Genomic DNA, 70,643 nt, shown 5'->3' on the forward strand with positions numbered 1-70,643 from the left:
CATCGTATCCGGATGTTTGCTACTCCAAGATATTGTTAATCGATAAGTACAATTGTTTGCTACTCCATTTGAGATCGGTCTGAGACACTGGTATCAGCAAGATGAAGGGTTTTTTTTTAGAGCAAGTGTGTATGTATGAAGATGAAGCTGTGATGATTGTCGCGCGGTTTCTACATGTACTGCCCAAATGGGCTACGAGATCTTGGCTTGGGCCAACGCGGATGCGGCATAAGGGATTGTTTGGTTTTTTGACCTTAGGAAGCCTTACCAAATATTGTCTATGAGCAAGACCAAAATTAGAAAAAAAAAATATTTGGTTGGTGAATAAGTCAAAAATAAGTGCAATGCTAAAAGAAAGTATTTGGATTGCGGCCATACGAAAATTTGCTAAAAGTATACGTATGACACATGGGTCCCACGTGTCATTGATTTTTCGTACAAAAACATAGTCAACATGAATCTTTTTTTGTAGATTTAATTGCTACGGGTACAATGGTATAAATGGATCATCGATTGGACATCAGGTTTAGAAGATATGACCTTTTAAACTTATTGCTAAACCCAAAAGGTGTTTTTAATGCTTCCAATCACCTACTACTGATACCTCAGCGAGAGCTTGTATGTAGCCAGGCTAAAATTGGGACGAGCATTTTGCTTGCCCAGGAATCAGTTAGCGTTTTGCTTGCTTTGCACTGCTCCCTGCCAAATTTTAATTGGTTAATCAAATATTAGTTACCATAGTGGTAGCCAAATCTGATCAAATTTTAGTCTAGTTTGCAAAGGCTGACAACCAAACAGGGGCCGAACAGCCCCTAAGTCTTCACCTCCGCGGCCCATTCTAATCGAGAAGGAAGGAAATATCGAGATCGAACCTAAATTGGGCTTACGATTTGTAGGCCAAGCCCAATTGCAAAGTTCCCCAAACGGCCACACAGCACCTGCACTGCATAGATCGCCATGCCCATGCAGAGAGAGAGAGAGAGAGAGCTGCTTGGACTTTCAGTGTCACTGAATGATAGACTGGTAACTGATTAACTTGTTCTGCACTGTGTCCTTTTCACATCAGGCTTTTGCCGATTCCTTCTCATCCAACAGTTTGTCAGGAAAAAATAGCAAAATTTCTGCCCCCCCTTCTTTTCTGGCGGCAAAAGCAACTGACCAAAGCTAGCCAAGAAAAGTAACTGGTTGCCTACCTCATGACCTCGACTTTTCCCCCCCTAAAAAGAATTGTTGATACTACCAAACTGCGTCAACATCCAACACCTGATCATGCATGCACTAGGAGTCTGCAGACAAGTCTCAAGAAAGGAAAGTAATGATAAACTAGCAACAACTGAAGCTGCACATGTAAAGGTTGCAACAGAAATCCGAGGCTTGCAAGCAACTTTCGGTACCTGTAGTGTAGTGTGTGTACCATATATTTGATTCGATTCGATCTGGTAGTGCAGATGTGTAGTGTATTAAACTGCATGCGCGCGGGGAATTCCTTGCAGAAAAGAGGAGCGTGTGGGTTGTGAATGTGAACATTGAACTTGCTCGATGTAGCCATATACAGCTAGTGCTCTCTGTTGATTTCTTGGTTTGGTTGCTAGCTAGCTAGATGCAAACAGAAAGAGAAAGGAAATGACTGAAAATAAATAAATTTGCCAAAAGGAGCAGGAGTCCAATTATTTTCGCCTTTCTCTGTCTCAGTGGAGAGGGATGGTGAGGCCATTCGCGCGCATTGCTGCTCAACGACGACGACGCTTGGCTTGGGGTGGGCATGGCAGGCCCAGCATTGGTGTCATTCAGATCAGGCAAACACCAAATTAAAGTAGTGCTTCTCCATTGTGGCATGCAGTAAATTAAAGTAGTAGACAAAAGTATGCATGTCAAGAGATTGAATTGAAGCAACTTAAGCATAGTGGTAGTATGCATGCCATCGATCCTAGCTACAGATCCAAATGAACGTCGAATGCGTGCACGACACCTCAGGCCGTTGCTTGTGCTCCTCTGTCCTTTTCCAAGCAAACCGTATCAGTTGCAATGGATGATGATGTGTCGCCCGAGGCGATCGAGCACCATAAGTATGTGTAACCACACTCTGCAGACACGGCAGGCGAGTTTGCCATGACGACGCTGCCACCACAGCAGCGGCGCGCGCTCCCCGCGTGGGCAGAACCGGCTGCCCGCGCGGTGAACGCCGAGGTGCGCGCACAGCGCGGCATCGCGCTCCCGCTCATCGGCATGAACCTCACGTGGTTCGCCAAGATGGCCGTCACGACTGCCTTCCTCGGCCGCCTCGGCGACCTGGAGCTGGCCGCCGGCACCCTCGGCTTCAGCTTCGCCAATGTCACCGGCTTCGCCGTTCTCACCGGACTTTGTGGCGCCATGGAGCCCATCTGCGGCCAGGCGCACGGCGCCAAGAACGTCAGCCTCCTGCGCAGGACGCTTGTCATGGCCACCATCCTGCTCCTCGCCGCCTCCATCCCCATCGCGCTCCTCTGGCTACGCGTCGACGCCGTCCTCCTGCGCTTCGGCCAGCAGCCGGACATCGCCAGCACCGCCAGGAAGTACGTCGTCTGCCTCCTCCCGGACCTCGCCGTCACCTCCTTCCTCAACCCGCTCAAGGCCTACCTGAGCTCGCAGGAGGTGACGCTCCCCACGCTGTTCACCACCGCCCTGGCCCTCGCCCTCCACATCCCCCTCACCATGTCGCTCTCCGCAAGGAAGGGCATAGAGGGCGTCGCCGCGGCCATCTGGATGAGTGATCTGGCCGTGGCGATCATGCTCGCCGCCTACGTGCTCGCGTACGAGCGCCGGCGGAAGGCGGATAGCAGCGCAAACGACCCCGCGAAGACGTGTGGCTGGCTGCAGCAGACGTTGGGAGGCTGGCTGGGGCTCCTCCGGTTGGCGTTCCCCTGCTGCCTGAACACGTGCCTGGAGTGGTGGTGCTACGAGATCCTGGTCCTCCTCACGGGCCGCCTCCCCGACGCGCGGCGCATGGTGGCCGTGATTGCCGTGACGCTCAACTTCGACTACCTCCTCTTCGCGGGCATGCTCTCGCTGTCCGTGAGCGCGTCTGTGCGCGTGTCGAACGAGCTTGGCGCCGGGGACGCGTCCTTGGCGCGCCGGGCCGCCAGGGTGTCGATCGTGGGCGGCGCGCTGGCCGGCGTCGTGGGCGGCCTGCTGATGCTGGCTGCACGGCGGCCGTGGGCCCGCATGTACACCCGCAGCGCGGAGGTGCGGGACGGCGTGGGCAGGGCGATGAAGGTGATGGCGCTACTGGAGGTGGTGAACTTCCCGCTGAACGTGTGCGGCGGCATCGTGCGGGGCACGGCGCGGCCTTTGGTGGGCATGTATGCGGTGGTGGGCGGGTTCTACGTGGTGGCGCTGCCGGTAGGCGTGGCGCTGGGGTTCAAGGCCCGGCTGGGACTGGAGGGCCTCCTGGCGGGGTTCCTGGTGGGCGCGGCGGCGAGCCTGGCGGTGCTCGTTACGGTGATCGTGTGCATGGACTGGACATCCGAGGCAGAGAAGGCGAGGAGGCGAGCCGGCGCCACCGATGATGAGCCCACCACCAAGGAGGCATCTCGAAACTGCAATACCGGCGAGGCTTGCTGATCGCGGCTCGTCGTCGTGGTGGGAGCTCAGCTGCACCTGCATGGCATTGCGTCGTTGGGATTTTGGCGCGCGCTCGAATGAAGTGCCCGCTTTGACTTGACTTGATTAGTTTACTGCAGTTTATAGACGGAAGATGCATGCAGAGGTTTCTCTTCTCAGAATCTGCTTGGGCAGTGAAAAATTCTCCTTCCATGCTAAAAAATCAAATCATTTTATGAATCAGCAATCCTAGAAGAAAAGAGAAGAAAAAGCAGAGACTGCTCTGCTGGGCTTCATTGTTGGGACAGAACAGAGCCCAACTCCACATATTTATCCGGGCCAAGACAAGATTGATTACTCTACTCTCTCCTCTCCTCTCCTCTTCCTTCCTCGTCGAGATGGCCACATATGCGGTGACCTCCTGCTGCTGCCTCCCCCGAGCCAAGACCACCGATAGCTCCTCCTCCTCTTCTTCGCCGCCTCCACCAAGGTTAAGAAGAACAAGGACCTCCCGCGAGTATCCCACGGCGAACCCCAATCTCCATTTCTTCCTATTCGGCTCTTTGCATTCATAGCCTGTGACGATTTATTCTGACTAATTGTTCCCTCTTGGTTGCTTCCCCGGAGGGAAGACACTTTGTGCTGAGGAGCACTGAGCTCGCCACGCTCGCGGCTATCTTCCACTTCAGGTATGTAAAACTAAGAACCGCTGCGCCTGCCTTCTTTCTTTTGATTCATGACCCGTGTTGTCAATTGTACCTGTCGTGACGACCTTACAAATTCATAAATTAGTAATTTTGATTTCATTCGATTGCTCAACCTTACTCGCATCTGGAATCCGAATGCAGTTAACTGTCCCATTTTCTTACAAAAGAGAATAACCACCCCATTTCATGTTCGACGATGCCAGTGATTTTGTACATGGCACATGGGACTTAGAATTATTCTGCTTTTCCGTGTGTCTCTTGATTGATCAAAGCAATACTGACCAGAATCACACACAAAAAAGTACTAACAGGATGATTGCAAATGACGAAATGTTTGTTTTGCTCTGACAATTGCACTTCTTTCTCGTCGTCCCATGGCTCCAGTGGCACCAAACCAAACTATCTTGGTGTGCAGAAGAATCATCCACCCCTTGCATTGTGCCCTGCAACCAATAATTGTGTATCGACATCAGAGGAGATAAGTGATTCAAATCACTATGCTCCTCCATGGTATGCATCCCCCCCCCCCCCCCCCGCAATCTTCTCCCAGCGTCACTGCTGCTTGTTGCATTAAACAGAGACATCTATGATATAAGAATTAAAAAAAATCATTATGGCTTACTACAAGTGCAAGTATTGGAGTTTGAATCCGTATTTTTATTCTAACTCTTGAAGTTGAGTTCTTATGTTTTACTTATTTAATATTTTATCATTTATTTGACCTCAAACTTTCTAAAAAGAATATATTCGCAATGTCATTAACTGTGCAATTGAGAATGTAGTTATGCTAGTATTTGGCAAAATAATGCTATGTTTTCATTCATTCCACTTTCTGAATAGAATCACAACCATAAGTTCATTGTGAACTTTTGGTTCAGTAGTAGTACTTCGAAAGCTGCCTCTTTGCACAGCACCTGCTCGATGGAAGGTGACTCAAATCTTATGAAATTGAACCAGAATGCTTAGCTTGACAATGAGTTGGCATATGTGCTGTTGTTAGAGTATATGGTATAGCATACATAAGTATTCAGTTGTTATGGTAGGATGGGATTAGTTTTCATCTTATCTTTAGGGTTACTTGATATCTAAGTCATATATACTCTATATATTCAGCAGGCTCAATCCAACATCAACCACATTAACCAATCCTCATACTTTTTTATGGTATCACAAGTTTAGGTTATGATCCTAGGCCACAAATCCTAGCCGCCGTCAGCTTCCGCATCGCACGCCCCCGAGGAGATCCATCTCCATGATCTCCGTCGGGGGTAGTGCCGCCCGTAACTAGGGTTCGCACCGCCGATCGTGTTGATCAGATGTCCTAGAGAGTCTTTTTCTGATAGTTTTCTTTGTCGTCAGTTGTTAATCGATGTTTCTCTTTGGTTTTTCCAATCCAATATTGATTTGTGTCGCTCGTCGCCTGTCGTCCTCGCTTCTGTATTCAAATCAGCATCGACTCCACCGATACTATTCACAGTTGCTACAGTACCACAGTCGCTACAAGGGAGTGCCCTGTTCACGTCTACTATAGCGTCGCGAACCTGTTCCCGCCTGCCTCGTCCACCGACACGCCTCCACCAATCAGGACGCCTCCGTCACAACCGCCTCGCGCGTCCTCGGTCTGATTAGCTGATCGCGTGCGGTTCCTCCTGGCCGATCAGACATGGCTTCTGTCCTCCACGAGTACGCTTGTCTCCACCCGAGTATCAGGGTTGTTGTTGCATCGCCTTCGAGACGCAGTGCTGCCGCCCTTGATCCGTGACTTCGTAGCTCCGTCACGCCCTCCCGTGCGCGGTCCAGCCGACCGAAGGCTCTCACCATCGCCCTACATCATCATCCCCATGCGCCTCGACACTCTAGCTGACCAACGCAGCCTCCCACGTCATCGCCTCAGTCGTCGGCGCACTTGGTCTACGTCATGCTGTTCGGGTTCCTCGTCAGCTTCTTCGAGCACCGCCGTCACACTCTCTCGAACACTGGCGTTGCCACTCCAGGCCGCTGGTTCTGCCTCCCTCTATCATCTTCGTCCAGCACAACCTCGTCGCCAATGTCATAGTCTCCTCCTCAACCTCTTCGTCTAATCCGACAACTGCAGGCTACATCGGCACCTTCTCCTAGCCACTCTGCGCACCGCGACCGTTGAAGCCTTCTCTGCTAGTCCCTCAGACACAGGCACGTGGTTGGGCTCCCTTCCTTCACGCATCTAGTACTGGCAACACCGGTACGTGCCTTCGTTCCCGGCACATTCTCAGGCTTGGAAAACCCGATGCACGCCTTGTCCTCGATGGCCTCGACTGCGTCGACTTCGGCATCGGCCTCTTCTCAATAATCGCCTTGTCCATGTCACCGTATTCTTCCCTCGGGCCTCCCTACGTCCATCACCATGGCACCTTCTTGCGCCCGTGGCTTCATGTACGTCTCCTTCGACCATGACAACCCTGACTACAGCTACGTCGACCACGGCTATCTCACGCACGACATCCTTGACCATGGTTACTCGCCTTACTCTCGGCTGCCTCGACATCAGGCACAAAGGGCTACCATCTACATGAGCAACTTGTCGGTCGTCAGTCGCAACATTTGCATCCCATTGTTTCGACTGCGGGGGATGTCATTTATCTTCCTCCCCAGTTTCATCGTCTGCGACACTCTCGCTGCGATTGCAGGGGAATGTTAGAGTATATAGTATAGGATACACAAGGATCCGGTTGTTGTGGTAGGATATTGTCGGTGACACAAGAACCGGGGGTCCCCGAGTTCCGAGGCCAGAACAGTAGAGTGCCACGTAGCGCCCTCTCTCAGGGGTTATCTCCCCGAGGTCCGAGAAGATCAAGTTCCGGGAGAGGGTGCTCGGGGCCATAAACAGTGGTCTCCGAGTACCCGAGTTCCCCGATGACCCGAGAAGATCAAGTGCCGGGAAGAGGGTGCTCGGGGCCATGCACAGTGGTCCCCGAGCACTCAAGTCCCCCGACGACAAGAAAAATCAAGTTCCGGGAGAGAGTGCTCGGGGCTGCGAACAGTGGCCCCCGAGCACCCGAGTTCCCTGAGGACCCAAGAAAAGCCAAGTTCCGGGAGAGAGTGCTCGGGGCCGTGAACAGTAGCCCCTGAGCACTCGGTTCCCCGAGGACCCGAACAGTCAGTTCTGGGAGAGAGTGCTGGGGGCCGTGAACAGTGGCCCCCGAGCACTCGGTTCCCCGAGTACCAAGAGAGGGTATTTCCGGGAGAGAGTGCTCGGGGCTACAAATAGTAGCCCCCGATCACTCACAGTTCCCCGAGGGCCTAAAAAGTCCTTCACCGGTGGTCCCCACAGAGGCCCAGCGGTGAGGTGTCAACTGGTGACAGGCTCGATGCTGCATTTAAGATGGCGTGTGACCTGTCACTTTCAACCACTCCCCCACGCTTGTTGTCAGTCCCTGCCACAGCCTGGCAGGGAGGAGTGGAGACATTTAATGCACAGGTCCCATCGTGCGTCATCCGTCGCGCCTCGGGATAACGTCGCAGAGCTTGAGGTGCCCCGCCTGCCGCCCTGCTATGTCAGGCTTGCTCTGACCGGGCGGGCAAGCCGGGCTGCTCAGTGGCTGCCCGGTGGGCCCTCCCTGCGGAGCCCGTTGAAAAGCGACATGATGACGAACAAGACCGGACGGGGGCGCGTTTTCAACCCTCCCCGTCACCTCGCGCAGCAACCCATGATGGTTGCTTTCCATTTATGATGCATTGGAACTCGCGCCATCCTTTCTGAGCACGCTACCGCCCCGGCGGGTATATAAGCGGGGCGGGCTCCCCGGAGAAAGACAGTTGAGTTGAGATCGAGATCAAGACAACAGAGGACGAACCAGAAGATAAGTCTCGAAGAACAAGGAGCACGAAGCTCTAGACTTAGACAAATATTCTTGTAACCCAGCAGATACTCAAAGAGACATTCTCAGAGCATTTATAGCATATACACAGTAGTATGGTGTTACGCTCAGTGTGGCCCGAACCTGTCTAAAAATCCCCTAAGCATTTACTCCTTCCTGCATCCGATTATTCCACCTCCATCTGCATCTCATTTACTCCCATTTATTTCACATACGAAACGGATTCAGAATCATCCCCCGACCGAATCTCAAAGGGGTCCCTCCGGATCCCCGCTTGAGGAGTTCACCCTCCGACAGATATGATTAGTTTCCATCTTATCTCTAAGGTTGCTTGATATCCAAACCATATACACTATATATTCGGTCCTCGAGGCTCAATCCAACATCGGCTGCATTAACCAATCCTCATACTCTTTCAGCTGTGCCAATTTATTTGAATTGGCTCCACTTTTATAGAATTGTTGATATAATTGAAATGCCTTAACTTTCAGAAAGCACACTAAACCGGAAAACACCAAGAAATGATTGTCAAACCTCCAACAACGTCACCTCATAGTGTAACATGCAAACAACTTTCTTTAACACTTTTAGCTGTTTTCTTGAAAAATAGACTTACTCTGTTATCTTCTTATGATTCTTTCTGTGCCTAATATATTTATGTTGGCCAGAAAGTACTTCTTCAAATAGTTTTGTGTAGGCCTGGTAACAATGGTCAGAGATGCATTCATAATTTTGGTTCAGGAACTGCAATCCTAAGGATGGCCGAAGGGGTAAACCCATCAGCAAGGATGAGGCGATGGAAGGGCTCATTGAAGTGGTAAGTAAATATGATGGCACACACAAAAGGAAGATGATGATCTTATTTCTACTGTTGGCATTTGACAAATTTTGCAGCATCTTTTATTTGGTTGGAATTTTAGAAGTTAGATGATGATTGGCAGGTGACAAAAACAAAACCAGACAACTTCACTCCTCTCATAGTAGAGAAAACAGGCGATTATGTCCGAGTTGAGTTGAATATGAGAGTCCTATATTCGGGGTAGCACCTTCTTACTCATGTAAGCTAATATAATCTAATTGCTTACAAATCGCATGGTCACTTATTGATCATTGATCATTGCTGCAAACTGATTGACTGGTAACTCTTCCTCTTATCCCCAGACAGACGTGTAACTGTTCAGGAAGTAAAAACATCACAACACACAGTCATCTTTTGAAGTTTGGGTCATGTCGGCATGTTGTTTTTTGTCGTCAATCAAAAAGGAGGATCGCGAGGAACCAACCGGCACATTGAGAATGAGATAAACTGGAATATATACCAGTTTGTGGCCTAATGGTCTCGCGAGACGCAAAGGTGTCGTGCTCCTTGTCTTGTCTTGTTTTAACGTGCCACGTGAGATGATGAGATGAAACAGCAGGGGTGTGTTATTATTATGTGTTACGTACTGTAAGAATGGGAAAAGGTTTGCATGACACGGCACAAAATACATAGCCAATGTGGGGACTTGAAAAGATGTGTGTACGAGGTTTGCATGACACGGGTAATCAGTATATGGAGTGCACGCAATCAGTAGTATAGTACCGTGGTGGTGTACCAAAACCACAAACTTGTAAGCCTCCAATAGGCCACTGATCTGAGGTATGTATGAAAAGAATCGTTGGTGCCTGTTATGGAGCTGAAGCTGTCTGTCTGTCTGTCTATGGCCCATTGTTCTTACAATGACCACGTAAAGTGGGATCTTTCTCTCTCTCTCCCTCTTACCTCTTCTCTCCTCCCTCTGCTGCTACTGCCCGTGCTAAGTGAAGTCTACTTTATTTTGCTTTTCTTTTTTATAATGGAAACTTTATTTTGCTTGCTTGCTTGGAAAATAGAAATAGAAATGGACGAAGCATCTTCTGAAGATTCTGTTGTGGTCAGGTCAGCGCTTGTGTGTGGTGTGGGTACCTATCCCTTCCCTTTGCGAGCATTACAGTAGTGGAGATCTAAGATCTGTCAGGGGCAACACAATGGATCGGCAGCACGTAACTAGGTTGGGTTCTTGCACCATCAGAAACAGGGCAGAGCATGAAAGGAGAGCTTCATTTGCTCTTTATAGATGGCAGTCTAGTTTCACTCATTAATTTTCTGCTTTCTGCAGGACGGTTGACTTGGATCTTTGTAGAAACGAACCGATGCGCATGTTTTGTAAGTGATCCCAGACCGGCTGAGGTCAAATCCAAATCCAAAAATGTAGATCGCTGGACAAGGGAATCGATATGATCGAGATGGATGCACCGCCACCACCTTGACTTGTTTATCACCCACCCCTCTCTTTTTCATGGCCACACCTTGCAAATTAAACCATCCTTATCCTCTCGTCTTCCTTTTTTCACTCGCACATACAAGTATAACTTCATCCGATTTGGCGATCTATACATTCGTATACATAGGGCGCCTCCTAAAATTCTGCTTACAAAAGTAGAGTTTTTGGACAGCTGAAACTGAAGCTCCACATGACATGATCAGCCGATGCTCGCTTTTAAAAAGATTACCTTTTTCTCTAGCTGCATCACTGTCGCCACCTTCTAATTCAAGTCTAGATCTTGATCTCACTAATACTAGTAGTACCCAACAGCATATATAGAGTACCAAATTTTTCTAAGCAAGTTTCAGTTCAACCATTTGTTTACTTCCAAGGCCACTCTGATGCCTGATCGATAGTCTTCTACATTGATTTCCTCCAAACATTTTCTCCTTTTTCTTTTTATGGGAGCTCGAGCCTGGGACTTTAACAAATGCCCAAATGTGTCGAGCATTTTACCTTCATTCTGACTGCAGCGTGTCCTGCTAGCTAGTGCTAATGTGCTATAGCTCGGAGCTGAGCAGTTGCAACTTGCAAGTATAAATCATTGCAACTAGTTGCCTCTTGCCTTCTTCCTCTTCTTTTTTCCTCGTCGTGGTGGTGCTGCTGCCTCTTGCTTCCATTGATACCTTCCTTGTATTAACAGCAGCATATATATAAAGAGAGAGAGAGAGAGAGATCATGCCCATGGCTCTCGAGTCATGGCTCACCAAGGTCCGCTCGGCAATGTCCTCGAGGGCGCCGCCGAGCCCCAAGAAGACCAGCGTCGCCATCCTCGCCTTCGAGGTCGCCAGCCTCATGTCCAAGATCCTCCACATGTGGCGCGCCATCGGGGACGCCGCCGTCGCTCGCCTCCGCCACGAGACCATCAACCTCGACGGCGTCCGCAAGATCGTCTCCGACGACGACGACTTCCTCCTCGGCCTCGCCTGCGCCGAGCTCGTCGACGCGCTCCGCGCCGCCTCCGACTCTGTCGCCGCTCTCGCCGCGCGCTGCGCCGACCCCTGCCTCAGTGACTTCAGGGACGCATTTTTGGAGTTCGCCGACACCGGCCGCGACCGGCACCTGTGGGCGGCGGCCAGCTGGAAGGAGATGGACACGAGGGCGCACAAGATGTACAAGCAGGTGGCCAGCACCGCCGCGCTCCGCAAAGCCATGGAGCAGCTGGCAGAGGCCGAGCACGGCCTCCGGAAGCTCCTCCAGTGCGGCAACGGAGGCGGATGCCATCGCCGCAGCCTCTCAGCGAGCAAGATCTCGGTTGCGGCCGAGCAGCAGCAGCTAATATTCTCCAAGAAGCAGGAGGTGAAGCACCTCAAGCAGACGTCCCTCTGGGGCTGCACCTTCGACGCCGTCGTCGCATCGTTGGCGCCGGCGGCATTCACCACCCTCGCGCGCATCAAGCTCGTCTTCGGCGCCGGCCAGGAACAGCGGCACCCACCGCTGTACCGCAGCCTGACACTCTCCTCGGCAGTCCACCCGTCCGTCGACGCGCAGTCCCCACCGCCGCTGGCACGGAAGTCCATGTCAATGGAGGAGCTGCTGTTCGACCAAAGCTTTGCTTCGAAACGGGGCGGTTTCTTCGAGGACAGCTCGTCAGCGCTGACACCCCCGCCGGGGACGCTGGGCGCGGCCGCACTGGCGCCGCGGTACGCCGGGCTGGTGATCTCGATCGAGCGGATGGCGCGGTCGCCGCGCCTGGTGGGGCCGGACGAGCGGGACGAGCTGTACGGCATGCTCACCGCGAGCGTGCGCGGGCAGCTCCGCGCGCGCCTGCGCGGCGCGGTGCCCACCGCCGACCCGGGGCTGGCCGGCCAGTGGCGCGCCGCGCTGGCTGGGATCCTGGAGTGGCTGGCGCCGATGGCGCACGCGACGATGCGGTGGCAGGCGGAGCGCAGCTTCGAGGAGAGGAATGCGGCCGCGGACGCAACAGCGAGGTTCGGCGGGGGGAACGTGCTGCTGCTGCTGCAGACGCTGCACTTTGCGGACCGCGAGAAGGTGGAGGCCGCGGTGGCCGAGCTCCTCGTCGGGCTGAATTACGTGTGGCGGTTTGAGAAGGAGATGAGCTGCCGTGCGCTCTTCGCCGTCCACCGCCAGCTCGAGGAGACCGCCGGCACCTGCCGAGGCAACGCCAATGGAACAGTAAGCTCGTGCCGTAGACCGGCCGATCAGAAATCAACGGTGCCAAGGGCTAGATGTTGATCTATCGAGCAACAGATTTGGGCTGCACTGTTTCCAGTTCTTTGTTTGTTTTTGCTAGTTAATATCTTCATGGATTTTTGTGGCAATTGGAGCCGGATGGAATCTTTGATGTACAAATTAAAGAAAGAAAATTATCTCTCTCTTGCGAATATAGTGCAGTGCCTTTATTCTCCATGATGATGTCTAGGTAGCACCGATATAGATATGTGTATCGATATTGAACTGATACAGATATGAGGATACGCTATTTTTCAAAAAAATCCAATATGTAAATACATTTTATTAAAAAATAGTAATAAGTTATTCCCATGCAATACTTAGGTTCCATTACATACCACACTAAAAGTCTTAAATTTAGGATATATTAAATGATATAAGTCGGCCACAGATCACACATCAGTCGGTCACTACTCACCTGAACAATATCTCAAATAGTCAAATCATATAAGAGAGGGAAGAGGAAGAAAGAATGAGAAAAGGAGAGAGCCGGAGAGGAACTTAACGCTGCCGCCGCCGAATACGGCTAGGACTGAGAGGGCATTGTGGACCGCGTGCGGGCGGCTCTACAAGAAGGAGGCGGGCGTGCGAATAACTTGCTAGGTCATGCTGCTATGAATGAGCTATGACTTATCCCCAAAGTATTGAAGAAGTATCTAGTTACATATCCAGAATTTACATAATTATATTTTTCGATACTTGCCCGTGTATATCCATATCAGATACGGTAATCAATACAGATACGGTGCCTTAAGTATTGTGTTTCAGAGATGGATGTGGCTTCAGCTTGAATCCAGCTGGTCATGGGCTCATGGCATCTGAAAGCAACCGTACACCCATCAGATTCAGCTTGAATGGAGTGAGCAAGATGATAGAGCGTATACTACTATAGCATTTGCATCTCCTGACTCAACCTTCCTTGCTGCTCTCCAAACCGTCCGTAAACCATGGTACAGTGGAAAGTAGAAAACGTCTCAGAGGCAGTAGAGGGAAGGGAGGGAAGCGTCGAGTGATCTGGTCAGCCACATGGGAGGGTGGTTGTGGTTGACTCAATCATCAGATCAGGATTCCATCCGTCCGTCCGTCACATGCTGCTGCTCGATGCTGCATGACTTTATGCAACGTCACTTGGATCAATTGAACAGCCGACCCCCAGTATTATATGTGTATTACATACACACATATACTCCCCGTGCTCATACAATACAAAGGTTTTATTCTTCGGTACAACTGCTTCTTTCAACAACTAAAGTATTCTATTTGCTATTCATCACCGGAAAACTTCTTCTGAATCTGCAACTAATCCCATCTCTCTCTTTCTTGGAGTGTGTCAGCTCAAAATATTATGATATATGATTATTGTTGACGCGAAAAGATATTATATCAAATTCTGAACTTCTTGTGTGTAATATTTAGCGAGCAACACCCAGGATACCCTAGTCGTGGCACTATGTCATCAGATCTTCGTCATCATCCACGTTCAAGAGGGACCCTATCGGAGCATAGAGTGCTGATGGCTTGTGCTTGGTCATCGACATCAAGAACAGGTAGTAATGTAGATTAGAAAAGAGAACATGACTATATGAGCTAAGCAAAAGAGATAAAAATGAAATGTAATGTAAATTGTGTTTGATCGATTGGATTTTATTCTCAATCGGTCATGACCCTCTCATATTTAAAAGACGGTAGGTCTTAGCCGTAAAAGATCAGGACTCCTAATTCAAACCGAACAAGACATACAAATATGATTCGACTATGCTATTTGATCTCCAAACTTTCTATAACTAACATATCTTTCCTGTTCGACCATATAAATTTTTATACATGTATCCGAGTATCCTTTATTACAGTTTGATTTTATTGGATTCGACTACCTACTTGATCCAAACATCTGCTCGCGTACCGCCTGCTCGATCTGACCACCTGCTTAGAGATCGATTGCTCTATATTTCACCTGCTTAGAGACCAACTGCTCAGTCCAACCATGTATTCGAATTTGACCAGTCAATGTTGACTCGACCAATTTCACAGTTTGAACATTCCTCATAGGCCATGTGCTCGAATTCACTGCTCGATCTATTACCTGCTCAGAGACTATATGCTCGAATTTGATCAGTCACTGCTCGAAGATCACCTGGCCAAATATCACCTTAGCCAGAGACCACCTGCTTAAAAATCATCTGATCAGGGATAACTATAGTCGAAGATCACCTACTCGAAGATCATCTAGTCAGAGACTACTTGCTCAGTTCGATCACTCCTACGCATTCAATAAGATCCAACAATACTTATTAAACTAATTATTACTATAATGACCATTATAGATACTCATCAATATTTATGGACGCAACAAGAGCTTGTCGTGGCTTGTATGTGCATCTCTCGGTCTGATCGACTCGCCAAAAGCTTCTGAAGCAGTTTGTGACTTCATTGTTTGTGTGATTGAAAAAACAATTTTAATTATCTTACTGAAAAGTGAATCCAGGGTCAGGCACACACAAGAGAGAAAGCTCACCTCTTTAAAAGAAAAGGAAAAACTTTTTATGGAGATAAAGAAAACGAAGCTACTTTAATCATATCATGATAAGGGAGAAACAAGCATAGTGGCACCGGTGGTTACCCCAACTTCAATAATACAACTAATAGTAATCTCTCCTCCTCTATTTCTTCATTTTTCTGAGGATTATAACCTCCTCTATTAGTACAACAGAAACAAGAGGCTTACCAGTCCATGTACCCGTCTTCCTGCATGAAACACTTGTAGGGCAGATAACACATATGGCTGTGTAGTATTTAAAAGAAAGTAGCCATTTTTAGACAAATCATTGTGGAGATTACATAAGATCACCTAAAACTATTTAATTTCTAGTCTGGGTTGCTTCATTATACTGGCATCGTTGCTTTAAACTTCACGCGTGTTCTTATGCGGAATATATGGAGCTCATTGGTTATCCGTATGAGAGAATTCTACTAGTGGATACGTATAATTTTAGTAAAAAACTTGTTTGGTTATCCGTATACACTGTTTCACTTTGGTCTTACGGATGCAAATATATGTCTACAATCTGGTTCGAGAGGGATGCTCGAATCGAGTTCCCTCTGTGGCCTAGTCCGACAGATGCAGTCTCCTACATCCATTCATACAGACGGACTCACTTATCAGTGTCACAAAATCATATTTATACGAGTAATCATTCACAATTTTAACTCTTGTATCCGCTCGTATAACCTCAGATTCAGCAAAACAAACAGAAACTCAGCTTAGCCTATCCAGACAGATACAACTAACCAAATACTTTTTTTTAACAAATATGATTCTACTTAATCTGTATATACAGTATATACAAATAAGACCCTCTGAGACAACCAATCACATCCTATAGTGTAAAGGACTGCAGAAGCAGGTGCCAACAATATATAGGAGATGAAAATTTGTGGGCTAGCTGCTAGCTAATATTTCTTCTGCTTTTTCAATACCTCGATCAGCACCAAACTAATCTTTCTCAATAGCCACATACAGGCCCGCATACAAGTGTTGTTCTAGCTAAAATAGAGAGAGGGCACAAGTAGCTATAGATTACAAACAAAATTTAATCATTCATGCTTGGTCCGAGGAACCTTTGACTTGAAAACACTTAACGACCCAGATGAGCTCGAGTGCATCGGAGGGACCTCCGAATTCCAAAAGGAAGCTAGTAGATTTTCTTTCTGGAAAGAGAAGCATAGAATAGATTTGGATCCTGGAGTGTTTTCTTTTCTGTGAATAGAAGAAACCAAGGGAGATAAAGTCTAGGACAGTACTCTACATCCTACTTAAGAGCTAGGCCATCCTGAAAGTAAAGATGCCTACAAAGTTAAGCTAGATGCACGGATGCGTATGCATCTATCTATAACTCCATGGCTGTGCTGATGGCAAGCAATATTATTTGCAAGCAGGGCATCTACTATATCTAATATAAATTAGAAGGATGTGGAGGAGACTGATAACTGGCGCATGACAATAACATGACCATAGATTAGTCCACAAGAATATAATGTGGGTTCCAAATGTTCCTATCCAGATGGTAAACTGAGCGCAAAGTTAGATCGGATAGGTTTTGCTGAAAGAGAAGCTCACTAGCTACTTCAGAAAAAGATAGCTCGTCGGTACTACTACATTGCCTTCCTTACCCGGAAGTTTATGTGACTGATAAAATGATTTTAGCCATCCTCCTCTCCACTCAAATGATTTCTCAAAACTATTCCTATGAGGGATTCTTTTTCTTTTTGTCAAGAAAAGTTATGCATATCAGCTGATAGTTTAGTTGATTTCATAGAGGTTGTTTGGTTGTCGGCCCCAAAAGACCTAACCAAATATTGGCTATGGCCAAATTCAGGGCATAGCCAAATTTATCGCAAAAAAGTAGTGCTTGGTTTGTAACCAAGCTAAAGTTAGGCCCCTACTAAAATTGAAGGTAAAATTGATGTTTGAATTGCTACCAGGCCAAAATATTTCAAAATTGTGAGTATTCCATGTAGAGTCTACATGTCATTAATTTTTTTAATGTCAAAATATATCCAAATTATGTCTTGTTTTGTAGATTAAATTGTAAGGAATACAATAGTACAAACGGATGACGAATCCGATGCGTGGTTTACAAACTATAGTCAGTTGAAGATTGTTAATTGAAAAGGCAAAGCATTTACTGGACCGCTCTCCTGCTGACATCTCACCATGCAGTCGAGCCAAAATTTGGCCACCAAAGCGCTCGCCTCTAACTGGCCATTGATTTGGCTTTAGACAACTGGGCAAGGCCAAAATTTATCTGGCAGGCCAAATCTGGGCTTTAAGGCAAACGGCTGCTAAATTGTGCCGGCATGGCCGAAATTTGGCTAGGCACCTTGGGGTAGTGATCCAAATAGTCACATAGATACGCTACATAAAAAATAAGGACACGGCTAAATTTAGGCCATACATGCTATAGTAGTTTAGCATGCATACTCATATTTAGTATAATTTGGTCTGAACACTATTTTCTCTTTTTATTTTTAGGATATTTAACATCTATTTTTCAACATATGTCCGCCTTTTTGATTTTTGGCTACTTAGCATCCGAGCTCCAAGCACATTATATCCAACTTTAATATGCGGTAAAACCAAACAAAAATAGGGAAAATCCATACGTTCTTTCTTTAATCACCCAGGTAGATAAGCATTTTTGTTAAAAGTTGTAAGCAAACCAGAATAGACTCATAAGCAAGTTGGAATAAATGTGCAAGTAAATTTGCATGAATTCAGATATCATAATAGCAAAAATCAAATCAATCTACTATATATTTACAAACAAAAATAAAAAGAAATTTGTATGCTTCCCTAGGTTTGAGAGAGCAAATCGCCTCAATTTACAAAAGCAAATCGGTATGACACAAAAGAGAAATTTATTTAATTTTACAATTAAATATGTACCAACTTAAAAAGCAAGTTTGTTTTATTTACAATAAAATTAATCCATACAGATTTAGAGGACAAATTTGTTTCAATTTACAAATGTAAATACATATACAATCAGAAAGCAAATTTATATCTTTTTATGAGTAAATCCGTACCTAATCCAAGAGTAAATTTGTTTAAACCGAAGAGCAAATCTAGCGAGCTCATGGCCAACATGATGGATGGGAGAGGAGGGTGTATGCATCATGGATGAGGTGGAGGGTCATCTCAGAGTCGGGGTGCTGGTTGCTAGTGCCGAGGAGCACCAGGCGGCGGAAGGCGTGAGAGATGGCGACCTGGTTAGGGTTGGCCCCCGAGGACAACTGAAGAACGGCGAGCAGGTCAAGGTGGCTGGAGGTGAGGGTGTTCTAGGAGGCAAGGAGGGCGTCGGCGATGGCGACGAGCTTGTCGGTGCTAGGGAGGAGCGGGTTGAACTCAGCGCGCTAGTGCCTCCGCTTGGCGAACCCTCATGAGCACATCTAGGCAATCTGGTAAGCAAGTTGTACACACACCCTTGATCATGTGTGGCTTCAAGCTCCGCTCATCTCTGCTCCACCAGATCTAGCAAAATCCTAACACGATTACCATGGCAATCGATTTGGGATGGGAGGTTGAATCGATATATGAGACATAGAGATATGCATATTAGGAGAGAGGGAAGAGAAGATCGAATGGATGCACCAAAAATGAAAAAATGGAGCAAATTTGGGAGCAAACAATGCACCTGTCCTCCTTCAGCCATCTATCTATGATGACCTCCGCAGTTGCTTCTCCCATCCTCATTCCCTGCCATGTTTAGAGGTAGTGCGAGATTTGTGCAGAACAAACACGATTCAAGGTTGTAATCAGCGTGGGACGAAGGGCAGGAGTCGTGTTTGCCCAACTCATGGGCCGGATTCATCAGCTCCATGCCGAGGGACCTTGTTGCACAGAGAGAGGGGGGAGGAAGGGAGCTGTTGCTTAGTGACATAGGAAAGAACTCAAGGCTGCAGCCTGCGTGAGCTTCAAGCGAGCATGGCGCCAGAGAAGAGCTTGGTGACATGGATGGGTGAGCTTCAGAGCAACAACGATGGTGAGGAACGGGACGAGGAAGCTTCTGGATTTCTTAGAGATTGAGAGGATTTTAGTGAGAGGGTCCGGATGAGAGATTTTTGTGTGAAGGTGGAGCAACCACATTGAAAGACAAGGTGCTTAGCGCAGCAGAGCGTGGGGATGAGGCTCAGCGCAGCGAGTGTGCGGGCATGAGCGTTAACGGCCGCACGCTCAAAATCTAAACATTACCATACTCCAGTTGCTTAGTTTATCATATAATATCTGATAATAAATATCGTACAGGTGATGTGGGTGTACCTGCACAGTAGCAGACTTGCTCTTGTTTGCTTGTTCACCATCCCATTCCGTTGCATTCAGAGACGCATGCAGACGCAGTTTTGGCTGCCAGCTTCTTCCTCCCAACGCCGAACACATGCATGGGATTGTTGGACCGACGCACGCAACTCTCAGTAATTTTGCCTGCACGGGCAATTCACCAGCCTTGTCCAGTAAAATGTTTAAACCGACCGGATAACACGGTAACAAACATTACGAGACCATTATGGCATCCACAAAAACATGAAGTGGCTCGAGCATTCGAAGAAGCAGCCACGCAAATCAGTGCGATTACACAACAAATCCCAGTTAAAAGTAAACACATACAGCACTCAGCTTATTTCAAAAAGTTGGCACGATCTATATAGAAGAGAAACTAGAGTGCCATGATGGATGGATGGATGGATGGATGCCCGTCTGCACAGACACTCCCCATGTTTCACGACTGTCATCAGTCAGACCTCAAAAACCATCCCTCAAGCTCAAAGGAACAAAACTATGCTTCAGTGCATATCAACTATCAAGCAAGACATTCCCCTGTTTTAAGCTAGCTAGCTTCAATTCTTCATCACTCTTTTTCCCCCTTCTTTATGTGCCCTTGGGAAAGCTGTCTTATAGAGGATGGTCAGGATTGAATCCTCTATCACTCATGTTGAACGAACCTCTGGAGCTAACCAAAGTTTTACCTTTTTGTCCACACTAGCAGTCGCTAAAATAAACGCAAGCATGCCACCTGAAGAAATAACAGTAATGTGACTTAGAAATCATAAAATTCATGTTTCCACTTAGATAAATGACATTTTCAAGATGGAATTCTTCCAACTAAGGGTACATCACATAAAAATTCAAGTTATAGAAGCTGACAAGGATGGGACAACATAAGTCGTGAAATCATGTCCATCAGCTCCAAACAGAAACTGTATTTGCTATATGGATACAGAGAACAGCCAATGATGAAGAGAAGTGGTTAGCAAAATGTTTGCTTATCAGACCACAACTGCAATGTGTGTTGTCATGACTAGGATTGGCATACTTTGCATATCCAGACATCCAATGTACAACATACAACATTTTATATAAAGTGCTAACCTAAATGAGTTTACAAAAGATCAAATTAAAACTAAATAAAAGCAACAAAGACTCAGACCATTGTAATTCCTGAACAAGGATTATAAAGACATATGGATTTCTAAGGGTTTACAGAGATCTCATTACCATTGGGAATTGTCCGTGGAGCCCAAGCAATACCAGTTATATCACCTGCGTAAATGTCAAAAAACATGTCATTCCGAGCTACAAATTAGCATTTGGCAGGTGCAAGCTATTGCACAATATATCAACATTAAACAGCTGTCAATCGAAAACAGGCTAAAATTCTAGATATCTAATCTGCAAGTTTTGGTTATAGACTCCATGTTTCATAGCCATGCTCAACAGGAATACAAGTAGGCAGTAGGACCAGACCATCGGAATAGAATATGTACACTTTGCCCCATACAGTAGGATATGTTGGCACCATTCACAAGTTAGTACCCAACAATAAGTACATTTGCCGGAAGAATAAGCCGCTACTCAAACACAAAAGATCCTACAATTCCATGGATTCTGTGAACTAATTCATGTCTTTCAAGTACCTAAGACTTAACACTCACCATCTGTCTCAAGTGCCTCCTGACTGCCACCTCACCAATAATTTACTTAGCGCAACAAACATAGTGCCCAAAATCAACCAACAAGCGCCTATAAATATTTAGTAGACCAAGCAATACATCACAGGTTGGGAAAAGGACTACCGAGTAGTGTCAATTAATAAAACTAATCCGATCCACACTCACTGCCCACAAGTTTGGAGGCACTATTGCTTCTAAAAAAAATGAAGAGCGTTCACCCTAGTAGATAGGGAAATTACAAACCTTCATGTGCTTTCTCGGCTGTATCCAAAACTGCACTAGTTTCCGCACACAACCATTGCAATGTTGATCCACTTGTTACCGCCAGAACTTTACCATCAGGAGAGATGCTCATGTGATCATACTGGCAAGCAGAGCCTTTTGAGTCATGCAGTGGAATTGCAAAAATTCTCAAGGTTTTTGGATCCTCATCGAGGTGATACCTTACTAAAAAAGTAAGAAATATGTAAATCAGATCACAAGAAAAGAGTAGTGAAGCATCATGTTTGAAGAAACTACAAGATGGGCATATCGAGTTTGACAACAGCAACATCGACCAAACATGCATTAATGTCAGGGACAACTATAAAATGGAAATTTGCATTTGAAGTGTTAAGGAACGACAAAAGAATAGTTCAAAGGAAGCCTGAACTTCAGGGAAGACTAATAAACCAGGGAAATGATAACTTTGGCCACTAGTATGATATTTGGCTAATGGTTCCTTTTGAAATAAAGGAAAGATCTTCCAAACTTTGTGAAGAAAAGCACAATGAAAACCATAGATGTATCATTCTTTTATGCAAAAAGAGAATTCACCAAGTTGGAGTGAGAACATAAGATATATAAGAAGAAGAAAAATGCTGGCATGTTGACTTCCAGTTAACATGCCAGTTAAAATTGTTAGATGCTATGAACTCAAGAACCAACATATGCCTTCCAGGCTGTACGATATGGAGGTAAGCAAATATAGCATACCATTAATGTTCCATACTCGAATGGAACCATCTTTGGATGCAGTAATTATCTGCTCAGAACTTGGAGCAAAGCATAAGCAAGTAACAGCACTCTGAATAAAAAGAACACATCAGTTTCACATAAGATTCAGTTCAAGCAAAACACAGGGGCACATTATTACCTTATGACCCTTGAGTTGCATAACTTTATTAACCTCCTTCACTGAACTATCCTTCAAGTAAACTATCTCCCACACCTAAAGAATAAGAAAATATCATCATAATTGAGGAAGCAATAAGTGAGCAAAATGGCAACAGTCTCTGCAGCACAAAAGTTCCTGGTGCTTCATCTAATTTTCCTGTCAACAAATTCTGCAACTAATATCGCAAGAAAGCAAAGAACAGCCTTTCAAAGGAGAGCAATCCAGTGCATTGATAACTCAAATAAGCAGAATAATTAACTAAAGAAAATAGCCATTTAAGGGTCTTCGATCTTGAATTGGTTCCAAAAAGAAAATGGTGAAGACTAGCAATAGAACTAACCTTGACATCAGCAGTAAAGGCTGCAGCAGCTATGAAGCGACCATTTGGGGATATGTCAGCCATATTATTTTTTAACTGATTGGCATCAACAGTACCCAGCTCCTTTCCACTCTTCCCATGCCAAACTTTGATATCAGTTGCTGCAAATAGTTTTGCGGTAATTAACCTTAACAGTTAACACGAAATAAGCAACCTTGGGTGTTCTCAAACAAAAAGAAATAAGAAACCCTAAGAATTGGAATGAATCCCACAATGTTATAAACTACTATTTGCGGAATGCCTGCATTCAAAAAGAGGGGAGGGGGCTTGACCAAGACCAGGTGGCTAGTGCACATATGCTGACTAAGAAAGATATGGATGTTTCGTCAAATTAATGCTATGCTCACTGAATGCAAATGAGAGTTCAAACGCAAATCTAAGGAGATAGCAATTGCTTATGTTAGCAGATTGTTCTAATTGATTTATGGACTTTATGGACTATATTAACTATTACATATTCTAAAGAGCAACAAAACAACCCGCACCTTCTGAGCACGAAATAATTATAGTGCTCCCATCTCCGGAGCCATAAGTTGCACGGGCCGCTGCAAAGTTCAGCACCGACTCTTTGCCATGAATTTTGTGGTGATTCCACTTTATCTCAGGTGGAGAAAGCTTGCCCTGCTGCTTGTTTTCTGCAGTTGGTGGAGCACTAACATCTGCATACATATAGAGAGATGAGCCCAGAAGAGCCTGTGCTGCCACAACAACAGATGATGAACCCTCTGAGAAAGCAACAGCAGTAGGATGTGCCCCAGCAGGCAAGTTTATCCTCAGGATCCTGCAAACATCCCAACATGCCTGTAAATTTGTGTTGCTAAAACATTTTTAATAAAAATGTAACTTTTATAGAATGAGATAACTAACTTGAAGCTCTTGCTTGAGGTATCATCGATCCTGAATACTCTCACCGCTCCATCTGCACATACTGCAACAACAAGCAACAGAGATATAAGTATGTGAATTTAGTGTAACAATTACGCTTGATTAACCAAGTGAAAAATTACTAAACTGGGACTGGGACTGGAACTACAATACCATGACTGAAATTCTAATTTATCAGTAATGCTATACCAGCAGGTCAAATAAATTCAACCAAAAAAACATGTGGCGTGAAACTACACAATGAAAAAGGCAACACATGAAATCTGAAAGCCCTTTATCATACGGGGATTGGAAAAGGGGAATAAGCTCACCGGTGGCTAGGTTGTGGCCATCATTGGAGAAGTGAAGTGCAGTGACGGAATCGGTATGCCCCCTCAAGGTGTTGACATCAAGATGGTGGTGCTTCTTCGCAGCATCCTAGAAGAAAATCTTATTGAGGTCAATCATATATTCAAATTCATGGTACTAGGAATCATTTAGATAAGTAAAATAAAGAAGATTTTGCATCGGAATGTTGTCTAGCAACCAGAATGAATAGTCATTTGGACTGTGCAATTACGACTCATGAGTATTTCAATTCTATGATAACTGAAAGCAGTAAATCATTTTCTCCCGGCCATAAATCAGAAAGAGAATTTTTTGAGTTAGATTCCTGTATTTGCTGAATAGTCAGTCTGTTGGAGATGAGCATTACACTGGAGCGATCGACGGTTTTGCTTCATCGGTAGTGGATACGCAAAAGTAATTTTGACTGTGATCCGAGCGAGTATAATAAGTATTACGTACTGAGAGACGGGTGGGGTGGGGGGGGGGAGGGATCACCTTATCGGCGGCGTGGTGGTGGTGGCGGAGGTGGCCCTTCTTGTGCTGGGCCTGGTTGGAGGGGCGTACGTGCTTGGGCTGGTCCGGGGAGGCAGCGGCGGCGGAGGGAGGGATGTGGGCGATGGCGGCGCGCTTGCGGCGGAGATAGCCGGCGAGGAAGAGGAGGGCGATGGCGCCGCCGAAAACGGCGGAGAGGAGGGGCACAGTGAGCGAAGACACAAGAGAGGCCGACGACGCCATCTCGCCTTCGTGGTCTCCTTCTCTGTGTTGCTGTAGGCGCGGCGGCGGTGGCGGATCGTCGTCTTGCCCCCATATAGCTGTTTTTTCAGCTTTTCTTTGGAAAAAGCTAAGATATTCGTATGATTGGTTTATGGTCTTAATTTCTAAGTAGTTTTTGATTAGTTAAGGAAGCAGCTATAGCTCAAATAAATTAAAAATTAAAAAGTAGATTCTAACTAACTTTACTTTTCTAGCTTTTGAATGTATAAAAAATTAAAAATTTATTATAAAAACTATTAACTAAAATTCATCGGTTCAGTCATTTCTTAAATAGTCAGAAACTGTAGGATCTCCTCCCTCTTAGCCGTTTGCTTTTGAGGCCAAGCCGGAAGTAGTAGGAGGCCTGATGGTGCCGTGCCAGCCCATCACACTCTTTTGCTATGTATCTCCATATATCACGGCAAGTACTTGCTCACAAATCATCTAAAAAAAGAGAGAGTACTTGTTCACAAATCATCTAAAAAAAGTACTTGTTCACAAATGCCACTGGCAAGTGGCTATCGGCTCAATTTCAGATTACATCCAGACAAAACCGCGGGTCTATAGTTTAGTGCCAGAACAACCAAAAATCTCTTGTAACCCTCCAACTGGATACATCATGTGTGCAGGAGAAGAAGACATCATGCGTGCCTGCCGAGTTCTCCACCAACAGGTAGCTTTGGCTTGAGATGTGGAAGCCCAGTAAATGGCTGGCATGAATCACAACTGCACTAGGCGTACTAGTAGTCCTTGAGCAGGGCCTGTACATCTGCTAATGCGGCTCTACAATGCACATCTCCCAAGTCCTGTTATAGCAGGTTGTCAGATTTCTCCCAAGTCCTGTTATTCTTTCTCATTCCTATATTAAGCCTAGGTCCAACATAGGAATGAGGAAGAATAAATTACATATATACTTGTACAACATTCCAAACATATATGATGAGGACATCACTCTTTCGGATACACACACACCGAGTATTCCTCTAACAATAGGTCCATTGACACGAGCTCGTGCACGTCAACTAAATCATGAGGTGAGCTCGTTCCTTAGTGTTTCTTTATATTTTGATGAGGATAGGATGCTACTGAATAATTGTGATGTATTGTTACTTAGGAACACGGGAGAAGAACAGCAAGGGCGCCTAAGCCAAGGTGGAGGTCCAATCAAGTTCGAGTCCGTTTCGGAGTCCAGGACCAGTCTGCACTAAAATCGTCGCCCAGGACGCATACGGACTCCGTTTTCGACGTTCTACACATGGTTGGAAAGCTAAGGAGATAATCTTTCCAACGGGACTGGTCTCATGTCCAAATTCTTTCTGAGTCAACAGAAATCATCGAAACAAGTGGACATCTAGAATCTGTCAGGTGCTACGCCACCATCTTTTGGGCCGTTGGGCCATGTATCGTGTTGGAGTCCATTAGGGACGCGTCCAGTGGTCCTTGGCCGACCCTAGTCTTTTATATACAGTAGCCGCCGCCCTAATTAGGGTTGGGTTTTGCTTAGATATTGATCTACACACGAATTGTGAGATTTTCGCTCTTGTTTCGGACCGACTAGGCCGTCGCAAGTGTTTGTGGAATCCCAACTTCGAGTGCTTGAATTCTATTTGCAATATTTCAGATTGCATCTTCTACGTTCTTGCTTGTGTTCTCGGTACGCTTGCAGGGATTGAGCCTTCTTGGCGAGGTCAACCGGGCGACACGGTTGATAACCAACGGAGCTGTGGTGTCGTGATTGTAAGGGAGACAATCTGTTCGGGTCGAAGCCTTTGGATCATCAACGTCGAGTTCTCCATCCACCGACTTACCGCTACCTATCGGAAGATCAGGCCAACATTACTCATCAATATGCCTCCTAAATGAAAAAAAAATATAGCAGCCCATGCACTTTATATCAAGTGTTTTGTAACAAAGGTGATGGCAGCTTACTCTTTGTTTTTCTCTGCCCAAGATTACAGAGAGCAACGGCAATTCTTGCACCGACAAGAGCATTGTTCTTAACAAGTGCAATATCTGAACATCACTAAGGAGAACTTTCTTCAAATGAGGGGGAACTAGAAAAGGCATAAAGTTCATATGGTATTTTTCAACTCCAATAAGATAATTAGATTTTGTAAAGATGCAAAGGCTGAATTGCAGCACATTTAAAATCTGTGGAATACAATAACTAAGTACCCAAAACTCAAAATTCTAGGTGCACGTGGATCAATTATCCTAAAAACATATAGCATGGACCGAAACTGTTACACAACTAAAATTATAGGATACTGGCTTCCAAGGAAGATCCTCCGGTTAGTTCTTTTACTCTCTCGAGCATGAAGGGAGTGATCGCATTCCCTATTATCCTTTTATCCCCGAGAAACAGAGAGCGGAAATCATTAGGTATCATTTTTATATCATGGACAGAAGAGCAGATGATGACTGTACTCTGCTTCCTTTAGAGCTTTCTGTACTGCAGACTCTATAACGTCCCCTGAAGCTACATGCTACTTGGGAATTGGCACTGCAATGAGAATACCAGGTCCTAGATGTAGATTCTTGTTTGCATCTGCACCAAGGTAGACTCAAATCAGAAATCCTCATAAATAATTAGTCTGCAGAAAACTCTAGACCCGCTAACAACCAAGATTCTAATCAGTGCGGCAAGTACATCAAAGTACACAAGCTCACAAGTTAAACAGTTGAATGCGTGGGTTGCCATTGGAGTTGCGTAATGTGATCAAGTTCTTCACAATAGAAGAATCCCAATCATTCTGCATGATGCCTACCGGTTTTAGATTTTATGGCGTATATAACTTGGAGCTATCTTATTACCCTGACTGTAGATTTCAAATTGGGTACTGAATTTTAAAATTATTCCAAGTTAACACCAGGTAATATCTCTGTGAGATCAAGAAATCAAGATAACTCAGGGAATAGGCCAAGGTGGATCTGGTCATTACCAACAGCCCAATAATGTCTCATGAAAAATGCAAGAATGAACATAAAGAAAAAATATCGCAATTTGGTACTCACATATTATTTTGGCACACTCTTCTAGAGAATCAACACGACATGGCGCCTGCATTAAGTAACATGTATAAATATATATTCAAACAGGAGGAACCCATCGGGTCTGCTTGGAATACAAGAATTTAGCAGGAATTTAACAAGAAACAATTCAACTCCCACAGGAATCTGGAAATTTTACCCACGCTCCAAACAGGACCTAGGTTAGTATGTAGGTGTTCTGTGTCATTAAAATAGTACACCAGAGGAAAGTGCCAAATTACTGCAGGACCGATAAGGATATTACTCTACTGAAATTTTAGGGTTCGGGATTTAGGGTAGAAACGGATTGTTTGCAAGAGGTCATGTTGCATAGCTGTGAAAAGGTCATGTTGCAGGACCGACAAGATATAACATAAGGCGCAGAAGAACCAGAAAATCCTGTTAAGCTAAAGATAAATATAAAAGAGAATCATGATTTGCCTTAGCACTTAGCTGATAGAATATATGACATGGGCTGCACTTATTAATGCAGTTGAACAAGAAAAGGCTCATATGAGAAAGGCTTTTAAAAGTTGTGGCTTGAAAGCTTCAAGCTAGCTATTGTTAATGGTTGTGCTCTGACAAAACTGTACAAAAAAAGGAAAAAAATGTAAAGCAGCTTGCCAATCAGATCTTTCAAAGCTCACTATAGTCCATGTTCAAACCAAAACCATGTTGTCATGATGAACAACCTAGAAGTGCAACTTTGGGTGCAGAAATCTAGAGTTAATTGCTTCATGTGCTATAAACCATACTAAACTAACACTGGCTCAGATGATAGCATTTGGCTCTTTCAACTGTCTATAAACCTTAATCTTCATTTGACCAGCAAAAGCTTCATACCAACTAAAAAGTATCTTAGAGAGGAAAAAAATATTTTACCTGAGATCCACTCATTTCTGTGAAGAAAGCAGGAAAATCATTGGTTCTGTAAGCAGTAACAGTTACCCCTTGAGTTTCCTGTCATGCAATCAGTTACGAATATCACACGACTGAATACCAAAAACAGCATTGTACCTAGCACAGTGTATTGCCAAGACACACAAATTTTCTAATATAACTCGCATATTATGCATCACCTAACGACTTGGGCACCAAGCAACACAAGAGCATCTAACACCAGTGTGAACTTTGATTAAAAAGGTGACATCAGAATATTGAGTAGAAACATCAACATAAATATACTTTTGCAATACCGAACACCAATAAGTTGAGAACCATGTTGTTTTGGTTCCTCCCCAATTGAGTAAAGTACTGAAAAAAAAGAAAGAAAAAAAAAGAGGAAAAAGCTTCCAAGGCAACAGTGTTTTACTTTTCTTGAGTTAAGATGCTGGTGACAAAAATTGCATATGAACTAATCTAACTTTTTCAGCAACTTATTTTCAGTTCTTGTTTTCCTACTTTTTCAGAATCCGCTCTAGTTTGCACAGAGAAGTGGCATGCAATTTAGGTGACGACTTCATTCACTATTCGATAACAAAACCCTAAAACCGATCCTTAATGGTAGATTGTCCAGTATCTAGCATCTTAACAACTAAAGAGGAAAACAATCCACATGAAAGTTCATTCTTTTCACAGATGAATCAGTTATTTCATGGAGTGCAGATAATAAATATACCAGGTATTCAAGTGTTCTCGGTATGTCCAAAATGGACTTCATGCCCACTGAAATAACAGCCACAGGAGTCTTTCCAAGTTCAGTTAAGTCTGAGGAGATGTCCATGGCTGCACAAAAATGGTGACTACATCAATCCTTGCACACCTGTTTGTAGCTTTTGCATGGCTATCAATACGGCATGAATGTGCTTGAGCAAGTCCATATGCTAATGAAGTTAACAGTGCACTCATGACAATGTGTTTTAGAAATCTGAAAAAAAGAGAGTAGATATTGTCATTAACTTTCAGCTTTCAGAGTTTAAATCCATCTATCCACAGATGACAAAACACCATCAACATCCTAAATTAACTAGAGGATCACAGAAAGCTGTGAAGACATGAGAGTGAAAGAACTAGATCATAAACAGTCAAGATGCAGCTATACACTTCCTGCCAAGTGTCAAAGAATACAAGTGTCAAAGAATACAGAGAAATAAGGACTCCTCCTCCAATTCCCCCTGTTAATAAATTAGTATGCCAACCTCAATTTGGAAAGAGTTTAATTTATATAGAGCCATAAGTAGTTGGCATTAACTAAAGATAATAGGTATGAACATGGAAATGCTATCAGATCAAGCTAAGATAAACATAGTGGCAGAAACTGTTGTTGCGCCATTGCCACCAGATGTGACCTGTCAATTAGAAGGAAAAAATATGGAAAGAAATAAAGATAGACATATGACTATTCGATTAAAAGATAAACACTGAGGGTGCACAGATCTAAACATCACGTAACCAAGATTTGGCTGCTGTAATTCACGTCTTGCATTAAGGATTTCCATTGCTGCCATGGCAACAAGCAAGACAGATTATAGAGGCACGAGACATCTGAATTGTTGCAGTGCCCTTTAGTGACCGTGTGACCTCAGAATGAATGGTTTTCAAATACTAAATTTCTAACAGTTTCTAGTGTGCAAGGTGAAAGGACATCATGATGTCGCATATGGGGGGATGAATAGGCGTTTTCACAAAACTTCGCCTATTTTAATATTTGGTCTAAACTTGCAGCGAAAATGAACTAATAGATTTTTCACAAGTGAAAAAACTAAATATACTAGACTCAACTAGTACACAATCACCCTAAACAAATGTGAATGTTACAATCCTAGTGTGTGACAAAGATTATGTAAATATAGCAAGATAACTCTAATTTGAAATTCTAAAATTACTATTCATCAGAAGTTCCGGTTTTCAAAATTGAAAGTTCCGATCAATTCAAAACAACAGATTTCAGAATCACGAAATTAACTCTATGCACGTACGAATAAGCATACAAGCATAGATATCAAAGTAATACACAAGAGTAAGAAAATACAGAGATAAATAATTTGTAACCGAAGTTCGGATATCCACTGATATCCTACGTCTCCGTTGAGAAAGCTCGGTCACACTTGAGCCAGATCTTTTTTAACAATTTTACTCACGAGGTTGCACATATGCACTCCTCGTCTCCACTATGGTCAGCTCTTCCTCCACTCCGGAGATAGTGAGTTTCGCAACCACTTTCGTACCTCCTCACAATCTTCACTTGAGGAGATCACTGGCAATCCACCATCGGACCGTCTAGGAGACGGTGGTCTCCAAGAGTAACAAACTCCTGAATTCGCACACGATCAACGCCGAGTGCTCAAACACATGCAACCTATGCGGCAATCCGTGGGCTATCAAAGCATCACACCCTTACACACCTCTCTCTCTCTCTCTCTCTCTACTCACTAAGCCACCAAGACTTGATTTTCACCAAATCTTGTTAGAGAGAAAAAGGAACACTCAAGGTGAAACATCAAGTTCAAAACACCTCACAAGAGCAGCACAAAGCCCTCTAAGCAACCAGCCATACGAAATGAGGCTAAGTGGTATTTATACCTCCACTCTAAAAAACTAGCCGTTGGGCATATTCTGTACTAATCGGAACTTCCGATCCTAAGAACCCCAACGGTCGGAAACTAACCGTTACAGCCTTTTTCCAGCACACATCGGAACTTCCAATGCTTAGATCGAAACTTTCGAATAGCAACAACCCCAACCAAGAGCCTAAGGCTTTGAGGATATCGGACAGTCCAATTTAAATCGAAACTTCCGACCAAAATATCAGAACTTCTGATTATAAACTAATTAGCAAACCGAGAGCCTCGGATTCCTAAAACACCGGAATTTTCGACTGACATCGGAACTCCCGACCTTACACATTGGAACTTCCGATTTCATTACAGCTGACACTCTGAAAACGGCGATAACTTTTGATTCTGAAGTCAGATTTCGACGATTTTGAACTCTACAGGAAGCTTATTCAGAGGGCTACACATCCCTACTGAATTCATGATCTCAAACATATTGATCAAAGCTAAAAATACTCCGAAGACCGATTCGGACACTTTCACCCATTGTCCAAAGCTTAATCCCCCAACATTAAACTAGGAACCACATGAAATATACCAAACACACACTAAGACTTGGCTACAACCACTTTTCACTACTAAGACCGACAACACAAAGGGTTAAATTTAAAACACATTTTAGATATTTTTGGACTCCTAAAGCGAACTCTCAACACAAACTCATCCCACACTAAGCAAATGGTTTGAGCACTCGACACAACAATCGAGCAACGCTTTTGACAGTCCCGCTTGATAGTACGGCTATCGATTCTATAATCCGGTCTCCCACCAAACTCCTTGAGACCAGTAAAACTAGAAAACATATTCTAGTTATACCTTTGTCTTGAGCAATCTCGTCGGACTTGACGAACACATCATCTAAGTCCCGATGCTTCTTGTAGCTCTTCAGAGCTCATCATCAACTCCTCTTCTCTTGATGACGATGATCATCCTCGCTTCCATTTTGATATACATTTGATCTTCCGAAAGCTTGATGAAGTTTACTTGATTGCTTTCTATGCACCAAGCATGAAAGACTTCTCTCTTTTCATCATCTTCATCCGATTCACCACTTAGGCATGAATCGCAAGCATCAAGCACACACGTTGTCCACTAAACTTGTCTTGATCTTACTTCTTCTAACTTGACGTATTGAATACCTCAATTCAACTCATGCCATCTTATGAAACCTAACCTCAACTCATCCTCAAGCACAAAGCACATGAGTTAGTCCATAAAATCTAATTGATAATGTCATACCTTTAGTTACTTGATCTCCAGGTAACTTAGCATTTTTTATTATTGTCAATCTTTTTAAACTTCTCTTTCATCTCATGAACATTACTAAGAGTTCAATGATAGCGATGCATTTTTTTTAATCTCATGACATTCTTAAACGAATTCATGCTTCATTTCTTATGCATCTCCCACGAAATAATCCTAATAATAATTCTCAACATAATTGTTAGTCCACAGGTATTGTCATCACTTAGAACTCATTCATCTTGATGCATATCTCTCCTCCATACATCACCTATGGAACAACCTAATAACAATTCTTAACAACATTATTAATCCATAGATATTATTATTAATTACTAAAACCATACTTAAAGGTTAAATGCACTTTCACAAGGTACTCACCACATGTGCAATATCCCTCCTAGCTGTCTTATGAAATTGTCTTCCACTTAGAGCCAATCTCTTCAATTGTTCGATGCTAAGGCCTATTTTCACGACAACAATGTTAAGGACAAATGTAACCTTAAACACAACATTAGGAGGGCTTTGAGATAGAAATTTGGATAGCAGAAGGGTATGTTGTCAACCACATATATGATTCTACTTGATAAAGAGCTGTCAAATGAAGCAACATCGACATATGTGACTAAATGATTTGATGGCTTACATCTACCTATGGATCAGTGCTGCGAAGTTCGAACTTATGTGATGAGATTGGACAGAGATTTGGTATTAGCTTGAGAAGAAGGAGCAAGTCAAGTTATCAGTCACACTGAGCTCCAGAGGTAGAGCTTTGCAACACAGAAGTTTGGTGTGTAATCCAATCTTCTCTTAACGAAAAGCAACTTATCGTGTTCAAGAGTCACTGACTACTTAAACGGATATCAGAAAAGTTAGATAATATAACCAGCAGTAATTGAAGAAGCACAGAACTGACCAACATGTGGAGCTCCATCTAGAATGGCTATGGTGGCAGGAACAGCTCCATTCTCCCTCACGACGGCCTCCACCTCCATAGTGGTCAGGAGATTCTTCGGGTAGGGCATACCTGGATGAAACGCCGCCAAGCGTTTTGGACTACTGATCAATATGCGCTCAAGAACATCGAACTCGTGTGCGCCGCGCCCAGGGGGGCAAAATGGGAATCGAAATGAAAAGGTAGAAGCTTACCGTGGTAGATGATGGTGAACTCAAGGGCAACGACCGCGCCGCCGCGCGCGAGGGCGGCTGCGACCTCCGGCGCCACCGTGACGCCCGTCGACATGGATCTTGGGAGTTGGGACAGGGACTGCAGCGACTGGAGGAGATGGACAGGAAGTGGTGTCGGCCGTCGGTTGCCGCTACACCAGAGGGGGAGAGAGACGGAGACGGACGGGGACTACGGCGGCGGTTTCCGCTTCCGCCTTCAGCCTCCGAAGGCGTAATCTCTTTCCAGCCCACCAGATCGGACGGTCCACAGATAAAGCTCACCGGCACAAACAATCTAGGCCGTCCAGTCCAGGTCAACCGACACGCTGTTCCGTAGGCGCTACGCCGCCGCCGTACGTAGCCGCAACAACTGGCTGGCGTGGGCTATAAATCCTTTGGAGACCCCCGGTCCCGTTCGTCTCCCTATCGAAAGAAGCCGCCGCCGCCGCCGAGAGTCGAAGAAGGAAGAGATGGGCCGCGTGATCCGTGCGCAGCGCAAGGGCGCGGCGGGGTCGGTGTTCAAGTCGCACACTCACCACCGCAAGGGCCCCGCCCGCTTCCGCGCGCTCGACGTCGGCGAGCGCAGCGGCTACCTCAAGGGCGTCGTCACCGACATCGTGCACGACCCCGGCCGCGGCGCGCCGCTCGCCCGCGTCACCTTCCGGCACCCCTTCCGCTACAAGCACCAGAAGGAGCTCTTCGTCGCAGCCGAAGGCATGTACACCGGCCAGTTCCTCTACTGCGGCCGCCGCGCCAACCTCTCTATCGGCAACGTCCTCCCGCTCGCAAACCTCCCCGAGGGAACCGTAGTCTGCAATGTCGAGCAGCACGTCGGCGACCGCGGCGCCCTCGCGCGCTGCTCCGGCGACTACGCCATCGTCATCAGCCACAACACGGACAGCGGCACCACCAGGTACGTAGGAGTACGTACGTCATCTTTTCGATCTTACCATGCATGCATGCATGCATGCATTGACTTAATTAGTTGGCTGTTCAAATTGATTGATGATCTTTTGTCGATGCATGCATATACATAATGCCGCAGGGTGAAGCTCCCATCTGGCGCCAAGAAGGTGCTCCAGAGCGGCTGCCGCGCCATGGTCGGTCAGGTCGCTGGCGGTGGCAGGACCGAAAAGCCGATGCTCAAGGCCGGCAACGCTTACCACAAGTTCCGCGTGAAGAGGAACTGCTGGCCCAAGGTGCGCGGCGTGGCCATGAACCCTGTGGACCATCCCCACGGGGGAGGCAACCACCAGCACATCGGCCACGCCTCCACCGTCCGTCGCGACGCTCCTCCCGGTGCCAAGGTTGGCTTGAGGGCAGCACGGAGGACCGGCAGGCTCACGGGGCAAGCTGCTGTAACCGCCGGCAAGTCTACGCTGTGATGAGATGGCGAGCGCGTCGCAGTTTATCATATAGTATATGCTATAGATATATTTGCTTTCTTAGTTAATTTATCTTTAATATATAGTCAAGGTTATTAGTTAAATTGAAGGGTCGCGATGCACACATCCCAACCAGGCCGGATATGGATGCATGTGTGGTTTTGTTAGAGCATACACGTCCCGGAGTTTATACATTGATCTTCTCTTTAATTTCTGTTCAACTCTTGTGTAACATCATAATTTGGGGCGTCCTTTAATTTATTTACTTATTAAGTGAAGAGTTCGTTTTTTTGCTGATAAATGTTGATTTGGTCACCGTAGCTTCGTTAATTTGTTGATTTTCTATAGATAGCAGAGTGAGAATTATCGTTAATTGTCGCCACACGTGAAATATAATATTTCCACCAAATTGACATGGTGAAAACTCTTAGCCTCATTGCCAACTTCTCATGCGGTATGAGATGGCAGTATAATAGTTGATCCTGAAAGCTAGAAAAACTGCAAGCTGCAGAAAGATTTTGAGGATCGATTTGCGAGCTACGACTGACAGGAACGATCGATGCTATATAACTGGAGGACATTAGACATGCATGTAGATGCATGTGTGGTGAGAGGACTGAGGAGAATCTCAACAACTAATCAATCGATGTCGATCCCTGAATATATTTCTGCACAAGGCTGACTGCATCCATCTTTATGGAGCTGTACGCGGTGTGATCGATTATTCTAGCTTGGAGAGCTTTAGCTAATGGCTTCCCGGCCCCTTCCAACAAATAGCATATATTCTCCATCGTCCACTTCACCTCTGATCCTTCTTTGATGAGTCTTCTCGCCAAAGCGAGGCATCGATCCTTCCACCACCTTCATCTCCTCTTCTAAATATATACTGCTGGTAGTGGTAGGACATCATTCATACGGCCGGCGTGCAGCTCCAAAAGCAAGCAAAGCACAGCTGGTGAGGCAGAGCAGCATGTCGTCGTGGTTGCACTCCGACCGGAGGGGGGCTCGCTCCTGGAAGCGGAGCTGGACGGCGCGCGCGCTCTCCTCGTGCTCGCTCCCGCCGCCACGCCTGCTGGCCTTCTTCGCCATCGTCCTCTTCTTCCTCTCCGTGTCCGGGTACGTGGACTACAAGGCCATGGAGCGCCGCGCCGAGATCGGCGCCCGCGTCTTCGCCGCCCCGCTCGTCCTCACGGCCGCCTTCCTCCTCTTCGCCGCGCTCAGCTGGCGACGTAGGTACTGGACCACGAGGGTCTACCGAGCGACAGCGACAGTGCCCGCAGCTGGATCTGCCACGTCGACGGCGGCGCCGTGGGGCGTGGCGGTGGCGGTGGTGGTGGTGCTGTTAATGGTGTCGTTCCAGTCCTCCGTCCACTCCATGTGGTTCAGGCCTCTCTGGGGCTCCGACTACTACTCCTAGGCGGCTAGGCCTGGGCTACCTGTCAGCTAGCAGCTAGTGATCGAGAGCCATGCATGCATGCTACTTGTCAAATTCATCGAGCTTCTTCCTCCTTCCCCAGCGGCTTAACTAAGCAGTACTGTACTTCTCATAGTATGAATTGAAAGATGTGCTATACCATCTGGTTTGATTTCCAAGTTAGATGTATGCTTGCTTATGTCTATACATAGCTGTGCGTACTGTGTTTTCAGTAACGTTGTGCATATATAACCTCTCGCGCGCCCTGTTTCAGAGGGATTAACATCAATCAGGCTTACATACGACAAGTACTGTATTTATCTAATTCCAAATACCACTCTAGCTAGTGGTATGTTTGCTTAGCATTGAAACGGATTATACTAGCCATAACAGTGTTTTTTGTGTGCCGAAGAGTGGGTTCATACGCACTTATAACTGATTGTATGCAGCAAATTAATTCAAGAGAACTAACATTTGTCTCTTGGTACCATAGTCTACACGTGGGAACAAGGAAGCCATATTCTATCTCTATCCACATACGAATGTGGTGTACGTGCCTAGGGAGGTGCGCGTCTTAGTAATAATAATAATAATAATTAACTCCTTCTGTCTTTTGAAATTATGAACTTCCCTATTCTGCAAATGCCCCACTAAAGTTGTTTTTTGCTATTTACCCTTGGTCAAACAAAGGTCAAATACTACCAAAAAGTGTAAGAGACCATTATTTATTTGTAAAACTAGCGATTTCAAGTAGTTATATTACCGACTAAGAACAATAACAAGTACAAAGCAGATGAATAACAACTATCTTTATTGCTCACATTCGTCTATGTACAAACCATTCCTTCTCTCGTATATATAGATTATCGGGAAAGGTTTCCAAATAATCCTGATTTGATATCAATCCACTTTCTTGGTTTCCAATCCAATCGGCATGAAAGGGGGCACATAGGTTCACTACACGCACACAGCCGGCTGACACCTCATGAGGACTGGTTTTGTAACAAATTCCACCCGTTGGACACTCGGATGAAATATGCCTAGTTATCACCGTTACCAAAGAAAGGGTCAAATGTGATGTGACAATTGGCGCTTAAAGCCATATGTGGTACAAGATATTGCAAACGGCTTTTGTAATTGTAGACGGTTTAACAAAAAAAAACCTTCTACAATGTCTATACGGATTTTTAGAAAAACCATAATCACTTAAAAAACTGCCTGCAATGTCAAGTTGTCTACACAATGTTGCAAATGGTTTTTCAAGAAAAAAACATGCATGAGATTAAAAACCATCTGGGATAACAAAAACCATCCGCAATTTAATCTACATGTTGCAAACAGATCTTCAAAACCATCTGGGATTGCACTCATCGCATACGGTTTCTTAAAAAGCCATTTGCAATATTCAATAAAAATTGTCTTTTTATCTTTTTAATTATGTTTAGTTTGCTATTGTGATTTGGTGGAGTGATACATCATGCCCATCCTTATCGCTAGTAATAAATTCAAAATTTTTGAAAACTTCTAGGTGACTTGTGATGATGTCAAAATAGTGCAAATTTCATTTTTCACAAGGGTTTTAAAAAATCTGAAAATTTTACTAGGGATAGATGTGGACATGAGATATCTCTCTACCAAATCTCAATGTCAAATGCATTTTTTTTGCAAGATATAAAAATAAATACTTAACTATTCATCGATGATTTTTAAAGAAAAACTCTATTTACTCCTCCGAACTATGTAGTTGGTCCGAATAACCTCCTAAACTTAAAATTGTCTATTTAGCCCCCGGATTCATAAACCTAGCTCACTTTGCACCCTTAGCTACTTATGAAGCCGATTTTACTAACGTGGATGACGGTTTTACTGATTAGGTTGTCTCTTTCACTGGTTTGTGCGGGCGGCTCATAGAGGGAGAGGGAGAGAGGAACCGGAGGGAGAGGGGATGGGGTGCAGGAGCAGGATGAGCAGCGCACCGATGACGGGAGAGAGGATGAGCAGCGCGCCGATGACAAGTCGAGGCCAAATGATGGCGCACGCGAGGAACTACATGTGAAGGGGAAGCTCACCGTGGTGCTCGTCGACTTGGAGGGGCAGCAACGTGGCGTGATGTCGGTGAGGTGCGGAGGCGGCAGTCGGAGGCAGGCAAGACGACATGGCAAGGTCAATTCCGACCGGTGAGCGATGGGCTCGGCTAGGGAATCGAGGGAGGAGGTGGAGGACAAGCTCCTCCGAGCTTTCCTTGGCTCAGCTGTGGCGAAGAGGGCACTGCACGGGCCAGCTGCGGTGTGCGCGGGTCGACAGCATGGTCTCAGGCTGTTGATACGGCAAAAGGGAGAGCAAGGAGGGGAAGCGGTGTCAAAGAGGAAGGAGGCTAGCCAAGTCGGCTCGGCGGCGGCGCAGGTGTCACGTCCTAAATCTCCCAAATATATCATTAAGCATAATCGTGCATTATAAGTATTATGTTTAATTGTTGAGTGCTTGTTATTTCTAACGGTGACTTAACCTTGATGAAGTGTTATGAAAATACTTGATTGTTGAGTTTTCTTTTAGTTTTAGTTCCGCATAGGCGTTGTGGGTGAATCCATTTAAAATGGGATCATTTCATATTGTAATCATGGCAAAAAAAAATCCTAATTTTGTGGAGCATTAGAGCACCTCATTCTGGGTTAATAAAATTGGGAGATAATGAATAGTTTTTGCATATATAATCAACTTGTTTCTCTAGCATGTGGGCCCCACTTGGCCGGCCCACCACCTCACCCCTCCCTCACCACTCGGCTGCACGAGCATTCCCACCTTCCCTCTCACTCTCACTCACTCTCTCTGTCGGTATATCATGAACCGGGGGTCCCCCGAGTCCCAAGGTCAGGCCAGTCATCCGCCACATGGCGTCATCCCGCGGAGTCTCTCCCGCAAGGTGACAAAAGATCAAGTCCCAGGAGAGGGCGCTCGGGGCCGCAGTCGGTGGCCCCCGAGTACCCCAGTTCCCCGATGATCCACAAAATCTAAGTAACGGGAAGAAAGTGCTCGGGAAGGTGTACGGTGGCCCCCGAGCACCCTAGTCCCTCGACGACCAGGAGAGCTAAGTACCGGGAGAAACATGCCCGGGGCCGCCGACGGTGGCCCCTGGGCACCCAAGTATCCCGAGGACTCACCGAGGGAAGTTCCGGGAGAGAGTGCTCGGGGCTGCGTGCAGTAGCCCTCGAGCACTCGGTTCCCCGAGGATCCGTACAAGTGTGCCCGGGAGAGAGTGCTCGGGGAGGTGAACAGTACCTCCGAGCACTCGGTTCCCCGAGGACAAGAAAGGGCATTCTCGGGAAAGAGTGCTCGAGGAGGTGAACAGTACCCCCGAGCACTCGGTCCCCGATAACCCAGAAAGCCCCCTGGTGGAGGCCCCCGAGGGGCCCACCGATGAGGTGTCAGCCAGTCAAAGGCCCGAGGCCACATTTAAAGAGCGTGCGTGGCCTGTCACCTCCAACTGCTCACGCCGCTTTCGGCGTCAGTTCCTGCCACGTTCTGGCAGAGAGGCGTGGGGTTATTAATTGCACGGGTCCCGTCCCGTGCCATCCGGCCTATCTCAGGATAACGTCGTGAGGGCCGAGGCGTTCCATCTGCCGCGCTGCTGTGGCAGGGGAACAAGGCAGGGCGGGCACGCCGGGCCGCTCTGCGGCTGCCCGGTGGGCCCTCTCCACGGCGCCCGTTGCCAGACCATTTATGGTGACGGATGACCAGGCGTGTGCCGTATTTTCCACCCCCGGTCACTTCGCCCAGAGGAAATGATGACGCCCTTTCCATTTATGGTGTCTCGGAACTCATGCCCCCTCCCTCCCGTTCGAGGCACGTTGCTGCCGATGGGTACTTAAAATAGCCGGCGGCACAGAAGCATATATAGCTGAATGCATCTGGAATAGATCCTGAAGCATAGACAAGAACACAGCACAAGAAAAACAACGGCTGAGAGGCCAGCAGTACGAGACCGGTCGAAGAACAGAGAGCCCCAGGCTCTTAGATAGACTAACATTCTTGTAACCAGCCACATCCTTGAGGGACTTCCTCAGGACATTTATAGTATCCATACAGGAGTAGGGTGTTACGCCCCCGTGCGGCCCAAACCTGTCTAAATTCCGGTGTATTTACTTCTTTTTGCACTAGGTCATTTCACCACCACCGGCAGTTGCATTCATTTCTATTTATTTCTCTGACGAACATACTCAGGATCATCCCCCCGGCCGAATCTCTGAAAAGGGGTCTCTCGGGATCCCTGCGACTGGAGTTAATCCTCCGACACTCTCCCTCCCCAAACTTGCACCTCAAGAGCAGGAGCTCTCCCTCTTCCTCAAACTCTCTTTCTCCAAAAATTATTCCCTCAAGAAGCTGAATTGAGGTATGCATGTCACACCATTATCTTTCCCACTTCTCTAACTCTCCATTCATCCAAGTTTGGTTGCATGCATGAAGATTTGGATGATTTCCAAACCATTTTGGTCACCCCTTTTCTTTGAAATTTCAGCAGCAACTTGTTCCTCTTCTCTGATCTCTTTTGTTCCATTTCTTCCCCAACCGACGGTCACCAACATCAACAAGGATAGTGGGGTAAGTCTCCTAGGTTTTTCCATGGTGAGAATGCTCAAATTTATTGGTATTTGGATAGGTTTTGCAGCTACATTCTTGGAGTTGCGAAGAACCTTTCATTCTTGTTGAATTTGAGCTCGTAAGGAAAGAATGAGAGAGGGCTAGTGGATTATGCTTGTGGAGTGGGTAAATTAGATCTAGAATACATGCTTTAGTGTCAATATATGCTTATATGGGTTGGGGTTTAGAATGCAAGTTGAATAGGTCATCGAATCATCGAAAAACCCACCTCTGCCAGAACCTAGAAGTTCTGGATCCTAGCCCGGAAGTTTTAGGTTAAACCAAGCTAAAACATCCCGAGAACTCCTACCCAGAAGTTCCAGATTCTAGCTCGAAAGTTCTGGGTTAATGCAAGTTAGCCAAACCGAGAGCCCCTGTTCAGAACCCCACTCGAACATTCTAAGCATCTGGAAGTTCCGACCTCAATCTGGAACTTATGGATTAATAGAACTTACCAACCCGAGAACCCCTATTCGGAGTACAACCTGGAAGTTCCGACCTCAACACAGAACTTCCGGAATTTAGTCAGAATGTGAGATGATGCTTGGATCGGATATTTCATTGTTCTACCGCATGTTTTTGTACACTTGTCTTGTTGTACTGCATCCTTATATTTTATGTATCTTGTAGTATATGTCATTGCACCTCGTTCATGCTCATCGCATTGCATGTGCTTTTCTTTAGAGAACGGAGGACTGGAGTGTGATGCGGGTGTGATCAGGGGCGATTCGGTGTTTGTTGCTGTGAATTGTGAAGCTGAGCACCAAGGCAAGCATCTAAGCATATTTCACCTCATAATTTGGATCACGTTGAGTCAAAATTGATAAGTTATTGCTCTATGTATGTTATGCATATTTAGCAAATCTGTGTCGGGAATCAGTAGCACATATCTTGTTGCATTTATTCCTATATTGTTACTGATGATCTCAATCCTTGTAGCATGGGTATAACCATGTTAATGTCCAGCTTAAAACTATCTAAAATGTTTAGCAGTGTGTAGGTCCTCGGTAGAAGTCGAGCGGTGGTTAGACCATCGTTCATGAGCTTACAGCTTATTTATTGTTTCACAAAGATAATGATGATGTCGGTTTGTATGAGTTGTGAGGATGAGACGAGATATGGGCGGTGCTAGGGGTAGATCGGGAAAGGAATCCGAATGTCATAGACCGTTTGCATTGATTAAGAATTATCCGTTATTGCAGTTGGCTTTAGCATTTTTTCGTACTTACCACATATTTGTATATGGGGCGGATGAGTTGAATACATTTGTAGTTGTGACTCTTTGGCGTACGAGTCTATGATGTTGTGGGCATAATAGGCTTGTAGATGTATTTAGTTTGCTCAGGAAGTAGTTCTAGATGACCTCCGCACCTATATCGCATATTCAAATGGTTAGGACTTATTGAAAAAGGTTGTCACGAGTACCCCCTTTATGTGGACTTTAGCAGGTCACACAAAATAAATGGTCCTCGTATTGTGTGGGTAAAGATGTACCCCTTGCAGGGTGTAAGAATAATTCGAATTGCCACACTCTCGGTTATGAGCATGCTTCTGTCTATTTGTATCAATCGTAGAGTTTTGATGTGGAATGATGTTATGGGTTGTTGAGGAATAGCTAATAAGGGTTGATGATGTTTCGAGTTGGATCAAGTTACTTTTATATTGGGTTAATGATCTCAGGATAGAAGGTTGCTTATGATTAGGTGTAAATGCTCACATATTTAAGTCAAATTCTGCTTCGCATATGAACTCACTTAACCTTGTGTCCATTCCTTACTAAATTATCCAAATGCATTAAGCGTCAAACGTCATTTATCTTCACAACTAATGCTTAAGCCTGTTCATCAGTCGAAAAGCATGTTAGTTCTTTAATCGTTTTGTCATCAATAAGCCAAAACCCACTTAGGGGGCCTAGATGCACTTTTAGGGACTCAGGTGCTCGAGGGTCACTGTTCACCTCCCCGAGCATTCTCTTCCTGGTTACTTGATCTTCGCAGATCATCGGGGAACCTGGGTACTCGGGGACCACTGTTTATGGCCCCGAGCGCCCTCTCCCGGGACTTAGTCTTTTTTACCTCGCGGAGATGACCCCCGTGGGAGGGCATCACGTGGCGGATTGCTGACCTGGCCTCGGGATTCGAGGACCCCTGGTTCCTGATTCACCGACACCCGCCGATGTTGGCGACAGGCGAGAGTAGGGCCCTCTACTCGGTTGTTGTTGTTTTAGGGTGGTGCCTCTAGGCAAAAGGCTCAACCTATATTTTGTTGTAATGAACTATATATATTCCGTTGCGTAGTCTAAGCGACTAGGAGGTGAAACTTGTTCTTTTGCCCTCCTAGCGTCCGTTTTGGTTAATGGATGAAAAAATATAATAACTTAAAAACTTGCAATATAGTATTCTTTACTTACTCTTTATTTTTCCTCGACACGATGAAGCATGTTGTAAAGGCTCGTGTTCCGATCTGGGTATAAAACACTTGTTGAGACTACTAGGATTGGATTTTAGTTAATCATTGTAGTTGTGATTATATAAATAATCGACCTAATGATTAATTAGAATACAATTTGGATAGTCCCTCATAGCAAGTGCACCAGTGAGACCGGTTAGCTGGGCCAGCTAAGTGTCAAGGCATGCTCACGGCTACGCGGGCTGAGCGGCTCGGCAGGGGAGGCCGCACGGGAGGACACACGGTGGGACGCGTCAGTGACGTGTTGGATGGGTTAGCCTGGCAGCGCAGAGGAAGGGCCACGATGAAGCGAGGTAGCATGGGCGGCCACACGCACGGCGGTGGTGCACACGGCTGCAGCGCGTAGGACGGTGACGCTAAGGCTCGAGGCCGTGCGGAGCTCGGCACGGTGGAGTGCGCCGACGACTGTGCGTGGTCGAGCAGCGGTGACGTCGACGACGCAAGAGCAGAGAAGGACAGGGGAAGAAGGAGTACATGAGAGAGAATGAGGAGGAAGATGATGATGTGGCCGTCACATGGCAAAAAACCAGGTAACGTGGTGCACACATCATCAAAACCGCTTAGGGAAACCACTCTAAGGGGTTAGGTGATCCAATATTAAAACTTTAGGGGGGTAAAATAAACCATTTAATAGTTTAGAGGGTTATTCGGATAAATGCAATAGTTCGGGGAGTAAAATAGACTTGTCCATTTTTAAATAAAACATCTACGATTTAATGAATTTTAGACCTTTTTTGCAGAAAACCCTCAACGATTTAATATGGCACATTCATCTGGATTCAGATGTAAAAAAAATATATGAAAAATGTAGCTCTCAATGAGAACTGCAACTTTGCGGTGAACAACTTTTTCTATTCAAGCAATCTAGGTGCCCAAATAATTTGAGCAAAAAGGGTCAGAAGAAATATATATCCTATTGTAGTCAACAATCTAGGTGAGGAGTCAAGAGGTTATGGGTTCGGGTCCTCTGAACCACATGTACTGAGAAAATAGGGTTTTTTTTTTTCAAAACCGTCTGCAATGTGTGTAAATAGTACAATCTATTTTGCTTGTAGAACTGTAACTCCCCAGTCCACCACAACCACTCAAGGTATTACTACAACCATTACACCACATCTTAAACCAAATCACGAATATATTGAGATATAAATAAAAGAGATATTTCTATCAATACTAGGGTTAAAGAAAATATGTTTACTATGAATTACCAAAACAATTCAGCAAGTACTATTTATTTGAAACTCATCCATACCAAGGTAGAGTAAATAAACCAATTCCAAAAGGAAAACATGAATTAAACAAGTAGCAACTAGTCTCATAGTCTAAGCTCTTGATTATTTAAGGCTTGATGAAAAATTAAATTTAAAAGTAATGTTGGGAATGAACAAGTGCCAACTGCTCCCAATAGTCCATCATGCACGTCACTCTTTCATCGACGCTAAAGGGATGAGATTTAAAATCTCAACTAGCAACATTATGAAATCATCATATCCCACGGACCAATTGATCATCGCCAAAAGAACTAAGCCTTTAGATCCATTGTCGCCAACTCCAATATATTGCAATGATGTAAAAATGCACTTATGCATGCCCATAGACGACATCCAAGCTCATATTCAAAGTCCATTATACCGGTACGAGGTTGCGACTAATTGTGACAATCTGGCGTTTTTCTTCATATTCATGCATATGCAATGACATGTATGCGAATACGATTCACCATTAATCATAAACCACACAACTAAGCTGATGGTTGGATATGTGGGACCATGTATCCCCATGCAGGGTGTAAAAATATTTTGAAATACCGCACTTTCGGTCCTGAACATGTTTCTGTCTATCTGTATCGGTTGTAGAGTTTTAGCTTGTGGTTGATGGTTGGATATGTGGGAGATGGTTGAGTTGATCTTTGTTTCATACTTGTTCACAATAGTTCCAGTTATTTATGTTCAGTTGGTTATGGTCCGGTAGAATTATATTGTTGTTGGTTAAGTTACATGCTCACATCTATGTGTCTAGGTTGCTTACCATTTATGTTTAACTTGATAATGTGGCTTTTCCTTACTAATAACTCAATGCATAATCCTTGAAGTCAAGTTATGTATATGTGTTCTATATGGTTTAAGTCTTGCGAATACCTTCGTACTCATGCCTGCGTTTTCAGGTGCTGTCGGTGAGGAAGGACCGGTGTTTTGCTACTTCGTGCCTGCCGATCAGGGTGGTGGGCAAAATTAGTTTATCCTACTCTTGGGTCGTGCTTTTGGGGTGAAGCCTAAAGGCATGTGGCTCCACTCTCTTTTGTTGTATAGATTTATGTTTCCGCTGCGTAGATGTTGTTGTCTTTTGTTATAAATTGGTGTAAATGGTTTCATGACTAAAGACTTGTAATATAAATGTCAATTACTCGCTCTTTATTAAGCTATATTGTGATGTGTTACGTAGGAAAGGCATGTGTTTCAATCTTGGGTACAAAACACGTCTCGGGACTACCGAGATTATATTCTGGTTAATCGTTGAAGTCGTGATTATGTAAATGATTGACTGGATGATTAACTGGAATATTATTTAGATGGTTACTCACAAAGTCATTTCCAAGTATAAACAAATCCAGAACATAAAGTTCACTGAGTCAAAACAAGATTACATATCACACCATGAAAGCAACACACCTCATAGTACATATTGAAAACACATCATCCCATGGTTCTATACACATTCAAGTTTGGATTTTTCTGGTTTTAATGTGACACATTTTAATTGTAAAAGAGATGCAAAACATACATGCTTTATAACATAAGCAACCCTTACATTACTTGACTTTTATCGGAGGACATTGATGACCATGCTTAAGAACTGTCGAGAGCAGTATTTCCTGGTAAAACAAATATATCAGAACATTCAATACGACAAGTAACCATATAAAAGCGCAAATATGTGTTCCTATGCTTAGACGATCGTTTTCCTCAACCTTTTATCATCTTGTTGTCCAAGTAGTATAAAAATAGAGAATTTGGATCCAAGAGATGTAACAATAGGTGAAAGTTTATATTAAGAAGCTATACTTAATACTTCACAAAATCTAGTTGGACAAATTTGTGAACGTCAAACTAAATCAAATTGAAAAACAATTCCTTGCTCGACTATAATACATTAACAACATGCACTTGGAATGTTCTATAACTTTAGCATTCAATATAAATTTAATTCTAATGTTTACTATAGTTAATCTGATCCACGATATAACCATACAAATTCCTTGCTCGACTGCAAATATTTCAACTTAAAAAATCACATCTCCTGATATATCCATCAGAGTTTAGTGTTCTAGCACTCTATGGGGAGATAATGAAAATTTCTAAAACTAATCAGTTTATCACCTTTTCAAATTCGGCATAAAAAACCTCAAAAAATGACTTGATCTATGCTGCACACAGCCTGAAACTACTCATCGCTACCCTTCCTGAGCATCATGACTTCCAACGGAAATTAGCTCTGGCTACAAGTACTAATCCAATTCTAAATGTCCAAAACAGCGAAGGATCGGATCGATTATTAGCATAAATGACAAGATCGGGGATGGCTTTCTCCCACCCACCCTCTCCTCTCCTCCTTCCTTACCGCATTCCTCGTTGTGCGGTGCCTGATCTTCCTCCCCTCCACCTTCATTGGTGCATGCAACATCGTACAACAATCAAGAGGAAAAATAAGCAAGAAAGGATCAGTTCATTGGATTGCAAGCGGCGGTGGCAACAATAACGGGAGGAAAATAGCAGCAAGGAGGATAACTCCGTCCCGTTGCAAGTTGCAGAAACGATGCTTGAGGAAACAAGACGAAGTGGCCACAATGCACTGATCGATAGGATAGCGACATGGGGGAATAGGGTTTTGATCCGGTCTCCTTCACAGAACTATGAAGTGAGGGACCTCCTTCTTCTTTTTCCTCCTTTTCTCTTCCTTTTCCTCTTTCATGCTAAAAAATTGAAAGGGACGAGGGCTCCCAAATGCTCCTGGGGTAAGCCCCTCTCGCCCCTTTGGATTCGCCACTGTTCTTTCTCACAGACCAGACTCTAGTTTAGACCTATTATGTTCAATTAACACAAAAAATAAATACTATCACCATGTGATATTACAAGAACCTTCTATAATAATATTTATATCGGTCTTTGAACTATTCGCAAAATAGAACATGTTAATGCCGACTGTCGGAAAGTGAACTCCTGTCGCAGGGATCCCGAGAGACCCCTTTTTAGAGATTCGGCCGGGGGGATGATCCTGGAAAAGCTTGTGTGGGAAATAAGCGGGAACGGAAATAAATGCGATGGCTAGTGGGAGACGATCACCCTAATGCAAGGAAAAGTGGGTACGCCGGGTTTTAGACAGGTTCGGGCCGCACGGAGGCGTAACACCATACTCCTGTATGAGCGCTATATTTATCCTTGAAGGGGATTCTTCAAGGAGGTATCTGGTTCTAAGGGGAGAACTGTTTACAAAGAGCTTGAGGCTCTTATGTTCTAGCTTAACTTGAGCTGGTTCGAGTGTCTGTCGATCTATTTTTGGCCTGGTTCGCCGGAGATTGTTGGTTGTCTGGTCTCTTGGTCGTCTTGTGGTCGGGGGCTGTTGCTCTCTTTCTTTTAGTGTTCTCCATCCTTTCCTTTTATAGGTGCGCCGACCTCAACATATCCTGAATGGGAAAGAGGGGACGCGAATGCCAAGGTGCCACGGAGAAAGGCGTAATCATTTCATCTTGGCGAAGTGACAGGGGCGGTGGAGAAATGCGGCGCGCATTCGACCACCAGCCGCTGCGGAAGCCTCTGGGCGCCATAAAAGGGGTCCACCGGGCAGCCTCAGAGGTGCCCGGTGCGCCCACCCCGTCTTGTCCTTCTGACAGGGCAGGGTGGCCGACGGAGCGCTTTGATCCTGGCAACGTTATCCCGAGGCACCCGGATGAAACGGGACGGGACCCGTGCATTTAATGGACCCACGCCTCCCCCCCTGCCAGTACATGGCAGGGTCTGACACTGGGGCGTGGGCAGCTGAGGATGTCAGGATGTCAGGCCGCGCGTGCCTATTAAATGCGGCATTGGGCCTTTGACTGGATGACACCCTGACGACGGGACCCTTCGGGTCGTCGAATGATCTTGCGCGAACCTTCGGGGCACCGAGTCCTCGGGGGCCGCCACGTGCAGCCCCGAGCACTCTCTCCCGAGCACTTCGGTGGGACCTTCGGGGCACCGAGTCCTCGGGGGACGCCACGTGCAGCCCCGAGCACTCTCTCCCGAGCACTTCGGTAGGACCTTCGGGGAACCGAGTCCTCGGGGGCTGCCACGTGCAGCCCCCGAGCACTCTCTCCCGAGCACTTCGGTGGGATCTTCGGGGAACCGAGTCCTCGGGGGCTGCCACGTGCAGCCCCGAGCACTCTCTCCCGAGCACTTCGGTGGGACCTTCGGGGAACCGAGTCCTCGGGGGCTGCCACGTGCAGCCCCGAGCACTCTCTCCCGAGCACTTCAGTGGGATCTTCGGGGAACCGAGTCCTCGGGGGCTGGCGCGTGCAGCCCCGAGCACTCTCTCCCGAGCATCTGCGGATCATCGGGGAACTATGGTGCTCGGGAACCAGAGACGGCGGCCCCAAACACCTTCTCCCGGGACTTAGCGTCTTCCTACCTTGCAGGGTGGTGACATGTGGCGGATGGCCGGCCGGGTCTCGGGACTTAGGGACCCCTGGTTCTGAATACACCGACAGTAGCCCCCGGGCCGTTGGTAGCCGACGGGATGGAGACTACGAATGGGCCCTTCGTCGCGACCGAGGCCGAGGCTGGTGCGGACGCCATGTGGCAAACTTTTGAGAGATGGCCCTTGCGGAAAAAATGAGTAGACGCGTGTCCTCACAACTTCCGAAGGGTATGATGACCATATGGGCGGCACGCGCGGTTGCCGCGCAGATCGAGGAAAATACGCCTGGCAGCCGCTGACATCGCGCGATCGGCGGGGGATTCGCCTGGCAGTTGCGTCGATCGAGGCGACGCTTCGCCGAGCGAACCGTCTTGGGCGGCAGTTTTTGAATTTTGAGCTATAAGAAGGGGGAATGGATCGGACCGTTCCCCTTTTTTACGCTCTCTCGCACTTGCGCTCCTGCCTTCTTTGTGCTCCGAAGCCCTCAGGAAACTCCCAGGCGACCGGAGCATTCTCCCTTCTCTCTCTTTTCACCACCAAAAAACATCCCCCATCTGGCCGAGATGACGAGGGTTAGAGGAGGACGCCGGGACAAGACTTCGGACAGCATCTTGCCGGAGTCTCGTCTGAGGAACGAGGAGGCAGCGGATAAGATTAGGAAGCTGCTGGTACCGGAGGGTCAGGAAGGAGCTGCGGTGGTGAGGCCGGCGACTCTGACGCCGGCAACGACCGTCCCTGGGCGGACCGTCCTGTTCACTTCTTTCATGGCGGCGGGGTTAGTGCCGCCGTTCTCCGCCTTCTTCCTGCAAGTGCTGGAGACGTACGGCATTCAACTGGTGCACCTAAGCCCCAATTCTGTCGTGGCGTTGGCGGTCTTCGCGCATCTCTGCGAAATGTTCGTGGGGGTGATGCCGTCGGCGACGCTGCTTCGCCATTTCTTCGTTCTCCGGTCGGTGGGGAAGAAGAGGGGGCACTCCACGGCGGACGTCGCGGGGTGCTGCAACCTTCGGCTCCGGGAAGGCCTGGGGGATCATTACATTCCCCAGGTGCTGCGCAGCAAGTGGGAGGAGTGGCGGCGGGACTGGTTCTTCGTCGACATCGACCCCCACGAGCGCCTCGAATTGCCAGAGAGGGCGGCGGAACCTCGGCGATCGACGTGGGAGGCGCCGCCGCCAGAAGACGCGAGGCTGAAGCCGGTGCTGGAGCGCATCTTGGAGCTGCGCGAGTCCGGGCTGACCTCCGTCATGGTGGTCGTGGATTTTTTGCGCCGTCGGTTGGCGCCCTTACGAGAGCGGGCCCGACCAAGCTGGTTCTACACCGGGCCGGAGGACATCACCAGGACCCAGATTGGCGCGAGCTGGGATCTGGGGCAGGCGGAGCTGCGAGGGATGACCCGAGTGATCACCGGGACGGAGGACATGAGCCGGGCGGAGCTCCCGTGGCCGGAGATGGCGCTCTGCGCCAATCCCAACCGGGTGGCCATCATGAGGCGGCTGCCGGAGTTTGACGCCCAGGGGCCCGTGGACCGGCCAAGAAGCCGGAGTCCCGAGGCCTCCGAACTCCCCGGGCTGGAGGAACTGCTTGGCGAGGAGGTCGCTGGTGGCTCGGCACGGGCTAGTGAAGGGGTCGCCGCTGGCGGCAGCCGCCGTGACAGAGAGGAGGGCGCCACTGAAGTCGTTGAGGAGTTGGCGTCGGGAGACCGGGGAAAGCGTCCCCGGGCCTTGATCCTAGTGCCGGACTCTCCGCGTCGCCGACGGCAGCGGCGGCATTTCCGGTGCTGGAGCCGCGCCTGGTGCGGATGGGGCCTGCATCGGCGCCCGCGACCCGCACGGCGGAGACCGAGACCCGTGCGGCGGCACCCGAGGCCCGCACGACGGCGCCCGTACCCCGCGCAGCGGCTCAGCCGAGCCCCCAACGGAAGAGGCGGCGGGAGGAGTCAGGACCGACAGCGCCGGATCCGGACATCAGGCTCCCAGCGGCCAAATGGCGGTATCGGTGAGTCTTCTTGCTTGCTTTTCCATGGGCATTTCCGGCCCGAACTGAGTTTTGACAACTTTCACTTGTCTCCCGTAGGCCGGCTGCAGGCGCTGCTGTGACGGAGAGAGAGCAGGCGCCGGGGCCAGAGCCGAGCCTGCCCGCTGCGACGGCGGAGGCCGGCATAGGAACGGCGGAGGTGCCAATTGACGTGGCGGCCCCTGGGAGAGAGGCGGAGGCGGCGGCCGAGAGAAGGGCGCCGGCGGAACCTACCCCGGGCGCGGAGAGCCCGGGGCGGATAATGGTGGAGGTGGATGTTCTGCCGGGGCCGGCGGACAGGGCGGCCGATGCGGGAATGCGGCCGCCGTCCGAGACCTTGGCTCCGGCGGAGACTACCCCGGGGAGGCAGAGCCCGGGGTGGATGGCGGCGCAAGGCCCGGCGGAGAGCTCGGCCCCCCTGGAGGCATCCCGCGGAGAAGCCTGGGCCCCACCAGTGCCCGGCCGGCCTGCCGATCCTTTCCTGGCCGCCATTGAAGGTGTCCAAGTAGCGGTTGGGCGGCTGGGCGCAGTGGTGAACGCCAAGGAGGGGGAGCTCGAGGCCGAGCGCGCCCGCCTGGTACTGGAGAAGGCGCAGCTGGCGGGCGCCCAGGAGGAGGCCCGTGCGGCAGCCGCGCGGGAGCAGAAGCTCCTAGAAGACATCCGCGCGGAAGCCGCGCGGGAACGAGAAACTCTGAAGACCGCGCGGGCAGAAGTCGCGCGGGAACGAGAAGACGCCGCCCGCTTGGCTGAGGCGTCGAGGCAGCAAGCTGCCGAGGCCCTTGCCAGGATGGGGCAGGCGCAGGAGAGGGAGGTGGCGGTCGCAGCCCGGGAGCAGGCCGCGGAGGAGCGGCAAGCCGAGCTGGCCCGCCGGGAGGGCGCGGCCGAGAAGACGCGCGCCGATCTCCAGCGCTGGGAAGACGATCTCCAGAAGATCAGAGAAGAATTCAAGCGCTGGGAGGAGGACGTCTCCATCCGGGAAGTGGACAACGAGCTATCGGCGTCGGATCTCGGTGCCCGGGAGGATTCGGTGGCCCAGCAGGAGGATGTGTTGGCCCGGCGGGAGAATGAGTTGAGTCGCCGAGAAGGCGAACTGAGTCGCCGAGAGGGCGAAGCTGCTGCTGCGACGGCCGCCGCGGCTACCAGGGCGGAGGAGAATGCGAAACACGAGGCGGAACTGGCCGAGCGCGAACGCGCCTTGTCCGAGATGGTGGCCAAGACGAAGCAGGCTACCGCCCCCACCGCGGCTGGCGGTTCTTCCGGTCCGGCCGGGGACCAGGGACTCGAGGCACAGCTGCGGGCCGCCAAGGAGAAGCTCGAGACCTCCTTTGTCTCGCGGGTCAACCTCGAGCATATGCTGGAGGACATACTCCGGCGGATGCGACGGGCCGTGGAGAAGGGTGGTCTCGGACGGCTTGTCGACGACAAGAAGGGCGACGGCCCCGCACGACAAGTGTTGGGGTTGCAGCAGGTCTGCGAGCGCCTCGAGACCCTGCCTTGGGCAGTCCAGGAACTTGCTGCCCGGGAGGGACGTGGCTTGGCACGTGCCGTGGCCGAGCACGTCCTGGCCTGCTACCGAAGCAGGGACCCGAACTTCCCACTGGAGCCGGCGCGGGAGGGAGTGGTCGAGGCTGAGGGGGAGGCCGCCCGAGCAGCGGTCCGGAGTACCGCCGCTGAGGTGGCGGCCGGCTTCAGGCGAGAGGTGCCGCCGCCGCCAGCCCCCGGGGATGACTCAGAGGATTCAGCCGACGCCTCTGCCGCCGACTAGATCTTTTGTAGCCTCTTTTCTTTTGTTTATAGATGTAGGAGTGAACCCTTAGAAAATGCCTTGGAAATATCTTGTGAATATTAAATGGCTGTTTTTCCCTGGGCTCGCAACTCCAGTTTCTCTATGTGTTCGACGCTTCTTCCGATGTTTTACTTCGAAGTCCCGGGGAGTACTCAGTCGGGTCGTTCCCGACCTTCCCGTCCCCGAGGATGAAGTTGTCTTGATCGCTGTTGCTGGCACAGTCGGCCTTCAAGCTCTCGCGAATCCGCATCGCCTAAGTTAAGAACAAAGACACAGACTTCCTTGCCCGGGAGATGGATCGATCCCGCTCGGAACACGTCGTGCCTGATGAACACTTTTTCACTTTGCGACCACTCAGTTAGTAGAAGGGAGACGCGTGCGGGCGAGAATGTGACCAAGAGTCCTCGCTGTAACACCCTGTGTTTAGCATATTGTATAATTACAGAATTGGCACCAAATTAAAACTTTTTGAGGATAATTAAGTAAGCAAGTACATGTACGAGGATGTGTATGTATACCAGTACATACACCTTCATACATGTTGGAGGTATTGAGTTGACTAGTTGTTCCAAAGTTTACCAGTGCAATTTCTAGTATGATCACTGCATTAGGTTGACTGTCATGCATTGTTGGATTTTTTTTTATTCTTTGTGTGGAGGTTTGAATTGAATGTCTCTCAATTCAAACCTACTCTTAGACTCTGATCAGTTTAAATCAAATTATCTCCAAGCTCAGAGATCCAGATTAAATCAACTCCAAATAAATAGTTGAAGTTGATCTTAATCCAAGGTCAAGTTCCAAATTCAAATTTCCAAATTAAATTATTCCAAAGATATGTTTGATTCTCTTTCTCTTTTTCTCTCTTTCTTTTTCTCCTCCAAATTCTCAGTGGGCCGGTTTCCTTTTTCCCCTCTCTTTTTATCCGGCCCAACTGCCGGCCCGTTCGGCCGCTTACTTCCCCGCGTGGGCCGCCATCGCCTTCCCGGCCCACTCGGCCGCACGCCAGCGCGCCAGGCGCGCCCGCGCGTGCGTTCGCTCCGGGCCGTCCACCGATGCCGCGTGTCGCCCATCCACCCGCGCCACACCCTTCTTCCCTCTTCCCTCCTCCCTTCTCTCCCCGCCAGCGCTGCAGACCACGTCGCCGGCTGCCGCTCTTCGCGGGACAGCTCCGCCCCGAGCCCATGCCTCTCCCTTCTCTCCGCCCATGCCCCAGCCCCTGCCCTGGTGCCGCAGTACGCGTGCTTGCGGTAGCCTGCCGCGCGTCGGCCGGCCACAGGCCACCGCCGCCGCGTCGCACGCCTCGCTGCGCTCCACCTCGCCTCCGTCGACCCGCGGTGGACACCCGTGCCCGCTCGCGTGTCCGTCGCCCTCGTCTTAGTGCCGCCTCCCTTCCCAGCTATAAATAGCAGGCCGGCACTCCCTCCTTACCCATTTCACCACTTCCGCTACCGCCGCCCCGTTTCTCGCCTCACCATTGCTCGCCGTCGACCATACGCCACCACCGACGAGCTGCCGAGGAGGACCTTAAGCCGACGCTGCCCATGTGCCACCGTCCGTTGGCCTGAAAAGCTCGACGGGAGCTGCCTTCGCGCGAAGCCCGAGCCGCCGTCATTCGTCGTCCCCACCGCCGACCAGAGACGCCGCTTGCCGCCGTCCGACCTCACTGGTGAGCCCCCTAGCCTCCCTAGAATCCCTAGGCTAGCTAAGTAGGCCACCCCATGCGCCAAATTGGCCGTTAGCTGTACGCCGATGCGTTTGTGGTTCGGCCACCGCGTCTGGTCGCCGCCGGCACGTGCCTGTGTCGTGTATGTGTTCACCGGCCATCGTGCCGAGTTCTTCGGGACCGTGAGCCCCGTTTTCTTGCAGGAAGAACGCCTCCCCGTGTAGGGGAGGTGCCGCCCATTTCTCTCCGCTCCTTGTTCCCCCTCCGGCGACGAACTGGCATCGTTTCCGCCACCGGCTGCCGTCGAGGTGCCCCCTGCCGAGTCCGCCAGTTCTCAAGGTTGGCCGGCGTGCCTTCGTCGTCGTGAAGCTTGGGCCGAAACACTTTTCCGGCGAGCTCTCTGGTGCGCACCGCCGCAAGATTGCTCACCGCCGGCCGAATTCCTCCCTCTCCGCCGTTCGCTCGTGTAAGCGCGCCCGCGCGCCCGCGCGCACGCCGAACCGACAACGGGCCGTGGCCTGGCTTGGCCAGACCGGCCTCGGCTCGGCCCAACGGCCGTCTCGGCCCGTGCACCGCTAGCTCGGCCCAAGCAGCCAACCGCCAGTGGGCCAGGCCTCAGCAGGCCGGCCCAGCTCCCGTAGCCCATTCAGCAGCCAGCCCGAATACTGTGTGGGCTGCACTGTGTAGCCCACTACTGTAGACCCAAGCCCAGCCTGGCCCATTCAGGCCCGGACCCGGCCCACCGAAAGCCCAAGTGGGCCTACTACTGTTCATATGGGCCCTTTCACTGTTCAGTGGGCCCCACCTGTGAATAGTGTCTTTTCATAATTTCCTGAATTAAATCTTCCAGGATGCCGTAACTTCTCCGTTCTGGCTCCGATTTCGGCGTTTCTTTCGCCGAAATTCCTTAAAAATCAAGATCTACTCATTGGCCAACTTGTGTTGTCTATTAGGGCTTGTTTGGCTTTTCAATTGGTGTTAATCGATTCTTCTTTAGATTAGCCGTATTGATCGTAATTGTGAATTACAGAGGAGCAAGAGCAGGAACAAGGACATTTGTTTTGCGAGATCTGTGCTGGGATTATTCGGGTTGAGGAGGATCCTGACTTTGACCAAAATCAAGAGGAGAACTCCGGAGAAGGCAAGTCCTATTTTCCTTGATCATATTGAACCTATGTTTTCCGATAATCTACATGCTCAACTAAAACTGGGAATACTACTGCATGTGCTATGTATTACGCTTTTGCAATTGTTGTAGTAGTTAATCCTATCAACACTTGTCATGCCATAACTAACTTCACCCAGAATACATATCACCCTAGGATTACCTATTGTTATTTATATTAACGATGGAAGACGTCTTGATATCTAGCATGCTTAGGATTGAATACGTCTCCTCACAGGCGTTGCTTTTAAAACTGCATCTCCTCGGGGATGATAAATTATCATTATCCAATGACAAGTCATATACCATGAATCCTTGATGGATATGAATTTCGTGATGGATATGAGATCCTTGTCGGTGTGTGGGATATGGTGGGTGGTGTGTAAAAATTAGTGAAAACTGTTTTGGCGGGGGCAGGTAGAGTAATCCTCTGTGGGAAGGGATGCTCTTGGGGGCATGTGGTATTGTGGGAATACTCGTGCTGGGAGATGCCCACCCCGGCCGCTTAAGGACCGAGTCATTGCGGCCCGTCTAGCCTAGCCACTACGTACAACCATGCGTCCTGTATGGGCAGGACTTGACTTTCCTTTCACTGGACTGGGTCGGACATCATACCAGGAGGCTGAGAGCAACGAGCAGGCAAGTACTATCCTGTCCCGCGTGCTTGGAGGTTTCTAGTACCGGCCAAGGCTTAAAAAGGGATGCTGGCCTTCGGAAGCATGCAGCTCTGGTACTTGGGCGTGTCTCGTGGAAAAGCCCGGCAGGAAAGGTGTTATGGAGAGTCTCGGTATGATTCGCTCCCCTGCATACAACAGTGGGAGGCTGAGCATATCGCGTGGGTAAAGTTGTACAACCTCTGCAGAGTGTAAAACTATTCGAATAGCCGTGTCCACGGTTATGGACATGCGAAAGCAGCAATCGCGTTGACTAGACTCAGGGTGCGTGTGTCTTGATGAGTGAGTGTGTGGACTAGATGTCCGTATGTTAATGTTCCTGGCTCGATCCGCCAGAAGCTGTGTGGTACTAGAGGTACACCAGTTGTGATAAAAGGGACTGCGGAGTGAGGTATAGCCCCTCCCAGGACCGAAAACTCCCAGATAAAACTTGTTACTGGTTTTGAACTATTAAAACGGTTTTAAAGTTAATCATTGATGATACCACTGAATACCTGCATAAATTGCTTTACGCTAAAACTATTCCGTAAAGCCTTATCCTTGAAATACTTCATTATGCATCTATCAAACCCTTGAAAGTAGTATAGGGCTTGCTGAGTACCTTTTGTACTCACTCTTGTTGTCATTCAGATGAAGAAGATAATGCCGACTTTGCCGGGGGCGAAGCCGGAGACGAAGAGTAGTCTAAGTGTCGTGTTCGCACCCTCGCTGCTTGTGGCTTGGATCCTTTTCCGCTGTGCTTTTCATGAAGGCCGCTAGGCCATGTTTGTAAAAGACAATATGGGTTGTAACTTAAAGTACACTGTACGTTAACGTATTGTACGAAGTTTGACTGTGATACTACAACTGTTGTACTGTGCGTATCAGCTACGTAATCCAGGGACTGATACAGGAGGCACAGGAGATCCCGGCAACGCGGGTCTTACAGGAGTGGTATCAGAGCCACGCTTGGCTGTAGGACGTGACCTTAGGATAGTCTTGCCGTGTCGGTGTGCTTGTCAAAAACTATGTTATAAAACTTCCTTCTCCGATACCTTCTGGCTGTTTAGTTGGAGTTGTTATTCTGGTTCTGATCTGCCCTTTTTCCTGGCAGATGGAGGATGAGGACTGGACGACAGTCCGTTGTGAGCAGGTGCCGTACTTTCCCAAGATATTGTGGGAAGCCTGCATGCGCTTGGGGTACACCAAACGCCCCGAGTACGCTGGGCGCGAGTACGAGGAGTGTGGCTCCCAGATGTGTGAGGTGTACCTACAGGTGTTCGACTGCTCGAGAGACGTTAGTTTGCAGCCGTGGCGCATCCACACCGTAGGCGCCCGGTTCACTGACACCTACCAGTTGGCGGCCAGACAGGCCCTTCAGCACCTTTGTGGGATTCACGTGCGGGAGGTGACTCGCGGACCTATGAGGCACCTTCCGGTGAGTGCTGGCCAGTACGCCGCCTGGTGCGCGCGTATGTCAGCGATGGAGGACTCCGGACGTGGAGACGTTGAGGATGACACCACTGCAGTAGTTACAGCCCAGTACGTCCACGCTCAGGAGCACCTGTACGATGACTACTACCGGCTGTTTGAGGGTGCCCGTCAGAGGGCAGTGGAGTCGGAGATACGGGAGCGAGCTCTCCGTGTCTTGCTGAACGAGGCCAGAGTCCAGGCAGCAGATGCGGAGGACCGTGTAAGGAGGTACAGTGAGGGCCCACACACGGGACCTCAACAGAGGGCACGCCATGAGTGGCTCCCGGACCAGGACTACCGCAAGGAAGAGTACCTACCGTCTACCGGTGAGTCGAACTCAGGACGTCTTCATCGCAGGTGTTCCCCTCTTACCGGCTCGCATAGCAGAGGCCATAGCAGATGGCCGGGTCGGACCCTTCCCAGTCCCAGCAGCCACTGGAGGTTTAGCGCCTGCGGAACCAATCCAGGACGGTGACATAGAGTTACGAGCCGACGGCTCCGAGGAGGAGGACCCCAGCGAGCGTGAGCTCGTTGACGACGACAACGACTTCGACATAAACGGGGGCACCGGCCTCGCCATCACCTCGACACCAGCCAGGACTTACTCGCCTACTGAGTCAGCCGTCGGCAGTACCGCTGACAGGTCCCCAAGCGACACTTGAGGACATCGCATAACGTGTAGCTAGCAGTAGGAATATGCCCTGATATAGCTTTTGTTGTAGATAACCATGTAGTCAGATGCTCTGCGAAGCACGCTTTTGCCGTTGTAGATTGAGAGCTTTTGTACTAGTGACCTAGTTGAGATAGTCCTAGGTTTGTTTAGAACATGTTGCTTGTATATGATATATGGTGTTGCTTCTTGTTGTATCTTTGATTGTGTGATTAGCAAGGATGTCCTTGCTTCTACCTTACTTGCCCCTGCCTTATAGCTGTATCTCAGCTTTTGCTCCCTCTCTTATCACAGAAACAGATGAACTCGTCTGAGGGATCTGCCCGTCATCGTGCGGAGCGCCAGATAGTACCTGTTGGTGAAGTCCATAGGAGAGGATCTCGCTCGGGTAGTACTGATGGATCCCGAGGAAGGAATTCAGGAGAACAGTACAGAAGGAGAGATAGGAGTACTGGTCCACAGCCCAGTCATGAAGTTCTCCAGAGCCACCACAGCAGTCAGAGAACCCAGCTGCCCCCACCACCGGAGAATGATCTGGTGGCAGTAATGGCAAATCAGACCCGTCTGATGGAGGCAATCGCGCAAGCGGGATTCAATAACAGAGGTTATGGACCTCAGAGTAAGATAGGAGAATTCATGAGAGTTAGACCTCCAAGCTTCGATAGTACGGATGATCCCCTTGAGGCTGATGATTGGCTCAGGGCAATCACTAGGAAGCTGCAGGTTATCAATTGTGAAGGCCAGGACAGAGTGAAGCTTGCCGCTCACCAACTCACTGGGTCAGCAGCAGAATGGTGGGAAAATTACTGCGAGGCATCAGCAGATGCCGAGGCCATCACTTGGGAGGAATTCTGTGAGGAGTTCAGGAGGTATCATGTGCCAACTGGGATTATGGAGATGAAGGCTGACGAGTTCCGTGAGCTGAAACAAGGGCCAATGACTGTCAATCAGTATATTCGGAAGTTCATCCGCCTTTCCCGATATGCGCCGGAGGAGATATCGACTGATAAGAAGAAACAAGATCGGTTCAAAAAGGGGTTGCGGCACAGCCTGTATGTACAGCTTTTGCCAGTGTTCTATACTGACTTTAATGCATTAATGAACAAAGCTCTCCTATTAGAGGAGGCTTGCGCACCTCTTGAGGCAGAAAAGAAGAGAAAGTTCGCTGACCGGAGACAACAGGGCAATAAGTCCCAAGGAACCAAATTTGGCCAGAGGCAGAGAGTCCAGTATCAACAACAGCCGACCATGCAGTATCCAGCTTCGGGATCCATATCCCGTACAGCAGCATCAGGTTCTCGCAACTCCAATACAGGAAGGTCTCAACAGAGCAGTGCTCAGACGCCAGTGGCTACGCAGAGGACTTGTTTCATCTGCCACCAGCCAGGGCACTATATGAAGGACTGCCCCCAGGCTAACCCGAACAATGCACCAGCCCGTTCAGCCCCAGCAGTAGGAGCAGGACGAGGAGGAAATCGATCAGCGGGTCAATCCAGGAATGTTGGACAAGGCCGCGTCAATCACATTGACGCTGGAGAAGCTCAGGAAGCACCGGAAGTTGTACTCGGTGAGTTTCCCATTAACTCAACCCTTGCAACGGTTTTGTTTGATTCTGGGGCTTCTCATTCGTTTGTCTCTTCAAAGTTTGCTACACTGCATAAGTTGCCTACTGTGGTTCTTAAGAACCCTAAGATGGTGCAATCCCCTGCGGGAAATATCCTGTGTCGTTTAGGATGCCCCCGGGTTAAAATCCAGTTAAGTGGGGTAGAGTTTCTAGCAAACCTGGTAATTCTAGATTCAAATGGAATAGACGTCATTATGGGAATGAATTGGTTGACCAAGCACCAGGGCAATATAGCCTGTGCAAGCAGAAAGGTTACACTGGTCAATCACAAAGGGGTCAAAGTAGAGTTTGAGCCCAAGAATCCCCGGACTAAACCAATGGCATACAGTATGGCCGAGCAGTTAATTGAAGATGTGCCAGTAATATGCGAGTATCTAGATGTGTTTCCTGATGAATTACCTGGTATGCCACCGGATCGAGAGGTGGAGTTTGTGATTGATCTCTTACCAGGGACAGCCCCAATTGCCAAAAGACCTTATAGGATGCCAGTTAATGAACTGGAGTTGCTGAAGGAACAGATTAGAGAGTTGCTAGCAATTGGCTTCATCAGACCAAGTTCTTCACCTTGGGGTTCGCCAGTTCTTTTCGTAGAAAAGAAGGATGGGAGTCAACGGATGTGCGTGGATTATCGCTCCCTGAATGAAGTAACCATCAAGAATAAATATCCACTGCCAAGAATTGATGATCTATTTGATCAGCTCCGAGGAGCTATATATTTCTCGAACATAGATTTGAGGTCTGGGTACTATCAAATGAAGATCAGGAAAAGTGATATCCAGAAAACCGCCTTTGTGACGAGGTATGGATTATATGAGTTTACAGTTATGTCGTTTGGACTAACCAATGCCCCGGCATATTTCATGAATCTGATGAATAAAGTATTCATGGATGAATTGGATAACTTCGTAATAGTATTCATTGATGATATTCTGGTCTATTCAAGGAGTGCAGAGGAGCACAAACAACATTTGAGAGTAGTTATGGAAAGGCTAAGAGCACACCAGCTTTATGCCAAGTCCAGTAAATGTAAGTTCTGGCTTCAAGAAGTAGCATTTCTCGGACATGTTTTGACGGCTCAAGGAGTCTCAGTGGATCCTTCCAAGGTTGAGACAGTAGTTGACTGGATTCAACCAATCAATGTCTCGGAAATTAGAAGCTTTCTAGGAATGGCAGGTTATTACCGCAAGTTCATTGAGGGATTCTCGAAGATAGCCAAACCAATGACGAAGCTTCTCCAGAAAGACGCCACATTTGAGTGGGATGAAGCCTGTGAAGAAAGTTTCCAAGAGCTCAAGATGAGGCTGACTACAGCCCCAGTATTGAAGTTACCGGATATCCAGAGGGATTTTGTGGTCTATTGTGATGCCTCACGCCAAGGCCTGGGTTGTGTGCTGATGCAAGACGGCAAGGTTGTGGCTTATGCCTCTAGACAGCTAAAGACGCATGAAGAAAATTACCCAACTCATGACTTGGAATTGGCAGCAGTAGTACATGCACTTAAGATATGGAGACATTACCTTCTCGGAAATAAGTGCGAGATCTATACAGATCACAAAAGCCTGAAGTACATTTTCACTCAGTCAGAGTTGAATCTGAGGCAACGGAGGTGGTTGGAGTTGATAAAGGATTACGATCTAAGTATCCAATATCATCCAGGCAAGGCTAATGTTGTGGCTGACGCATTGAGTAGGAAAGTCTATAGTCATGGCTTACAAATGCAGGAGATAAGGCCAGAGCTTTTTGCGGAAATTCAGCATTTAGACCTACATATAGTACAAGGGCAAGCCCACACTCTAGTGGTGCGTCCAACATTAGAGGAAAAGATTTGTGAAGCTCAAATAGGAGATAGTGAAATTCTGAAGGTCAAGAAGAATCTTGGGTTGAATAAAGCACCTGGTTTCAGAATAGATCAACAAGGTACTGTTTGGTACAAAGATAGGATATGTGTGCCAGATAAAGATGATCTTAGGGAGTTGATTATGGGTGAAGCCCACAACTCTCCCTATTCCATTCATCCCGGATGCACCAAAATGTTCACAGATTTAAGAGTCAAGTATTGGTGGACAGGGATGAAGTTTGATATAGCAGGGTTCGTTGCTCGGTGTGACACCTGTCAAAGGGTAAAGGCAGAACACCAAAGGCCAGCAGGATTACTGCAACCACTACAGATTCCGACATGGAAATGGGATGAAATCGGCATGGATTTCATAGTCGGGTTACCCCGAACTCAGAAGGGTAACGATTCTATATGGGTTATTGTGGATCGTCTAACTAAAGTGGCCCACTTTATACCCGTCAAGACCACCTATAGTGGAGACAAGTTGGCACATTTGTATATTGATAATATTTTGAGGCTACATGGGATACCAAGCAGGATCGTTTCTGATAGGGGTCCCCAATTTACATCAAGATTCTGGAAGAGTCTGCATACTGCCTTGGGAACTAAATTGGACTTTAGTTCTGCCTACCACCCACAGACTGATGGTCAGACAGAAAGAGTAAACCAAATCTTGGAAGATCTTCTGAGAGCTTGTGTAATCACCTATGGCAAGGACTGGGAGAAAAGCCTGTCCTATGCAGAGTTCTCCCACAATAACAGTTATCAAGCCAGTTTGAAGATGTCACCCTTTGAGGCATTATATGGGAGGAAGTGCAGAACACCCCTTCTGTGGTCAGAAGTAGGAGAGCGTTCACTCTTCGGACCTGCATTAATCAAGGATGCTGAAGAACAGGTGGCCAAGGTCAGGGAGAATCTTAAGACGGCTCAAAACAGACAGAAAGGTTATGCAGACAACCGAAGGAGGGATCTGACCTTCGAAGTAGGAGACTACGTTTACCTCAAGGTGTCCCCAATAAGAGGTACTCGGAGGTTCCAAGTTCATGGTAAACTGGCACCGCAGTATGTGGGACCCTATAAGATATTGAGTAGGGTTGGTACAGTGGCTTACAAGTTGGCGCTTCCTGCAGAAATGTCAGATATACATGACATATTTCATGTTTCACAATTAAGGAAATGCTTGAGAGTACCAGAAGAACAGATTCCCTTGGAAGTTGAGGGTCTACAGCAAGATCTCCAATATAAGGAAAGACCCATCCGAATCTTGGATGTGACAACCCGTCAAACCAGGAGGACAGCTGTCAGGTTCTGTAGAGTACAATGGAGTAATCATACAGAAGCTGAGGCAACTTGGGAACGAGAAGATGAATTGAAGAAGGAGTTCCCGGATTTATTTAAGGGACTTTCTGAATCTCGGGGTCGAGATTCCGTTTAAGTGAGGTAGATCTGTAACACCCTGTGTTTAGCATATTGTATAATTACAGAATTGGCACCAAATTAAAACTTTTTGAGGATAATTAAGTAAGCAAGTACATGTACGAGGATGTGTATGTATACCAGTACATACACCTTCATACATGTTGGAGGTATTGAGTTGACTAGTTGTTCCAAAGTTTACCAGTGCAATTTCTAGTATGATCACTGCATTAGGTTGACTGTCATGCATTGTTGGATTTTTTTTTATTCTTTGTGTGGAGGTTTGAATTGAATGTCTCTCAATTCAAACCTACTCTTAGACTCTGATCAGTTTAAATCAAATTATCTCCAAGCTCAGAGATCCAGATTAAATCAACTCCAAATAAATAGTTGAAGTTGATCTTAATCCAAGGTCAAGTTCCAAATTCAAATTTCCAAATTAAATTATTCCAAAGATATGTTTGATTCTCTTTCTCTTTTTCTCTCTTTCTTTTTCTCCTCCAAATTCTCAGTGGGCCGGTTTCCTTTTTCCCCTCTCTTTTTATCCGGCCCAACTGCCGGCCCGTTCGGCCGCTTACTTCCCCGCGTGGGCCGCCATCGCCTTCCCGGCCCACTCGGCCGCACGCCAGCGCGCCAGGCGCGCCCGCGCGTGCGTTCGCTCCGGGCCGTCCACCGATGCCGCGTGTCGCCCATCCACCCGCGCCACACCCTTCTTCCCTCTTCCCTCCTCCCTTCTCTCCCCGCCAGCGCTGCAGACCACGTCGCCGGCTGCCGCTCTTCGCGGGACAGCTCCGCCCCGAGCCCATGCCTCTCCCTTCTCTCCGCCCATGCCCCAGCCCCTGCCCTGGTGCCGCAGTACGCGTGCTTGCGGTAGCCTGCCGCGCGTCGGCCGGCCACAGGCCACCGCCGCCGCGTCGCACGCCTCGCTGCGCTCCACCTCGCCTCCGTCGACCCGCGGTGGACACCCGTGCCCGCTCGCGTGTCCGTCGCCCTCGTCTTAGTGCCGCCTCCCTTCCCAGCTATAAATAGCAGGCCGGCACTCCCTCCTTACCCATTTCACCACTTCCGCTACCGCCGCCCCGTTTCTCGCCTCACCATTGCTCGCCGTCGACCATACGCCACCACCGACGAGCTGCCGAGGAGGACCTTAAGCCGACGCTGCCCATGTGCCACCGTCCGTTGGCCTGAAAAGCTCGACGGGAGCTGCCTTCGCGCGAAGCCCGAGCCGCCGTCATTCGTCGTCCCCACCGCCGACCAGAGACGCCGCTTGCCGCCGTCCGACCTCACTGGTGAGCCCCCTAGCCTCCCTAGAATCCCTAGGCTAGCTAAGTAGGCCACCCCATGCGCCAAATTGGCCGTTAGCTGTACGCCGATGCGTTTGTGGTTCGGCCACCGCGTCTGGTCGCCGCCGGCACGTGCCTGTGTCGTGTATGTGTTCACCGGCCATCGTGCCGAGTTCTTCGGGACCGTGAGCCCCGTTTTCTTGCAGGAAGAACGCCTCCCCGTGTAGGGGAGGTGCCGCCCATTTCTCTCCGCTCCTTGTTCCCCCTCCGGCGACGAACTGGCATCGTTTCCGCCACCGGCTGCCGTCGAGGTGCCCCCTGCCGAGTCCGCCAGTTCTCAAGGTTGGCCGGCGTGCCTTCGTCGTCGTGAAGCTTGGGCCGAAACACTTTTCCGGCGAGCTCTCTGGTGCGCACCGCCGCAAGATTGCTCACCGCCGGCCGAATTCCTCCCTCTCCGCCGTTCGCTCGTGTAAGCGCGCCCGCGCGCCCGCGCGCACGCCGAACCGACAACGGGCCGTGGCCTGGCTTGGCCAGACCGGCCTCGGCTCGGCCCAACGGCCGTCTCGGCCCGTGCACCGCTAGCTCGGCCCAAGCAGCCAACCGCCAGTGGGCCAGGCCTCAGCAGGCCGGCCCAGCTCCCGTAGCCCATTCAGCAGCCAGCCCGAATACTGTGTGGGCTGCACTGTGTAGCCCACTACTGTAGACCCAAGCCCAGCCTGGCCCATTCAGGCCCGGACCCGGCCCACCGAAAGCCCAAGTGGGCCTACTACTGTTCATATGGGCCCTTTCACTGTTCAGTGGGCCCCACCTGTGAATAGTGTCTTTTCATAATTTCCTGAATTAAATCTTCCAGGATGCCGTAACTTCTCCGTTCTGGCTCCGATTTCGGCGTTTCTTTCGCCGAAATTCCTTAAAAATCAAGATCTACTCATTGGCCAACTTGTGTTGTCTATTAGGGCTTGTTTGGCTTTTCAATTGGTGTTAATCGATTCTTCTTTAGATTAGCCGTATTGATCGTAATTGTGAATTACAGAGGAGCAAGAGCAGGAACAAGGACATTTGTTTTGCGAGATCTGTGCTGGGATTATTCGGGTTGAGGAGGATCCTGACTTTGACCAAAATCAAGAGGAGAACTCCGGAGAAGGCAAGTCCTATTTTCCTTGATCATATTGAACCTATGTTTTCCGATAATCTACATGCTCAACTAAAACTGGGAATACTACTGCATGTGCTATGTATTACGCTTTTGCAATTGTTGTAGTAGTTAATCCTATCAACACTTGTCATGCCATAACTAACTTCACCCAGAATACATATCACCCTAGGATTACCTATTGTTATTTATATTAACGATGGAAGACGTCTTGATATCTAGCATGCTTAGGATTGAATACGTCTCCTCACAGGCGTTGCTTTTAAAACTGCATCTCCTCGGGGATGATAAATTATCATTATCCAATGACAAGTCATATACCATGAATCCTTGATGGATATGAATTTCGTGATGGATATGAGATCCTTGTCGGTGTGTGGGATATGGTGGGTGGTGTGTAAAAATTAGTGAAAACTGTTTTGGCGGGGGCAGGTAGAGTAATCCTCTGTGGGAAGGGATGCTCTTGGGGGCATGTGGTATTGTGGGAATACTCGTGCTGGGAGATGCCCACCCCGGCCGCTTAAGGACCGAGTCATTGCGGCCCGTCTAGCCTAGCCACTACGTACAACCATGCGTCCTGTATGGGCAGGACTTGACTTTCCTTTCACTGGACTGGGTCGGACATCATACCAGGAGGCTGAGAGCAACGAGCAGGCAAGTACTATCCTGTCCCGCGTGCTTGGAGGTTTCTAGTACCGGCCAAGGCTTAAAAAGGGATGCTGGCCTTCGGAAGCATGCAGCTCTGGTACTTGGGCGTGTCTCGTGGAAAAGCCCGGCAGGAAAGGTGTTATGGAGAGTCTCGGTATGATTCGCTCCCCTGCATACAACAGTGGGAGGCTGAGCATATCGCGTGGGTAAAGTTGTACAACCTCTGCAGAGTGTAAAACTATTCGAATAGCCGTGTCCACGGTTATGGACATGCGAAAGCAGCAATCGCGTTGACTAGACTCAGGGTGCGTGTGTCTTGATGAGTGAGTGTGTGGACTAGATGTCCGTATGTTAATGTTCCTGGCTCGATCCGCCAGAAGCTGTGTGGTACTAGAGGTACACCAGTTGTGATAAAAGGGACTGCGGAGTGAGGTATAGCCCCTCCCAGGACCGAAAACTCCCAGATAAAACTTGTTACTGGTTTTGAACTATTAAAACGGTTTTAAAGTTAATCATTGATGATACCACTGAATACCTGCATAAATTGCTTTACGCTAAAACTATTCCGTAAAGCCTTATCCTTGAAATACTTCATTATGCATCTATCAAACCCTTGAAAGTAGTATAGGGCTTGCTGAGTACCTTTTGTACTCACTCTTGTTGTCATTCAGATGAAGAAGATAATGCCGACTTTGCCGGGGGCGAAGCCGGAGACGAAGAGTAGTCTAAGTGTCGTGTTCGCACCCTCGCTGCTTGTGGCTTGGATCCTTTTCCGCTGTGCTTTTCATGAAGGCCGCTAGGCCATGTTTGTAAAAGACAATATGGGTTGTAACTTAAAGTACACTGTACGTTAACGTATTGTACGAAGTTTGACTGTGATACTACAACTGTTGTACTGTGCGTATCAGCTACGTAATCCAGGGACTGATACAGGAGGCACAGGAGATCCCGGCAACGCGGGTCTTACACTCGCGGTCCGGTGGTGCCCGGGCTTAAAACGGGCCAGGCCGAGCACTAACAGCCCGCCCCCGAGACCTGAGCTCCGGACTACCCGAGTAGCTCGAGCGATAGGATTACCCAGGGCACCCGAGGACTCGGTAGTGCTCGGGGTCCTTAAAAGCGGACCGAACACCACGACCACCACGAAGGGCTTCGGTCAGACGTTATCGCAAGCACGCTACTCTTTTCTGCAAACCGTTCTGTCGTTCTGGGAAAAAGTAGTCACGCGGCAGGGTTTTGCGTGCGAGGAGGCCACCTCGCCGAACAGATTAAACCGCGAGAGCCCCCGAGAGTGACTCGAGGACATAAATTTACTTAAAGCAGACTTGTCTGAATATAACCACTCACCGGACAGCTGTCGGCCTTCCGGCTCATCGATCCAGGAGGGATGTGCTTCCGAGCTCGGGTGCCCGGGGACTCGATTCTTTCAACGGAGCGCCCGAGTGCCCAGAGGCATACGAGGCTCCTAGGGTCGGGTGATCTCGACCACCCATGCCTAAGTGGTAGGACCACCCGAGGACCCTTGGAGCCGACCAGAGACCGGGGCATTGAAGCCCTCGCGGCCGAGCTGCTCGCGATCGCCAGCCTGTGACTTAAGAGAAAAAATAGGATTTCTTTGTCTGGTGCGCTCTGCCAGTGTGGTACTTGTTATAGACTACTCTTGCTTTCGACCCGAGACCTCTCGAACACCCAAATCGGCTGACAAGAGCGGGCAGAGGCATAACCCAGAGGTCCTATGGTTTGGTGGCGCCCGGGTATGACAGACCAGACCGAGCACCGACAGCCCACCCCGGGGGCCCGAGCTCCGGACTACTCGAGCAGCTCGAGCGATGGGATTACCCGGAGCACCCCGAAACTCGGTAGTGCCCGGGAGCCTGTCACGACACCGAACACCACAGCCTACCATGGCGGACGTAAGTCAGCGGCGACTGCTCGCATGCATACCGATCGGGATTCTTTTGTCAGCGGGGGAAAAAGAGAGAGCGAACTTTTTCTCGCACAACCGAGCTCCTCACCAGACAGATTAAACATACGGAATCCAGAAAAAGTATTTTGACATAGCGATTGCTTATTGAAAAACTTAATGTGCAATATTTACAAGGTTGGGCGACAGCGACTTACCCCACGGGGCGAAGCCTTCAGACTGCTCGGGCGGGGAGAAGCCCCCGGCCTTGCTGACCTGAGCCGCGAGCACGACCATCTACGGGTAGAAGCGTCGGAGATGCTCGATGAAGGCGATGGCATGCTCGGGCTCCTGGAAGCCGAGCTCGGCGTTGTTGGGGACGACCTCGGCATCGCCTCCTCCGCGGGACTCGTCGCGCTCCCTCTGGCGCTGCTCTACGAGTCCTTTGACCGTACGACACTCCGTGAGGTCGTGCCATCTGGTCAGGTGTATGGGACACCATTTACCTGGCTCGGGCCCCGCGGGAGCGGGGGCCCTCGCTGGAGCAGGAGCTCGGCCAGGGGTCGGGGCTCTTGCTGGAGCTGGCGCCCTAGCCGGTGCCGGGGCCCTCGCGGGCACAGAGGCCCGAGCAGGGGACCTGACGGGGCGCCGATCGACACCCGGCCGTCGCTCTTGCCGGTGATCGGGCTCTTGCGGCTCTCTGTGAGCGGGGACTTGGGCTAGCTCAACGGGAGCGGCCTCGCGCTTCCTTCTCTTTTTCTTTTCCCGCTTATCAGAGCGGGAAGAACTTGGCTGATCGGAAGCGGGGCGAGGAGCATGCCACGCCCTGGCCTCCGCAGCCTTGGCGCACTTATCGGCCAGTGCGAAAAGTTCCGCAGGGGTCTCGATCTCGTGCGTACCTAGCTTCTCGAGCATCCGCTCATCACGGACGCCCTGCCGGAAAGCAACAATAACAGCATGGGGGGCCACTCGCGGAATAGTGTTGCGAACCTGGCTGAAACGCTGTATAAATCGCCGTAGCGTCTCCCCTTCCTGCTGTTGGACGGCGTGGAGGTCGCACTCCAAACCGGGACGTGCGAACGTGCCCTGAAAGTTGGCCACGAATTGGTGGCACAGGTCATCCCAGGAGCCGATAGATCCTGAGGGTAAGTTCATAAGCCAAGAGCGGACGGAACCCCTCAAGGCAACATGAAAATAGTTTACCATCACCTTTTCGCTGCCTCCGGCCGCTTGGACGGCCGTCGTGTAGATCTGGAGGAACTCGTCGGGGTCGATGGACCCGTCGTACTTCTCCGGCAGCTCGGGGCGGAACTTGGAAGGCCACCTCACCCGGCGGAGCTCGGTGGTGAAGGCACGGCAACCGGTGCCGTACCCCGCAGCACGAGCGGGGGTTCTCGGTGGCGAGAAGCGGCGAGCCAGGGATCCCCGGTGGTCGTGGGCCGGGAGAGAGGAAGCCTGGTCCTCTGCCCCAACCCCCTGCCGGGTCTCCCGCTGACGTTCGAGAGTGACTCGGGCATCTTCGTGGCCCCTCCGCTCGTCAAGGTGCAAACGAAGGTCCCGGGCATCGGACATGGCCAGGGGGACGGCGCTCCGCCTGGAGACCCCTCGGCCCGTGCGGGTGTTGCCCGCTGAGGAGCCGGCTCTGGCGGCACCGTGCTGAGAAGTGGTGCGAGGACTCCCGGCCTGCACCTGGCGACGAGCAGTGCCGACCAAAGCGACGACATCTTGCATCCACCAGCCTTCCGGAGTGTTTGGCGTGGCCTGAATGGGCGGGTGTCTGAGGAGAGCATGTGCTGCAAGCAACGCGCTCCCTGGGCTGGCCTCACTGAAAGCGAGCCTGCGCCGAGGCGGCACCCGACGTGGTCCAGAGGCGGACCTGGCGGCCGGGGTCCCGACCACCTGTTGGGGGTCGGAAAGTACGTCGGCAGCGGCGGCGGCGCTGATGGGCCCAGCGCCTTGATCCCCTTGGGCGGGAAAAACCGCGCGCGTGGATGGCGGTTGCCGCGGGCACGCAGCAGCGACAGGGCTTTCTCGGTCGTGGGGCAGCGCTCCGTTACTGGAAGTGGAGCCGGAACACTGGAGACGGTGCCCACCGGCCATC

At 48.6% G+C, this 70,643-nt stretch overlaps 6 protein-coding genes and 1 pseudogene across 7 annotated transcripts in view; 5 read left to right on the forward strand and 2 right to left on the reverse strand.

Annotated features, from left to right (window-relative positions):
* Window positions 1-65, forward strand: part of LOC133914044 (GDSL esterase/lipase EXL3-like) — a 4,052-nt gene extending 3,987 nt beyond the window's left edge. The window contains exon 3 of the mRNA XM_062357202.1: window positions 1-65. This exon is cut by the window's left edge and continues 840 nt beyond it. The gene's annotated coding sequence lies outside the window, so the exon portion shown is untranslated.
* A 1,899-nt stretch (window positions 66-1,964) lies between these two features.
* LOC133914953 (protein DETOXIFICATION 56-like) lies at window positions 1,965-3,761 on the forward strand. The gene has a single exon (XM_062357923.1). The coding sequence runs from the start codon at window positions 2,110-2,112 to the stop codon at window positions 3,598-3,600; it is 1,491 nt and encodes a 496-aa protein (XP_062213907.1). The 5' UTR covers window positions 1,965-2,109; the 3' UTR covers window positions 3,601-3,761.
* Window positions 3,762-9,931: 6,170 nt separating this feature from the next.
* On the forward strand, window positions 9,932-12,937 carry LOC133914952 (uncharacterized). Its single transcript, XM_062357922.1, has one exon. The coding sequence runs from the start codon at window positions 11,167-11,169 to the stop codon at window positions 12,682-12,684; it is 1,518 nt and encodes a 505-aa protein (XP_062213906.1). The 5' UTR covers window positions 9,932-11,166; the 3' UTR covers window positions 12,685-12,937.
* A 6,778-nt stretch (window positions 12,938-19,715) lies between these two features.
* On the reverse strand, window positions 19,716-24,759 carry LOC133914954 (uncharacterized). Of its 2 annotated transcripts, none has more exons than XM_062357924.1 (10): window positions 24,432-24,759; window positions 23,921-24,026; window positions 23,592-23,652; window positions 23,210-23,505; window positions 22,686-22,825; window positions 22,325-22,399; window positions 22,165-22,255; window positions 21,433-21,636; window positions 20,735-20,779; window positions 19,716-20,252 (listed from the first exon to the last, which is right to left on the reverse strand). In XM_062357924.1, exons 1-10 carry the CDS (start codon window positions 24,669-24,671, stop codon window positions 20,167-20,169), a joined length of 1,344 nt encoding a protein of 447 aa, XP_062213908.1. In that variant the 5' UTR covers window positions 24,672-24,759; the 3' UTR covers window positions 19,716-20,166. The 2 variants fall into 2 exon arrangements, with proteins under 2 accessions (XP_062213908.1, XP_062213909.1); XM_062357925.1 differs by having other exon boundaries at window positions 20,735-20,765; window positions 21,431-21,636.
* A 1,824-nt stretch (window positions 24,760-26,583) lies between these two features.
* Window positions 26,584-33,758, reverse strand: LOC133913972 (pseudouridine-5'-phosphate glycosidase-like; annotated as a pseudogene).
* A 384-nt stretch (window positions 33,759-34,142) lies between these two features.
* On the forward strand, window positions 34,143-35,067 carry LOC133913973 (large ribosomal subunit protein uL2-like). The gene is made up of 2 exons (XM_062357156.1): window positions 34,143-34,595; window positions 34,728-35,067. Exons 1-2 carry the CDS (start codon window positions 34,153-34,155, stop codon window positions 35,065-35,067), a joined length of 783 nt encoding a protein of 260 aa, XP_062213140.1. The 5' UTR covers window positions 34,143-34,152.
* Window positions 35,068-35,961: 894 nt separating this feature from the next.
* LOC133914045 (uncharacterized) lies at window positions 35,962-36,717 on the forward strand. The gene has a single exon (XM_062357203.1). The coding sequence runs from the start codon at window positions 36,038-36,040 to the stop codon at window positions 36,482-36,484; it is 447 nt and encodes a 148-aa protein (XP_062213187.1). The 5' UTR covers window positions 35,962-36,037; the 3' UTR covers window positions 36,485-36,717.
* The last annotated feature ends 33,926 nt before the right edge of the window (window positions 36,718-70,643 follow it).

The sequence above is a fragment of the Phragmites australis genome, chromosome 4, assembly GCF_958298935.1.
Source record: "Phragmites australis chromosome 4, lpPhrAust1.1, whole genome shotgun sequence".
Lineage (NCBI taxonomy): Eukaryota > Viridiplantae > Streptophyta > Magnoliopsida > Poales > Poaceae > Phragmites > Phragmites australis.

What these genes read in the sequence shown, in the direction of transcription:
- LOC133914953 (XM_062357923.1), top strand. Translation starts at nt 2,110, where the DNA reads ATGACGACGCTGCCACCACAGCAGCGGCGCGCGCTCCCCGCGTGGGCA.
- LOC133913973 (XM_062357156.1), top strand. Translation starts at nt 34,153, where the DNA reads ATGGGCCGCGTGATCCGTGCGCAGCGCAAGGGCGCGGCGGGGTCGGTG. An exon ending in ACGGACAGCGGCACCACCAG is followed by an intron (nt 34,596 to 34,727) that starts GTACGTAGGAGT and finishes ATAATGCCGCAG; the next exon opens with GGTGAAGCTCCCATCTGGCG.
- LOC133914954 (XM_062357924.1), bottom strand. Translation starts at nt 24,671, where the DNA reads ATGGCGTCGTCGGCCTCTCTTGTGTCTTCGCTCACTGTGCCCCTCCTC. An exon ending in TGCAACTCAAGGGTCATAAG is followed by an intron (nt 22,256 to 22,324) that starts GTAATAATGTGC and finishes CTTTTTATTCAG; the next exon opens with AGTGCTGTTACTTGCTTATG. An exon ending in AGCCGAGAAAGCACATGAAG is followed by an intron (nt 20,780 to 21,432) that starts GTTTGTAATTTC and finishes ACATTTACGCAG; the next exon opens with GTGATATAACTGGTATTGCT.
- LOC133914952 (XM_062357922.1), top strand. Translation starts at nt 11,167, where the DNA reads ATGCCCATGGCTCTCGAGTCATGGCTCACCAAGGTCCGCTCGGCAATG.
- LOC133914045 (XM_062357203.1), top strand. Translation starts at nt 36,038, where the DNA reads ATGTCGTCGTGGTTGCACTCCGACCGGAGGGGGGCTCGCTCCTGGAAG.